This window comes from Centruroides vittatus, unplaced genomic scaffold, assembly GCF_030686945.1.
Source record: "Centruroides vittatus isolate TY-2023 unplaced genomic scaffold, ASM3068694v2 contig_955, whole genome shotgun sequence".
Taxonomy (NCBI): Eukaryota; Metazoa; Arthropoda; class Arachnida; order Scorpiones; family Buthidae; genus Centruroides; species Centruroides vittatus.
This window is the reverse complement of record NW_027122634.1, coordinates 2,151,199-2,208,305: the sequence shown is the minus strand read 5'-3', so window position 1 is coordinate 2,208,305 and position 57,107 is coordinate 2,151,199. Positions and strand designations below refer to the sequence as shown.

Genomic DNA, 57,107 nt, shown 5'->3' with positions numbered 1-57,107 from the left:
CATAATTGTAAAAAGCATCAAACAGTGGCTTCTGAACAAGCTTATAGAGTGAACATGGCCACCTGAAACCAAGCATAAAGATTTCTAATTTCAGAATAAGTCTATGGTGATCGTAAATTGGACAATGATAGATCATATGGTTGACAGTGTCTAGGTTTTCTGTAGAGCAAAAGCAAGTGGCATTTTCTGCCTGGTTAAACATTGCCAGGTAGCTTCTAAAATTATCATGCTCAGTAAGTAGTGGAACAGTAACAAACTTTAAATCTGTGATGATGAGAACCTGCATTCAACACTAGGAAAATAAAGTCTTGTTATTCTACCAGTTTTACTGCTCAACCATTGTTGATTCCACTTTTGCATAGCGTTGTCATGAATATTATTTTTAAGGCTGCTATGTGAGAGAGGGATGTGAGTGCAGTTCAAGTCAATGTCCTTTGCAGCTGACAGCCTCATAGTCGACTTTTTCATTTCCAAGTATGTCAGTATGGCCAGGAACAAATATAAAAATTATCTTATTTACAAGATTTTTAATATGGTGCTGGATATATGTGATTTTATTGCTATTTCAATTGGGATTTAATAGAGCTTTTGGGACAGACTGAGAATTACTGTAAATATTGATAGACAAGGTTTTGTTTGGTAGTGAAGTGACCCACTGAACAGCTTGGTAGTCAGCATCTTCTTCAGGTTGATAGACAGAGGTATGTGGGAAGTATCTATACCTTCTAACATATTTTGCTCAAAATATGTCAGTTTGGAGGAAGATAGATACTTGAGCCAACATGAAGGGGGCTTTTAGACCATCTGTGTAGATATTAATGTCTGCATGGTTATCCATGAGGAAGCAGAAGACACCAAATGTACCCTGGGGATAACCTTGTTTACAGAGATAGTAGGGTAATGTGGTAGCATATGAACAGCTGTAGATAGGAGTAGAGACTATTGTTGAGTCTTGATGTCTGTAGTTCTGATGTAGTAGTTTAGAACCTTTTCTACAATACATAGTGGCAAAGGAAGGAGCTCTGCTAGTATCAGAAAGGCATTAGTAGTTCCTCAGCACTTTGAAATTCTGATGGCAAACTGTCTTTGAAGAGAGCATAATTTACTTTACTGAATTTTTACTAGTTACATGACCCCAGCTAGAGGTTGCGTAAAGTAGCATTGGTTGTATTGCCCAATTATGTAGTTTTACAAGCTTTATAATTTAGTCCCCAGGTGCACCTAGCACATTTTAGCAGCAAGTAGTTTTTCTTGGCCTTAGCCAAGATGTAAATAAAGCAATGGAATATGGTTTCTCTCTATTCTTGCTTGTTTTATTTTGTATGATGTTTCTGTTTACACATGCACTAGCTAGTCAATCTGTCAAAGTTTTTTGCATCCTTTTGTGAAAATTAAAATTAATAAAAAAATGAATATTATGACATTGATTAATGATGATAATAATAATAAGAAGAAAAATATTGTTAATAATTAAAAAATAAAGTTCTTAAAATTCTGTAAAATGCCTAAATATTACATAAGATAGGGAAGGGGTGATCAAAGAAAATATTACGGTTTCTTACATGGGTGAGTGGGGATCTAGAATGGCCAAAATTGCTCTTATGTAATTTATGGACTACCCCTTTCCTGTTTGTGCTTGAAACAGCTATATGTACTGTACTTTAAATATATTGAAATCTTAATCACATTTGAAGTGCAGGCTTTTTTAAGTTAAAATTTGTTACAGTGAATCTCATTATGAGAAACTTCATAATAACAAACTTAATTTTTCCTGACCCAACCTTCATAAGAACCCACCATAAAATTTTTGTCATATGAACATATTGTGTACTTTTAACAATTCTTTTGTCAATTCTGATATAACAGAATTCTGGCAATTTTCATTTCACTATAATATTTTTGCTTCAATTTCTCTCTCCAGTATTTGGCATGTTGCCTAGTAAGATGGTTTTAATACAGCTGGATAATTAAGTCAATAAAATAGCCCAATTTGAAATTTTTAAAATCCATAAAAGTAAATTTTATCATTTCAAACAGTTTCATTTTAAAACATCTCTATTAGTCTGATTAGTCAGATTATGGATAAAAGTTAACTACCAGTATACAAAATATACAGTACAGGTATACCTCATCTTACGTCTGTAATTGGTTCCAGGGAGGCGATGTAAGTCGACTTTACTTGTGTAGTTACGACGTAAGTCGTAGTTTCGACTTACGTCGTAACTAAACGCCAATAATGAGCACTCAAAGACCGCTAAATAAGATGACGACACAGGAACACAGATGTTTTCATGTTTCGTTCTCTAGGATTTATGATGATTATATTAACATTTACTGTAAATATACATATTTTAATATGATTTTATGTGCTTTTAATGCTTTTCTAGTGATATTACGACTTCAATGTTTGTGGCGGACGGATTTAAAGTCGAATAAACTGATTTAAACTTGATTTTTATTTTTCCATATACTTTTTTGACAAACGACGTATAATCGGGAACAACGTAACTCTAGGTATACCTGTAATACCTCGACATACGCAAACCTAGAGTTATGCAATTTTAAAATCTCGTTGATTCGTCTTTTGTTTGAGCACCACGCAACTCTTAATTACTCACTCCCCCACACTATTGTTCAGCTTACATGTTCAGACATGTCGCGCGGAATCGACGCATAGCTACAATTTATTTTTTGTTATTTATTTCTGTGTTTGTTATATCTACTGAGACTTGAGAGACTACTATTTCATTCAAACGAAGTATAACTGATTCTTCTGCATCAAACAAGAAAAGAAAAACTTTATTTTTGGAATGTAAACTTAACATTATTAAAGACTCCGATACAAAAATGAAAATTTGTGAATTGATAAAGAAGTTTGATATACCGGAATTGACGGTCATAACAATTATAAAAGGTAAAGAAAAAATTCTTGAAGCTGTGAAAACTTGACAGAAGGCTTCAGTTCAATTGAAAAGGGGTTACAAATTTAGAAAATATAGATTCCAATGAAGAGCACATTTTTTCTACAAAAAGAGAAATAAAAAAAATTATTAGCATGCTAAAAGGAAATTTTGCGGGAGAAAAAAAAAGCTTTGAGCCGTCAGACGAATTTGTTAGATTTTAGGAAGCCTTCTATATCAAAATAACTTTGGTTTACGATTTTAATAATATAATTTGTTATACATATGTAGGCCTATTATCTAAGATTTTATGAAACCTTTTTTTATAAATTATTGTTTTCTTTAGTCTCCGGTGCCAATTAAAAATAATTTGTCTTTATATGCGAAATTATACCTCGACTTACGCGGTTATTGCTCACTCCACCTATCGCGTAAGTTCAGGGTATTGCTGTATATCAGATTTAAGCTAATAAGTATAATTAATAAAGTCTGAAAATGGAAAATACAAACTTGTTTTGCTGTAATAAAATCAGTGTTGTTGAAATTTGAAGAATATTGAAAAACATCGACAATGAAATGTATAAATTAGAAACATTTTTCATAAACATACTAATATTAATTTTTAAATTAGCATGATAAAACAAATGACTTAGCTAATTAAATTTGTAAGAATACATAAATTTTGCTTTGTATATAGAAAATTTGTTTTAAGAAATTAATTGCACACACTAGAGCCTGTATTCTGTAAAAGGAGTATTGGTGTAGAATTTGTGCAATATTAATGAGAGGATTTCGCTAACACCATTTGAGCTTTTAACTCTATAAATGGGGTTTGATAGTAGACCTCTCAACAAAATTTAAACAGACTAAAATATAGGTTTGTTTTTCAATGTGTAGTACAAAATCATTTTTATCTTTTATTATTTTTGGAATTTAATATGGCCTTGGGTTTTATTTAAAAAATTATTTTGCTCTTAAATACTGCATCTCAAAGTTAAATGTTTTTAGAAAATTAGTTGTCATAATAATCAAAGACTGCTAAATGGCAAACTTGGTATTTTTGAAAGTTTTATCAATTTAGAAATGTTATGCTTCATTTTAAATTATTTCGGTTTACATTCTTTGCAGTATTTTTACAAAACTAGATATCTATTTCTTATCTTTCTGTAATATTTTTATTATCATTTCTGTAATTTAAACAGATTGGATCAAATTTTCAAGTATATATAGTGTACAAATAAATACATAAAGGACAAATACTGTATGTGGGAAGCAGAAGGTGTACTGTACATAATTTCATTTGGTATGCATCATACCAAATGAAATTATTTATTCATACATTTAATTGATTATTTACATATTTTAATGTTTCAGAGCACTTTCCTTATTTATTAGAGTGTTTCTTTTATATAATAAATTATTAGTGCTTATTGGAGTAAGAAATTGGTGTTAACTGTTAAAGGTTCTTTTGAACGAGGAAATTTTTTATAATTTGAAAATTAACTGTAACAACATTAAGCAATTGACAAATTATAATAATTTTATCGTATTCCTTTTATATTTTCATATACAGGTATCCCTCATACAACACGGTTTACAAATTGGGGATATCCCCGTACAATGCTGTTTCCGATTTCACTCTAACACAGTTTGAGAATTTGGAAAAATCCTCTACAAAATTTTACAACTTTTAAGTGCAAACTCCTTTATTCTATATTTTTTTTTTATTCAAGTAAGCATGTGTGTTATCTCAAATTTGTCCATTGTTTTTAGAATATAATTTTCAATTTTTCTGTTTTTTCATCAGATTTAATGAAAACTGATAGTGCAATTATTTCTTCCTTGTTCTAGCTTTATTATCAACCATGTGTTGTCGTTGCTTTCAGTCTTTAGCCTTTAAGACTCACTGTGTTTTGTTTTTATAGCTTAATTTTTGTATTTAGTTTATTTATTTAAACAGTTTTTAGGTAACTGTTGTGAACCTTTTTTTAACCATAAGAAAGTAATCATTCGTAAAAATGACTAACAAAATACAGTGGTATCTTTTGTACTGGAACTGTCCCCAACTCAAACGATTCTGTATTCAGACAAATTCTGGAAAAAAATTTGCTCGGTCCTCAATTGAACAAACTTGACCTGCTATAATAAATTTTCAATTAATAAAATAGTTTTATTTTGTCGTAAACATAAAATAAATATTGCTGATATTTCTGATAAAGATCAGCAAAAAAGCTCAAATTATGATACTTTGTAAAAAAGAAAATGCCCTGGTTTAACTAAAATTAATATTAATTTGTAATACAGTACTTTTAATTGTGATTATTAGTTAATTATTGGTTGGAAATAAATTATTGATTGCTTTAATAAACTTATTTCTCTTAGTAACAAAAAAGAATAGTATACTTTTTCTAACTTTTAGAACAACCCCATGTTTAGTATTAGTCTTAAGTTTTGTATAGCATAATTTCCATAACCCATCTGTTTTGAAATGTAACAACTATGTTATACAAATGATGCATAATGAAGGCAGTTTTTTTTTACCTCTGATCGTCCATAAAACAAAGAAAAGTGTAACAAAATGAATTTATTATCTAAAGTTAGGTACAAACATGGTTACTTTTTAACATAATCTGGGAATGGATTGATTTGCTTTTTGTTATTTCTAGAGAAGAATTGATTCAGAGTTTGAACGACCATCTGGAATGAATTAAATTCAAAGTATGAGCCACCACTCTATTTGTTTTATCATTGTGTTGACCTTTTGGTCATCATTCTGTACACAATCTTATCTTCACTGACCTAGCACTTTATAAAGAACATTTTTAAAAGAAATGCAAGCATAAACATAGGGTTTAAATCACAAATAGATTTATGAGCTAATGAACTTTAGATGTTGTCATTAGTCCTTGAAATGGTGTAAAATCAGAGGTTCTTTTTAACCTAAGTGAATTATTATTGTTTAAAAATTATGTAAAATGAAGATGTATTATATCAATACTATTCATATAGATGAATTTTATTCTAGAATTAATCATATGTAATGCTCTTTTATTTAATGTTATATGTTTGAAAGTGAGATTAATTTTTGTCGCATTGTGAGAGCATTTTTGACTAAATCATGATAAATGATAGAATACTGAGGTGTGTATAGTACTAGAATGTTAAATTTTTGATTCAGTAGGAATTGAGAAAAAGTTAGTGATTACCTTTAACATTGTCTATGGAGAATTTTTAATAATTTAAAGCAGCACTGTAGTTGTACCAGGGCAGTATCTTGGTACTTTTTAAAGCAGGATTTTAGACTAAGTACAAGGGTGCTTGTAGCCCTTGTACTTAGTCTAAAATCCAATTGAGATGTTTACAATGTGCTTTGGCCAAAAAACTGAGAAAATTACTTCTTACACAGTTTTTTGTACTGATTATGAATGTGTAGGTCATTTTTGATGCACTTAAGCCATTTTGCAGATATTGCCCATACAAAACTGCATACTGTGGTGATTTAAACTTGGGGCACAAGTTAGGGCCCCAAGTTGGCAGTTTTTAATTTAACCCTTGATTTAAAGTACAGTAGAGAGTCATTTATCTGAACATCGGTTATCCGAACACTTTCCAAGTCGAACTGTGTTGTGCTGAATCGAACTTTTTTGATACTAGATTTACTTCTAAAGTATAATTTTTATGTTTTTATATTTTTCAATATATTTACTTTGTTTGTACAAAATAAAGAAATAATTTTTAACGATACAATAGTTTCGATTATTATTATAAAAATTTTAAAATCGACGAAAATTCAACATGAAGCGACATGCAACGGAAAAAATTTCAACATCGAACAGGTTAATATATTTTTTCATACATAATCGGTTATCCAAAAATCAGTTATCCAAACAACCCCAGTCCCCAATTGATTCGGATAAATGACTGTCTACTGTACATTAACATTCACTGTTTTGAAATTTAAGCATAGTCAGAACAGAGTGCATTGCTTTTGTGGAAGTCTTCACTTGTTTAGTAGAACTTGCTGTGTTACTAAAGAAGTGATTTCTATATTATTTATGATAGCTTATTAGACCAGCACTGTCACAACTCCTTGCTCCTTATGACATTGATTTTACTCTAATAACTGATTATATAGATTCAATATAATGTCAAGGAATAATGATTGTGATGCATAAAAGAAAGTTATCAATGAAAGTGACTATAAAATAGAGATTAAACATTATGATTAAACACTTAAATAAATTATATTAAATATTTTTACAATAATAAGTTATTTGTTCAGACATTTAATAAGCCCAACATGACCTTCCAAAGGCATAATTGAGTATTCACACAATCCAAAGAATGATTGTCACATAAAAAGACATTACTTAACTAACGAAATGTTAGACTTTCATTAAATGTAATTTTTTCATTTTCTGTTTAATAAATGCCATAAAAAACATTAAAAAGTGACTTCAAAAATAGTGTTTTTTAAGGTCATTAAACTTGTTTATCTAGTAAAAAGCAGATTTTTTAATCAAATGTATTTAAAGCAATAAAAAAAAATTCAGGGTGATTATTTTTATATATATATAATGTAGGATAATTTAAGTATTGTGTTGAAGATAAAATAAAGATTCATAATATAACTTTTTAATGAATTTATTTATTTAAGATTAGTGTATGAAAGATAGGTGATTGCTCAATAATTTTGCACACCATCACATGCAGTATTGATAAGGTTTCTAAAAATGGCTAGAGTTATCATGGGTCAGGTTCATAGTAGGAAATGTTTTTTCCATAGTTGCCTATTGGCTGATTAATTGGTTCATGTGATTATTTATCAGGGATTATAAGTAGTGTTTTGTTTAGAAATGATCATACCACTTTCAGTACAAGGAAGATAACTTAAAGCATATTATACCTGTGATATTTTAAAAGTTTATATAGATTCAAAGTTATAAGTTAAATTTTTATAGAAAGTTCATTTTTTATTTTTTTATTTATTTTCTTCTGTTACATGTAAGTTTTAAAATCTTTATGTAGATATAAATTTTAATTGATCTATTTTTAATTTGCTAATCTTTTTAAAAGTTTTTACGAATTACAAAGTTATTAGAATAAGTTGTAAAATTGTTTTACTGTTATGTATTGTTAGCATTTTACTTCCGGAAAGATGTATTATTCAGTTGTAAATGACTGAAAATGCATTTTTAAGTTTCTGCTTATAATGTAAAGTATATTAATTTTATAAATTTTTATATAAACACAATATTGAAATTACTTCAATTTTATTTCAGAACTCCCTTATAGAGAATGATACTTGCTAGAGTCAACAAATATCCATTAAGATTGTCACAGGTAAATTAATTGTAGCTATTAATGTTAATACTAATTTAAAATACAAGCTTGAATATTTTATTAAGTAATTTTTTGAAAATCACATGAAAAACTGTGCTATATTCAACAGCATTTCATATGTTACTTGTTCATTTTATAAAATATACTAATGATTTCTATGAAAAATAATTTACAGTGAACTTTTTCTAGTACTATATAGAATAGTTGATTTTATCAGTCAGCATTTTAGTTAGGTGTTGCTGATAATTTGTGTAATGATTATCATAAACTATATGATTTTTATGAAAATCTAGAATCAAGAAATTACATTATAATAGTGATCAAGGAGTTTTTTGTTAGTAATTATCATTAGAACATTCTTACACAAATTGTAAATTGTTGTGTATAATTTTCATTAACATTTTATGGACTGGCAGTTAATCTTAATAGAATAACCATTAAAAAAGAAAAAACTTTTAAGAAATTATAATAAAATGTCCTTTTTAACTTTAAAAAGTTTGATGTGATCAATCACATCAATTAAGATTTTTAAAAAATGCTTCAAACATTTTATTTAGCACTTAATTTAGTTATTACATGCATATTTTTGATGCAGGATTATCATTTACAAAATATAATACAGTAGAGCATCGATTATCTCTGAACACTGATCAACAAAAACATGGATTAACTGAAAGCGTTCCAGTCGGGATGTGTGTTGTGCTAAATCGAACATTTTTGATACTAGATTAACTTCTAAAGTATAAATTTTTTGTTTTTATATTTCTCAATATATTTATTTTGTTTGTACAAAATAAAGAAATAATTTTTAATGATACAATATCCACAATTATTATTATTATAAAAAATTTTTGCTCGGCTTAACATCAATGGAAATTCAATGCAAAGCGACGCGCAATGGAAAAAAGTTTCAACATGGGATATTAATATACTAATTACATGGGATATACTAATATACTAGATTAATAATGTATTTTTTTGTACATAATCGGTTATCCAAAAGATCAATTTCCCAAACAACCCTCAGTCCCCAATTGATTTGGATAATTGATGCTCTACTGTATATACAAATATTAGATTTTGTAATCTACTTAATAGTGGAAGTAATAATTCTTTTCATTAAATGACTATAGACATGTCTAAGCCATCCAGCTCATAGAATTACAGATAAAACTGAATGAGTGAAATGCATTCAACTTTTATAGGAAAATGATTTTGAGCAAGGTGACTATAAACCAGAAAGTATTGATGTTTTTCTATAACTATATTTTTGTTAAATAAACTATTTTTTTCAAAAAACTTACTGAACATCAATGCTTTCAGAACAATATAAAATCTTTGTATCACAAATTAGTATGATTATATTAAAATTTAAGTTGCATATTTTATCAACTTTTTTAGATGACTGTATTCAAAAATAAATATAATTCTCTCTCAAATAAGTAAATGAATTTGTAAAATTTTTAATGAAAATAATAGTTTGCAAGCAGATTCAAGATATTCTTAATATGGTGTTTAGAGGAATTTATTTATTTTTTAATAGTATTTGAAATTTAAAAACCAAATACATTAGAATAGTATAAAATTCTTTCACTGAAAATAAAGTGAAGTTACAGTGATTTAGAAATGAGATCTGATATCATTGTGACTGCCATCTTCTCTGATATTATTATTATAATGATTATTTCAAAATGCAGCCAGTTATAAAAGAATTAATGTATTATAGAAAGTTCATATATTTGTTAAGATTTTTGATTATATTTAGTTAGTAAACATTCTGAAAACTGTTGTTAAACTATAATTTTTTTTTTCGTATATTTCAGAATATGCACCTATTTGGATCGGCCATCAATAAATCTGATAAAATGTTTCCAATGGCAATGTTATTGGCTTCCACAGGATTGTTGCTCTCCATGTTCAGCGTACACCAGATGGATTGTTCTATTCAACCTAAGAAAAGATGGTTCGACAAATACAGACCAACTTAATGTGTAAATATTTTTACAAGCAACATCATTTATTTAGACTAGTGCATAAAGACTTTGAACTAGGATTGACATGTTGGGTTTGACATGTTGAAACCTTTCATTGTCTCTCTCAATTCATCATCCTGCTTAAACCAAGCTGCTCAATGGTGTATTGTTGGATTTAGCAATCTCTTCTGCAATTTTTGTGTTTTTGTTAGTTTTTTTATTTAGTTATTTAATTATTATGTATTTTGTTCTTTAAAAGTTGCATGTACAGTTTAAAAGTTTTGAACCAAAATTTTCTTGTTGTACAGATATAAAAATAAATAGTTGTTCAATGATCATGATTTTACAAAGATTTTTTTAATACTATTATTATTAAGCATAGTTGTATCTGAAGTTGTAACTTTTTGTGAAAGCTACTACTATCGCCATTTAACAGTATTGGATGTGTGCCAAACCTTGACATTTTCAAGGCAAATTGTTGGAGTGTTTTTGAAGGTTGATAATACTATAAATAAAATATAAAAGAAATTTGATACTTGTAAAATATTGGTAATATATTAATATATTAACCATCCCTTTAAAAAAACAGCTATTTAACATTAACAATTTTTAGTTTATAAAATTTGGTCAAGGTAATATTAAGTTAATTAAATTAGCTAATATATTGAAATATTGGCTAATTTGTCGACAGTCAATTTTTGTCCAAGACCTATATTTTTGACATGATAGTGTATACCACATTCACCATATAAGAGATGTTCATGAATAGATGGAAGTTTGGCACAATGTATAGGTGCCAAACTTTCTATTCTGCCAAAGTCTATTCTAGCATTTGAATTCTGACAAAATAAATTTAAATTATATGTACTGTTTCTGTTTGAAAAGTGTGTGTAAAAAGATAATTGTTTAAAAATTACCTAATTAGTGCACAATTTATGTACATCGAATGATATTTCTAAATGATAAACTTATTTCCTGGAAAAAATTGCATACTATAAATATTGTGAAATTACATTTTTTTATCAGGAGTTTTAAAGTATCACATCATTGCTTTGTAGATACACTATATAACATTTCACTTTGATCGCTTTACTTATGAGGGCAATTTATTGTCATTTATTTAAAATAATAATCAAATTATTTTAAGAAATTTACCAGTTAATTTGAGACCAACCTTAAAGTGAAGGAAGTTTTTCAACAGCAGACTTTGATAAATTTCTTTTGAATAAAATAGTGATAACATGTGAGTTTACTATTAAATACTCCCATTTAGATAAAGAACTCTTGCATAACATGGATTTAGATATATGTAAGACTTGTGATGATAAATTTTGACCTTACAATTAGGTTGAAGGTTGAATTTTATACCTAATTAAATTAGGTCAAACAAACCAGTTTCTGGTCTCTGTAGATTTAGACATCATCTTATATACTAAAAAAGAAATTTGAGGAAATGTATATGATTCTTGAAGCATTAATATAATCTATTAATGGGACTTACACTGATTTAATGTGTGTGAATTTGAAGAGACTGAATTAGTCAATCTCCATCCATAAGTTAAATCAATACCAGGTCCTATTAATAGATTGTAGTCATGATAGTAAAACAATAACAATATTTAAAGGAATATTAATTAGAAGCATTAATTAACTTAAAGCACTACAATTGAATTTTAATCTGGATTGTATCATTTGCTGAGTAAGCTGTTATTTGCATTGAGTGGATCAATCAGATTTTCATTTTGTTCTGAAATTCACTAATAATTTGCTACTTCCTGTTAAATTTAGTATATGTAAAATATAACTTTGTGCTTTGCAACTAAGCATGTAAAAGTTTTATTAATCAAAAGGATAAACATTTAAAATATCATTTCAGCATAATTTTCATATACCTATTACCGGGATTGTAGTGGAGGGTATATGTTATCAATCACATACTTTTTTTTTCTTTCGTGAAAATATGCAATATATTTTTCGTATAACCAGGAGGTATACGATAATGAATTTACTTAAACTAAACCAACACTCATTTTTTACAATTATTCGTTTTCTTTTAATACCGACTTAAAATGTTGAAGTAAAATTGTAAAAAACAGTATACTGTTTAGGCCTACAGCAATTATATAAAAAGTACAGTACATGTACTGTACAGTATTTAGAATTCATGCTCTGTATATTAGGCAAATTGAATATTTTATAGAATGGAAGAGATTTATAATATATGTAAAGTCTATTATTTATTTATTAGAAAAAAAAAACATTAAAGGAGCGTTGTGCGAGTGTGAAAAAATTAGGTTTTAGTTATGTTTGAAAGAAATAGTGGAAGAAAATTATATGTTACTGACGATAAAATTAACTTACGTACGAGGAATGAAATTCGATTAAATTTTAAACGCGAATAAGATAACAAGATAAAATAATCATTCCCAAAAATGCACACGAACTTTTTTATGAGATTTACATATGTCGTGTAATGCATTTAATGAGGGTAGATGTATGAAATTCAAAATTTTTTACAACTTGTTACATTAGAAAAAAAAATGTTTTTGCGAAAAGCTAAATTATAAATACCGTACATATTTAATATATTATAAAACAGCATTGAATGTTTTCAGCTTTTTAAAATAATAATGTTTTGTGAAAACGGAATTTTATAATTAAGCAAAGAATAATAAAAAGGCTGTTGTATAGATTACTCCCGGTGGAATTTCGGGACTTTGAGTATATATCTGAATTGAGGGGACCGATACGAGTTCAACGGTATCTTACTTTTGGACTGAAAACGAAAAATAAAGTTATCATATTTGCGATTTCTTGCCTTTCACAATGCATTCTACGCCATTTTAGAGTTTTACATGGTAATGTATTTAATCCAACAGCGCGTGGAGTTGCAGCCTTGAATATCAATAGAGCTGAAATAAAAGGTTTTCTATTAGCCTAACTAGTGGGCCGGATGGCCGAGCGGTAAAGGTGGCAGCCTACCGCTCTGGGGGACCCGGGATCGAATCCAAACGGGTCGAATAATCCCCAGGAATTTTTCGGGGGTGGTCCGTTCGGATATGTCGGGCCCCGTCCCTCACCACCCGGTCGCCCCATTGTGGGCCTGGCCGAACCCATAATGGGCCTACTAAAAGAGGCCCTCTTAGTGCCTACAGGGCGGAAAGAGTTAAAAAAAAAAAAAAAAGCCTAACTAGTGACAAGGGTAGGTTAAGTTAGGTTTTTTGGTCAAGCCGCGAAAGCGCGCCGACCGCGAGCAATAGCGAGCGTGTCGGCGACTGAGGGGCCGTAGGCCCGAGGTTGAGGAGCGCGGGGTCGTGTGAAAAGGACTTACTCCAAATGCAGACGATCAGCGTGCCCGTGGATCAACATCTGCCTCTGTTGAAGGTGAGTGTACAATCTGTTTTCTTGGCCTTTTACGTGGGCAGTTTTCTATCTTATTTAGAAATGTGTCTTTTATATTACGATTTTTTGATAGCGACAACATAAATTTGGATAAATTTTAAAAGTATTAATTTTTAAAAATTATGTCATTGCTATCGATTATATTTTATGACTTCTCCTGGAGCGTAAAATAAATGAATAAATTGAGACCAAGTGAAATACAAAGCGATCAAATATTAGGAAGACAGTTACCTAGCTTCTAGTTAGGTAACTGTCTTCCTTTTTTTTTTTTTTTTTTTTTTTTTTTAACTCTTTCCACCCTGTGGGCACTAAGAGGGCCTCTTTTAGTAGGCCCATTATGGGTTCGGCCAGGCCCACAATGGGGCGACCGGGTGGTGAGGGACGGGGCCCGACATATCCGAACGGACCACCCCCCGAAAAATTCCTGGGGATTATTCGACCCGTTCGGATTCGATCCCGGGTCCCCCAGAGCGGTAGGCTGCCACCTTTACCGCTCGGCCATCCGGCCGTCGAAACTGTCTTCCTAATATTTGATCGCTAAATAAGAGTAGAGAGATTATTGTCCCTAAGAGCAAATAGCTGACTTGATCCAAAAAGATTTTCCTCCTGTAAAAATCCTTGAAATGTCTTGCTTCAGGACATTCATTGTATACAGGAACTTTTGAGTCCAATATTTTATTTGCCTAAAAATAATCATTTTTTCCAGTGCCGTAATTCGCCATTCCTGTGCCCCGTGCAAGAATTAGCATTTAGGCCCCTTAATTAATAAGGTTTGGTAAAATAATAAAACAAATACATGCATTTTGGGCCCCCCCCCCTTTCAAGTGGGCCCTGTGCGAGTGCACCTGTTGCACCTTTCTATTACGGCACTGATTTTTTCTAATCGAGTAAAAACTGAATGGCAAATATATTGTGAAATGTCCGTTTTGTGGGATTACATTACATCAATTTACTCGCTGTTTATTTTATTTTTTTTTCGAAATGAGGTTGCATATTAATTTCGTTAACTTTAGTTCATGAACGTAAAAGTTTATATGTGTTAAAACCGATAGGGTTTTATTTTTCAACGATCTCTGTTGAAATTTTTGCTAATTTTTACGTATTTATTTTAGCATGCAAAACAATTTTCTACTTTCCTGGCTGTTATATATAAGAGGGAAAGTATGGTGATCGGTTAGAAAATGACCCTCAGATTTTTACATTTTTAGACGCGGGACCTTGAAACGTCGAGAAATGCCGAAAAATCGGGAGTAATTTCTGCATGTATGGATGTTAGTGCGTGGGTGCACGATTTTGTTCACCCTGTTTGTAGCTTAACTCCTGTACTTTTGTCGAAAATTTCTGAAATTCTGCAGGGAGATTTGTTTATTAGGGGAATTGGTGCTATTAAATTTTGGTGATTAAAAGTTGAAGGGCTGGGGAGATAAAGGTGGTCGTGTGTATTTCCAGTAGGGTCCGACTTAATGACGATTTTACTCGTTATTAATATTTACAATTTTTTATAAAACCATCCCTATCCTCAAAATTAAGGTTTTTGGCACTTTATAATAATTAAAAACATAAAAAGATTTTTACTAAAGTATGATAACAGATGGCGCCACCAAATGTCGTCGGAGAAAACTAAGTAACTTGCTGCTGGATCTTTTATCTCATGAGTTAGATCAGTTTCGATTTAGTCTTTCATTTCTCATTTCGAAAATAATTTTAATTCGTTACACTCAATGTACAGTCAGCCATAAAATAAAATTAATCTTTTCTACTTTTTATGCTTTGATTTTGTTTCCAATGAATTTCATTCAATTGTAGTTATCCAAACGTCTCAATATGCTTCTTTAAACTAAATAATGTGTTGAAATTTATATTAAATTTCGGCTTCAGATAGTTAATTAATCTCCAGTTCAATTGTCATGATATGAAATTAACACTCACAATAAAATCGATGCTAGATATTTTTAATATTAAAATATTATATTAAATTATATTATTATATAATATTATATTAAATTGTAAATTTGAGATGGTAATTTTACATCGCATTAAATTTCTGGAATTTATAAAAAAAATAAAACAATTTTTACAATTAAATGCAAGATTAAATCGTGATTTATTATAAATTCGCAAAACAGTGGCAGACCACATGAAAATTCTGCACTTGGGTAACCATGAATTTTATAGGAATAATAGTTCTGAATTCAACTATTACAAATTAATAACTCATTTATTTTATAAATAGTTATTTAAAAAATAAATAAAAATAGTAATAATTCTACTAGAACGCTGTTTCGTGAAATTATTTTTTCTTCCTAATTAAAGAACAATCTGTGCTATTTTCGATTACGGTACTCAAGATTTTTGTTCGTCTCTTAAACGGAGTCTGAAAGTGAAATATATAAACTATCGCAAAATGGATATACGAAGAGTCCTCACTTAACGTCGTCGATAAGTTCTTGGAAATTACGGTCGTTAATCGAAACGATGTACAGTATAATGAGACCAATTTTACCCTAATCTAAATCAGTGGTTTCCAAAGTGGACACTATCACCCCTGGGGACGAAAAGAAGCAAGGAGCACTAGAGTCAGGGTCCTGATCGATCAGTGATCATAGAGGAGGATTGGAGTCGCTGACCTTTCCTTCTCCTCCATTAAACGGGTAGAAAAAACATTGCGTTTAATGGTCCCCAGATATGGAAAACAATGTACCGTAAGGACACAAAGTGTGAGGTTCATAGAAAAGATTTTCTAAGAATATTTTCAAGCCTTTCTCATATAAAGAAAAACGGGTTAGGGGACGCGGCGGGTACGATTTGAGGGCGTTGGGTATAAGTTTATAGGCAAATCAAATGGGCAGTGGCTCAAAAAAGTTTGGGAATCACTAGTCAAAACGGAAACTTAACTGTTGTTTATATACAAGAGTTAAGTTTCCTAATGGATTGTGTTTCAAACCACCAGCATTTAATTCCCATCTCACAGAATCATTTTTACTGTTTATTGACCGTATTCATCACGACAGGTGGTAGCACCAGCACCAAAACATCCTGGACCCTCGGTACTTCCGGTTCTTTTTTTTTCCTTGCTTGCCCAAATAAACAACATCTGTTCCAAACCTTTTTAACACATTCTGAAAATATTTCAGTTACTATGTAATTGAAATAAAATGACGAGAGTTTTTGCACTGCATGTTGCCAGAAAACCAAGTTAAAATTAATTTTTTGTACATGTACATCATTACCACTATAACATACAAAAAAAAAAAAAAAAAAAAAACACTCCTTGACTTTTGCAATCCCAATCTGTCCTTGTATTTGTGCGTAATATTTTGTTCTTCGCGGAGCTGCAAATTTTTGCAAAATTTTACATCTAAGAATGCGACCAAACAGAGATGCAGTTAACCTTCCTTTTCGATACTTCCACCACAAATCCTCATTTGCTTGATTTCTAGTTTGAGATTCCACTAACTGAATTTCCTGTTTTGTTAACTTGATTTCGTTGATGAGTTTGTTTTCAAGTTCAGTACGTGATAATGAAACATCCTTGAAACGTAGAACTTTATGAATAATTGATGGTTCGGGTGACTGTTCATTTGGTGCCAAGTCAAATTCTGATTCGCTAGCTATTTCTGTTTCATCACTTTCAGACAGAGTGACTTTTATGATTGATGTATTTTTACTAGTGGCCTGATTCATGAACGACAATATAAATCTATCTTTAGTAACAATCATAACTGATAAAGTTATAAAGACATTAGTTATATTTTGTAAATATGTAATTACCTTTTCAGAGATTCCAGAAAAAATTTCCGATCCAACAGTGTTGGAGTTGGAGGATGTGATAACATGTCTGTTTTTTGTTTTTGGTTTGGTGGGAATGGATTATTCTGCTTTGATTTTGAAAAACAAATATTTGTAATTTGGCTTGGTTCAATCTACATTATGTAAATGAATAATTTTAATAAAAATTACACAATAAAAACAGTTTATATAATGATTCTTAATAATGGTGCCATTATACAACATTATCATCTCTCTGTTAAATTTCTTCCATGAACGTGGAAGAGAAGTGCATGGAGTTTCTTCATTAGCTTTCACTGTTGCTTCTATTGTTAAAAGTAATGCACTTTCACCAAGATTAAAATTATATATGGGTCAGTAAATACACAGAAATGAAACTTTAAAATAAAATTCTAATATTAATATAAAATTTGCATACCCAGCCATACATGTGCAATGACCGCTTACAATAACTCCATTGATCTGCATTTATTGCATCCAATTTTGCATGTATTTTTCTTTTTACCATGCTTTTTGTTAAATAGGCCTGGCTTAATTTAGACCTAGAAGTGACCGCCACTTTAAGTGGAAAGATCTTTACAACAATTGTTCCACCAAATTTCTCCAGAATTTCTTTAGCTATGAAAAATTATCTTTTGTTTATGTATATTTAAATTTAATAAACATTATAAATAAAAATTTCACACTCCAACTTGTTTCGCAACGGGCGCTGAAGTAGCAAATTTTTAATTCTTACCTTCAAATCCGTCAACGGGTAAACAGTGATTTCTTTCACCTTTCCACTCACTAGATAATTATAACTCTCAAGTGAAGTATAATTTTTCAGTTGTTGTTTTGTGTAAAAGCAGAGCTGGCCTACAAAGTAAGCATAGAGATTCACTAACGTGATCTTGAGGCATGCTTTCACGTTATCGTGAAATAACACTTTTGCTAAATCATCGTTCATTGGATCAGGCAGGTCTTGCTTGTTGAACATTAATTTTTGCTTATACCTATGCCTGCTTAATAATATTCGCTAGACATTTTTCGGAACAGAAATGATTGTGACTGATACACACGTTTTTCTCATCGACTATTAACCAACACTGGCGACACGACTTCGACGTTATCTCCATATAAACTGGAACAAAGAAGAAGAAGAAGACTTCGACGTTCTACCGGAAGTTGAAGAAGGTCCATTCACGTGACTTGCCTCAGGCTTTGTTTACTTTTAGACATGGTCAATACAGAAAATTCAACAGCGACAATTGTTAATGATTACAAATATTCTTGTATCTTTCCTCAACAACGTTATAACGAAACAACATTAAGTGATGACTTGCTGCAATCTACGAAGTTTTTAATCTAAAACTTCAGAACGAAATCTCAATGTTACATATTCGGGAGGTTCGTGATTGCATTGAACTAGTTTGAGTTAAACGAATTAGAATCTTTAAAAAGGGGTCGCACGTATGGCATTACTAAATGTATCACATTTGCATCAGTAAAACTCAACAAGAAATGCATTTTGCTTCTACCCAATGTAAGCCTTCCATCTTTGTTCCATGCAGATAGGAGACTCCCTAAATTTGACAAAAAAATTTTAATTCTCACTCATAAATTGAAGCTTATTCTTCCCGTATTTACTCAACATGCTGTTTAAATTTTGGGTTATATATTAAAACAGACCAAAGATTAGGTGACACCGTTTTGATATTGGTAAGACTAAAAAAGTCAAATTTTAAAAATTTTTACTCCTGAAATGGAAAATTTCTGGAAACAATTCTTCGGGAGTTGACAAGTTTACTTCTATACAGATCTTTTCTCTGCCATTTTATCAACTGACAACTAAGTGAGATTCTTCTTGTGAATAGAAAGAATTTCTCACTTAAAGTAGAGCTGCACATTCGGTAAAGCATCTTCATATCACTGTGCGGGATCTGAGTTAGAACTTAGTTGGAGTGTCATAAATAGTTTGTGTTACCGATTCATAATTAATTTTTAATTGGACTATTATTTTTTATTCTTCACTCGTGCTGGCCAACTTTATGAAGATGATGCTTTGGCCTAATGAATAAAAATTGACTATACATTTTACTGTATGTTATTGTCTCGCATCAAAAACTCATTATATTTTCATAATGAAAAAATGTGAACAATATTATTATGAAATGCGGAAACTGATAGTGATGGACTGATGGTGATCAGATGACCAAGGCGGTTAAGACGTCAGCCTACTGCTCTAGGGATCGAATTTGGACAAGAACCCCGAGAAATTTCCATTAGCGATCTGTCTCAGATATGTCGGGTCCCAGCTCTCATCACTGGGTGCACCATTGTAGGTTCGACCAGAACCACAATGGGTCTGAAAAAATGCCTTTTCAGCGCCCATAGAGCGGAAAGAGTAAAATGAACTTTCAACAAGATCGTTATTTGACATTAATTTAAAGCACATAAACTTGAATCATAGTGTAAATACACTATAATTCAAATTTATGTTCTAAATTCTAGATGTTATAAATTCAAGCCAGTATTTTAGTACTTAAATGCTTATTTATATGTATGTTTGAAAATCCAAATGGGGACTGGCTCCAATTATTCCGGATTTTTTGGCGCTTCACTGTAAATGTGGATAGTGGATAGCAGAGAGATACTTATGCAGCGCAAGATTCAATAGGTGCGACGCCCGATTGCATTTTTTTTTTTTTTTTTTTTTTTTGCGGAGCCCCTCAAACTTTAAATAACAAAATTAATTAACAGTTAATTTACATATTGAAATATGTTGTTATATTTTTAATAGTAATATACCTAGATATTTATTTTTGTAACGTACTATTTTTAAATATATAAATTTTGATGTACTGCGGGGCCCCTTCAAAGGCTGGGCCGATTGGCGCATATCGCTCCAATTGCCTCAAATCCGGCTCTGTACTTAAGGGCGGTGTTTCTCAATCGAGGAACATTTTAGGAAGCCATAACAAACTCTAGGTGACCACAGCCAGAAAAAAATATTAAAATTATATGAAAATGATTAAACTTCACTAGATAAATTATTAGATAAATGTGTATAAATTATTAAAATACAATAGTAAGTTTCATGAGGAAATTTTGAACCTAAAACGTTTTATTTCTTATTAGACAATATATTCCTACGTACATTTGTTTCTTGTGAAAGACATATCGAAATCTCGCTTCCATTACTCTCCACTTGGGTGACATTTAATACCTCGATACAACGCAATGACAGTAAATAATCGCGAGCGAAAATCTCCGAAACGGTAGCATTGCTAGCGGGATATTCAGAAGGCAAGCGTGTGTCACGGACACATCTGAACATCGATGTTTGGCTGGGTATATTCGGCGCTTTCTCCTGAGGTGACTGCGCTAAACACCAAACATCCGACGGCCGGATGGCCGAGCGGTAAAGGTGGCAGCCTGCCGCTCTGGGGGACCCGGGATCGAATCCGAACGGGTCGAATAATCCCCAGGAATTTTTCGGGGGGTGGTCCGTTCGGATATGTCGGGCCCCGTCCCTCACCACCCGGTCGCCCCATTGTGGGCCTGGCCGAACCCATAATGGGCCTACTAAAAGAGGCCCTCTTAGTGCCCACAGGGCGGAAAGAGTTAAAAAAAAAAAAAAAAAAAAAAAAAAAAAAAAAAAAAAAAAAAAAAAAAAAAAAAGCTAAACACCAAACATCCCGCTAGCAAACACACGGAAATCTCACCTCAATTAGCTTTCGACTTCTGAATCGTTTGACTTCAACAATGGAGTTCAAACAATAAAATTCAACAATACTATTTATTGTTGGGTGGTATTAAAATTTGAAAAATTTCTAAAACTTTTCGTAATTTTTTTTCAAATCAAAATATTTGTTGATTAATTACACTAAATTGTGTTTAAGAAACAAAAAAATATTCATATTTTATTTTTATACTATAATATGAAATTAAATTATTTAAAGATAATAGAAACCAAATGAAAATAGTATCTTATTCATAGTGGTAAATTGTTATTAATATGAACCGCAAATTAAGATAAGATTTATGACACTGGTATTAATGTCGTAAAACATATATTTATAGTTTAAACATAAAGCTACACTCGCTAAATTAAAGATCCTCCACTCGAAAGATCGCTCAAGGGTTGTGTTGCTTTTTTTTATTTTTCAAATCTAAGTCAGTTTCATATCTGATCTTTCATTCAATAGATTTCCATTTATTGAATATTTTAAGTACTAAATAAGATCCACAATGGGGTGGCTGAATTAGTGAAGAACCGGCAGAATATATCCGGGTTAGACTATATATGAAAAATTTTAACGATGCAGTTTCTACATATCAGTCGTCTCTTTCACTTACTAGCATGTTTTCTTTGTCTATTTTTGATGGGCAAATGCAACATTTTTTCCATATCCCACAATTATTAGCACATTATTACCTCTTAGAAGATTTTAACTTCAACAATGTGGTTCATAACATGACAAAGGTCAAAATGTAGTTTTTCATTGTAAATATTTTCATAAATTGAAACCATAATTTTCACAAACTATAACTATAATAAAAACATAAGAATATCACTTATATTCTGCAAAAAAAAAAAAATGCCGAAAAAATCAACAATGCACTGAGTATGGTACGGATCTTTTTTTTTTAACTCTTTCCACCTTGTGGGCACTAAGAGGGCCTTTTTTTAGCAAGCCCATTATGGTTTGGTCAGGCCCATAATTGGGCAGCTGGTTGGTGAGGGATGGGGCCCGACATATCCGGAAGGACCATCCCAAAAAATTCCTGGGAATTTTTCGACCCGTTTGAATCCTATCCCGGGTCCTCCAGAGCTGTAGGCTGCCACCTTGACCGCTCGGCCGTCCGGTTGAGCGGTCAAGGTGGCAGCCTACAGCTCGGCCTACCTAAGTGTAGTACAGGTCAGACTAACCTGAGTACACTATAAATAAACAATCATATGGATGAGAGTAAAGCCCTTCAATCATATGGCTCATACTTAGATTATAAAACTATTTTTGTATTAAGGGTTAAGTATTATACTTACCACTTTAAACTCTGATCTCACCTTCTTTATAATAATTAAATAGAATCTAGAAAATAGCTAAATTCGAGATGAAACAATCTGGATTTATATCACTTCTCAAACCTAAGAGCAAACAAAACAATCTAAATTTAGACAAGAAAAATAGATTTTAAAGTGACAATCCTGCCCAACACGTGGTATAGACTTCAATATTTTGACTTAAAGTAAAATGGCAATCGATAGTTCTCGTTGTTGCCACCAAGAGCGCTGTATCTAAGGTCACAGTCACTCTATGTATATAGCAGGGGTGGGCAAGCAAGAGTTTAATGGGAGCGAAAATGTAGGTTTTGCAAAATGCATGGGAGCCGCAGTTCTGTACTGTTTTGGCGGATAGTATGGTAAGGCGCGCGATTTTATTATATAATATAAATATAATATAAAATAAATATTGAATTTTTTTAATAAACATATTTTCACAAAATTATAAAATATAATAATAAAAAACAGAAATTAACACTTTCAGCAAGAGCCGCATGCACCTCAAAAAGAGCCGCATTTGCCCATGTCTGGTATATAGTATGTAGGCCGGATGGCCGAGCGGTCAAGGCGGCAGCCTACTGCTCTGGGGGACCCGGGTTCGCTTCCCGACGGGTCGAAAAATCCCCAGGAATTTTTCCGGGGGTGGTCCGTCCGAATATGTCGGGCCCCGTCCCTCACCACCCGGTCGCTCCATTGTGGGCCTGGCCGAACCCATAATGGGCTTGCAAAAAGAGGCCCTCTTAGTGCCCACAGGGCGGAAAGAGTTTTTAAAAGAAGATGATAAAAAAAAAGTTATATAGTATGTTCTAGCTCAGGGGTGGCCAACATACGGCCCGCGTAATGGGTTTATGCGACCCGCGATTAATTTTTCAATATTAGGTACTTAACTTCCAATAATTGGTCGAATGGATTTGCGATACTTCTTCATTTTTAAAAAAAATTCCATTGTAGAGATTTACAACTTTTGTATTTGTCTGTTATAAATTTACACTATTTGAAGAACGAAAGACCCCACACTCACTGAAACTCATCTACTTTTGCTTTTCTTTTGCTTTTGCCTGATAGAGGAGTTTATTGCTATTTGCTTATACTCAGGAAGAACAGGATGATGATCAGCGACCGAAGAGTCGGCCTTATAGAAGACGGCCAGTCCGAGGAAGACAGGAGAGAGGTCACGAAGCGACCAAAGCCGGCCTTATAGTAGACGGCCAACGCGAAAAGTGAATAGAATGCCTTCCGGGAGAAACTCATCTGCCATTCCGCCACGTCACTCTGTTTATGCTGACATGTGACGCACAGCGCCGCCTGCCGGTCGGCGTTTTTTTTTTGCCTGTACGTTTCTTCACACTGTAAAATGACATTGCGCATGCGTCAGGAACTTATGTTATTTAGCATCATTTAATTTTAATATTTCGTTCGGCCCGTGATAAAATTTTTCTTTCCAATCCGTCCCGGGGCAAAAACTGTTGGCCACCCCTGTTCTAGCTCGTTGATTCAGTGTATATTCAATGAATATTCTGAGATTTTAGAATAACAAATCTATATATATAAAAATGAATGTATGTCAGCCTGCCTGTCTGTTTGTCCTTCATGCATTACTACACCATTTATCCGATTGCCATGAAACTTTGGGAAGTTGTTTAATACATTCCCGCGAAGGTTTCTGGCATATGTGAAGACCACCATTTCCCCCCTTTCAAAAATATATTTATATATGGATTAAGGCTTTTATGTCTAACAGATGGCGCTAACTTCCGACGATCTAAGTTTGCTTTTCTGTGAGGCATTATGTTTTTCTGTGAGAATGGACTAAAGCAGATCATTTTCTATCTATCTATATAAATAAAATATAACGTTCGTTTGTTCCTACCGATTCTTTTGAAATTTTGACACCACGTTGCATTCAAATACGCACGTGTTTTTATATAATATACATGTCGAAATTCCCCCACTGGGGGAAATGGACAGGATTAAGGCTTACCATGAAGAACTCGGCTTCTATTATACTATTTTAGATGCGGTTTTTTGCATTTTAATAGGTTACGTCAACAGAATATACACTAAAAAGGGATTTTTCGATATTCCCCAGCGGGGAAAGGGACAGGATTAAGGCTTACTGTGAAGAACTCTGCTTCAATTTATACTATTTTGCATGCGGTTTTGATTGCGTTTTAATAGGTACGTCAAGTAACTTACACTAAGAAGGGATTTTTTGAAATTTTCCCCCACGGGGGAAGTGTTATAGATTTATAATAGATACATTTTGAGCCACAACAACGTGTGGCCGGGTCAGCTAGTACTTTATAAAACAAATTATACGATAATTTTCAATCAGTTCAATTAGCTTTTTCGTTGCTTATATGCAATCTGTTTTGTAATGTGTAATAGTAATTGTAAAGTTTGTACACCGTTTATTGCAACTATTATAATACCATTCTACATAAAGTTTGCCATTAAATTAATAACTATTAAATTTTATATTATATACCTCATATTGTATTTAAAAATTATCCGAGTGCACTAAAAACATATTACGTAGTTGTTATGTAGTGATTTAATGTATAATGTATTATTTTCAAATATATAAATTCAGCGGCCGGATGGCCGAGCGGTCAAGGTTAGCAACCTACCGCCCTGGGAGACCCGGGATCGAATCCGGATGGGTCGAAAAATCCCCAGGAATTTTTCGGGGGGTGGTCCGTCAGGATATGTCTGTCCCCGTCCCTCACCATCCGGCCGCCTCATTGTGGGCCTGGCCGAACCTATAATGGGCTTGCTATAAGAGGCCCTCTTAGTGCCCACTGGGCGGAAAGAGTTACAAAAAAAAAAAAAAAAAAAAAAAAAAAAAAATTCATCGTAAAAAATTGCAATAAGCTACAAGCAAAAAATAATGAATAATGAAAACATCCCTGTAAAAATAACTCAAAAATAACGCAAAACATCACAACTAGTAGAAGTGATAAATCACGAGAAAAGTGGAAGGTTATTTAAAGTATCCTTGAACATAAGTTCAAGGATATTTTAACTTAATATTTTCATGATTATTTATAATAATAATTTTTTTCGTACAGAATTTATTGAATTAAATGCAATATATTTTGTTATACATTGAAAAAATTTAGCATTTAAAAAAGTGTTTTGAAAAAGTTGGTATATAAATATTACATATTTATTATTATTCAAACGTAAAGGAAATTAATTCATATTTTTAATTTAAAATTATAATTTTAAAATTATTTATTTATTTTTCAAAAGTATGAAAAATGCGTAGAAATAATATTTTTATTTTAAAAAAGTAATGTTACTAATGTAAAAATTACAAAAACTGAAAGCATATTATTAATATTGCATATTAATAATATAATAAAATACATAATTAAAACAAAAATAAAATTTTTATAAATTAATACGATTTTATTCATTATTTATTTATTTTTAAAATATGAAATGTTATTTCTTACACTAGATGGCGTTAAACATTTTCTTTTCCCGGTTTTAAAATGAGAATTGGAGATGGTTTATGTCGGTATGGATTTTTGCAAAAATTACATCATTTAAGGAGAAATTTTTTATCTATTTTGAATTATAGATTATCGTCCAATTTATATATGGTTAAAGTAAGTATTATATTTATTAAATGTATTCATGAACTTTAAAAGTCTTGTACAGTGTTAGGCCTAATTTGAGCATAAGTGTCGTCTGCTTCACTTTAAAATTGTGATCTGATTAAATAATCGGGAAGTATTTACTTTAATAGGTTATTGATAACGTTAAAATACAATATATAAATATAGAGTATGTTTAATATATAGATATAGAGTATGTATGTTCTTCATTTTTATAAAATAAAAATGTACAATTTTTACCATTTTATTTTTTTCAATTATAGAAATATAGTTTTCAACAGATTTGTGCCTTTAAGTCAACATGTGGGAGAAGTGCTTCTTTTTGTTTGACAAATGCAAGAAATTTATACTGTTTTCAAAAATATTGTCAGACATTTGCTGCACATATTCCTGGCCATGTTCCTAGCACCTCAGCTACTGATCTGTTCAAGTTTGTCCAATTGGATATTTTAAAGATTTATGAAGATATTAGAAAAGTATGTTACAGCATGATTTTTGTGCAGGGTAATCTTTTTAAAAATTTTAAATGTATTTTTTTAAACAAAGTCCGTTTTAGCTTGATTGCATTAAAAATTAATATTGATGCATATTTCTGTTGTTTAAAAAAAAAAAAAAAATGCCACTTATTATTATAAATTGCTTTTTATTACATTATTTTTAATACAAATAATTCAAGATAAATACTATTATTAATGTAAAATTTTCAAATGTTTAAATTATGTTCCCCCTTGTAACTGGATCATTCCATATTACGAAAATAAATATTATTATTATTATTATTATTATTATTTTTATTTTTAATACAAATATAAAAATTTATGTTACCAAATAAAGAAATCAATATTAATTTTCAGAAATCAATGAATTAGTTCCTCTGTATACAGTAGAAGTTTTGTTTAAAATGATATATTATCTTGTTATAATGTTAATAAATCAACTAACATTTTTATTTTATCAATGTAATTAATTTTCTGTTTTATTTAGAAATATAATAATTTTAAATATTTAGAATTTGTGAGTTAAGTGAGAAGTAAACTAAAAGAAATGCTGTTCTAATATGAACTATTATTTTGTATTTAGTTTACTTAATTATGAAACTATAACAATAACAAATGAATATATCTTAATGATAAATTTATTCATTTATTTTTATCAGTTATTCTATAAATAACTTTTTAATAAAATATTATGCAGTAAGGTTTATACTGATAAAAATTGTATATTATGAAATAATTCTGTGAAAAAATTAATCATAATTTCTAATTTTTAAATTAATTTAAAAAAATTTTTAAGATGAATAAAATTACAAGTTTAGCATAAATATTCAATTCATTACGGTAAACTAGTTTACTTAAAAATAAATTTGTTTATAAGTAATATATTGTATTTTAAGATAAACAATATAAATATGGTGTCTCATCTGAAATAAAAATAATAATTAAAAATATTTCCTAGAAATCCATATTTTATTGATATTTGCCTCCTAAGTTTATCATCTGTCTAATTTAATCTTTTAAAATTTTTTAAATTAGAACTATGTTAATAACAATTAAAAGTTTTTTTAATTAATAAATAGTTTTTAATAATCTCAAGTCTCAATTACAGTTTGTTTCAACCCTTTGATGGGCACACCCGCAGCAAATTGCCGCAAAATAGAGATAAAGTTCTTTGTTTGACATTGTACTTAACTACTGCAGAAGTATGCTTTAGTATTCATTATTCAAACCAGATGTTACAGTGTACATGTGAAATCGGGTCAGTTTTACTAACTGTTTAGTTGTTACTAAGCTTTGAATCAAGTGGTAGCATATTTGCATTGTAACTGCTGCTATTTGCCTTGCCATGTAAGTAAAATGTCTGTATACTTTTATATTTATTTATTTTTTAATTTATTTAATAAAGTAGGTCAATTTTTGCAAGTTTATTGAATAAATATATCAAATGAACAATGTTGTAGTTTTCTATAAATTGTTAAACTTGCATTAGTCTATAAGTGTTCCAGTTAGCTTTCACAAAATCTGTATTTTCTTGATGTCTTTAGGTCTCGTAAACCTTTGAACTAGGAAGAGTTGGAAGGAGCTTTGGAACAAGTATTAAGAGAATTGATTGGAGAAAGTGAAGAGCCAGAAGAAATTGATTATTGCACTGAAAGTGAGTCAGAAGAGGAGGAAATTATAGAAGTAAATTTTCATGATAGTGACTCTGAACAATTGGCAGATGAAATAGATAACTTTGTTGTAGAAGAAAGTAGTGAACAGAGGCAGAAAGAAAAAGACGATTATCATTTCTACATAGGAAAAGACATTTTGTGGATAAGTAAACCTCTTTATTTGGGAAAGACAAAAGCAAAAAACATTCTGAAAAAATTACTAGGATCAAAAGGTACTGCCAGAAATACAAATAAGTAAATAGACACATTTCAATTGTTTATTACTGATCAAATGATTGAAGGAATCATAACAAATACCAACAGATATATTCAGAAAGAAAAGGCTGAAGTCAAGTATGCAGAAGATAGAGACTGCAGATATACCACCAAAACAGAAATAAAAGCCTTTTTTGGAGCATTGTATTTGATTGATATTAAAAACAAGGGAGTCACACTAATTGCTGTGAGCTCCGGTCTTCTGATGGTACAGGAATGATCCTTTTATGAGGCCTTTTCAGTTATAAATATTTTCAGTTTTTGCTTCGTGCCCTTAGATTTGACAATATAGAAACCAGGGATGAACAAAAAAACAACTGAAAAGCTTGCACCAATTTGAGAATTTCATCAAGAGTTGTACAACAATTGACAAGATGCTTCATCCTTTTAGAGGATGCTGTGGATTTGTACTATACATTCCTAATAAGCCTGTGAAATATGGTATATAAATATATGCTCTGTGAGATGCTAAAACCTTTTTATACTCTTAATTTTGAGATTTATTGTGAAAAGCAGCTGCAAGGGACCCTATGAGAGATCAAACAAGGCCAATGAAATAGTGAAGACTATTTGTGCCAATAGAAAAAAGAAATGTTACTACAGACAATTACTACAGTAGCAATCCTTTGGCCATAGATTTATTGAATAAAGGGCTTACCTTTTCAGGAACAATGAAGAAAAACAAACAAGAAATACCTCCAGAACTTCTTCTAAACAAAACCAGACAAATAAATTCATGTCTATTTGGTTTTTGGTATGATTATTGTATTGCTTCAATAGTTCCAAACAAAAAGTTGTAATCTTTCTTTAAGCCAAGCATGACACTCCCAAGTTTATCAGGAAGTTAACAAGTCTGTGATAAATTTGGACTACAATGCTACTAAAGGTGGTGTAGACAGTAGATATATTTGTTACTTATACAACATAGTAATATAGTTATTAGATGTGCCATGTGTGAAGGTGAAGATAAGAGAAAGGTGGAGTGACTTTTTTTTATCATGATATTTTATAACCAGTTTGTTCAATAAAATGTAAAATTAAGTTCCTGGTATATCTGATTCACATTTTCAAAACAATAATTAATTATTGATTAAAATCAAGTAATATTACATATGCAGTGTAATTGCTGTGATGTGCTCTCCTATGAGCTTCTGAGAAACGCATCCACTGAAGGATTAAAATATATATAAAATTATTAAATAAAATAGAGATTAATTGTATCTAAAGTTTTAGTTTAAATATGTAAACATTAATTTTATTGAGGTGGAGCATTAGTGAAGTCTCTTCTATGTGGCTTACAAAATTTTGTTTATTTGCAGAGTTTGATTGCTCAATTTTGATTAAACTTTGCCATTTTCCATTAATTGTGATGAGAAATCCAAAAATGTAGTAAAAGTGAGGTTTTATGATTATTATGAGTAAGCATAAAATTGCTTGAGAGAGTGAATTGTACAGAAAAACACAACTATATTGTCTTTATTGATTCTGGAGGGTATGCATTTCGGACAGCATGTCTGAATAAATCCTGGAATCAATAAAGCCTGTATGTTCATCTTGTGCCTGTGTGATTTATTCTCTCAAGCTTACTCTTAACAATTAAAATGAGAACAAAAAGCAATCAAGTACAAATTAGGTTTTGTGACTTGGTTTTCAAGATATAGTAGGGTCAAAATGACAATGTTTGTGGTCCCTGACACAGTTGAGTGTACCTAACAGAATTTAGGCACAGATCCATTCATAAGCAAATAAGGAAAATTGCCTTCAGACATAATAGAACATAGTTTTTGTCATGTTCTGTATTATTTCCAGAGTAAATTTGAACTTTTTCAGAGAAACAAATATCATGTGAATCAAGACATATGCATACAAGGTCTTTGTTGGAATTAACCAAGGGTAGAATCTAATACTTTTAAGAATTGAGATCTTTCAAGATTCAAAAAGAGTTCTGAGAAAATAGTTTATAAGAATAAGCTATGATTGTAATTCATTTTTAAAACAATGAGAGTAAAATAACAGTGCTGCCAGTTTTCCTTGTACAGACTATGAAGTAATTATTAACTAACTAGCATCAAGTATTCAAAAATTAGTTGATTAACATTGTTAGTAATTACAGAGATTGAAGTTAATTAGAATATTAAAATTTCTTGAGAAGTCAGATCACAGACTACTTAGTCATTATATTACTGTAATGCAATCAGAATTTCTGATGATAGAGTAAAACACTATTTCTTGATTCCTGAATTGGCTTGTTTGCTATTGTGTAAACTCATTAGGATCACATCTTACAAGGAACTCTTATAGCCAAATGCAGAGATGAAGTTTACGTTAAACAACATTTAACAGCCGAATGACGTCTAGATGTTGGCTGGCTGAACCACAGTTTAAAAGGCATTGCAAAGATGACGATAGTCTATTTCTGGATACTTCTAAACAAACCTTGACAAAATGTCGGCTATTACTTTCTTCGTCATTACTCCCCTCTTTTAGAAGTCATTCAGTCAATTGGGTTATTTGTTTGTGTAACATCAGAAAAACTTTAATAATATTGCCAACTATCTTCTGAAAGCTTCAGGCAGCATAAAATCTTATGGTTGTCAACAACCATTGTTTGGCAATTAATGACAATCTCTTTCCATTTCAATGTTTAATTTCATAGCCAATGCAATTTAAAACATGAACAAATCCAGATTTAGAATTTTATGTTGAATTTGGAATTCGTTTTTGGAATAGATTTTTAAAGAATTATTTAGACGTCGTATTATTTTCTCCCTTTGTAATTGTCAACATGAATAATTTTAAATATTTTATTTTTTATTTCTTGTAGAAAGTTTTTTTGTAATTACTAAGATTTCTGTTTGTGTAACAGAATCTTCTGACCAGAGGATTATAACAACAATGACCCCAAAATGCATTAATGTTTTATAACCAACATGATACTTGAATTATAAATAAAAGCATCTGGTTTAATTGTAGTCTTAAGTCTTCATCTGTTGGAATATCAGAATTGGAACATTTAAAACAAATTTGAAGTATTTAATTATGTTATTTCCAATCCAGGCAATTAATTAATGAATAATTTTGTCAATTCTTCCCATTTACAACATTTATCAAAGGAACAATATCAATTTTTATCTAAACTTTGCTGTGAACAAAACAATGCAACAACTTCCACTCAACTTAAAATGTTGTCTAAACCTGCTGTTGAGTGAGTCTAGAAAGTAGGTCAAATTACCAGTTTCTAAATGCTGTCTAAACTGGTAAGTGAGAAATGTAGTCTCTGCAATGAAATCTTTCTGAACTGTGGTCTAGATGATGTCTAAATCATAATTATTATTGCCTTACTGTCCTTATTTAGTTTCTTATTATATATTTTGTCAACATGGACATTAATTATAATTAACACCAGTATAATTGCCCTATTAATAATTAATGTCCACGTTGACAAAATATATAATATGTCTAAATCATCATTGGCATTTAAATATTGTCTCTGCAATCGGCCCTTAGTATTCGAATATCTAGCCCACAAGTTTTCAGAAACAATGAGAACTTTTTAGAATTGTACGGTTCTCAGTTTTTCTATTTGAATACTTCCATATTCAGTTTAAATCACTTTATATTTATTTAGATTAAACCTAGTAATAAAATGTTTCTTTTGTAGGTAATAAAAGTGATTTTACTATAAAACTGCACATAACTATATAAAAATGACATTTATCACATATAGTTTTAAGATTAAGAAAAAAAGGAAAAAACTAAAACCTGTCAAAATATTTGAATAGAAAAATAAAATTCAGTACCATGCAATTTTAATTTAATATACTGATGATACAAATTATATTATAATTATATTTGAAAGCTATTTTTTTTTTTTTTTTAAATTTACACAAAGAGTTATGATTTATATTTTATCTTTCAAATCATGATTGGTATTTTCATCAATATTTTATTTGGCTGCAATTTTGAAAAAAATATTGTAACCTGTAAATTCCCACTTGTCCGTCTTTTCATCTGTCTGTCTTTCCTTAATCTCAAGTATGGAAAGCTTATGGGCAGGAGGCCCGATTGACTATATATGAAGTTCCATTGCAAACCAGAAGTCATGTTATTTCAATTCAAAAGTTTTTCCCTGAAAGTAGTTAATAGATGATTGGCACAACTCGATTGTTAAAGGAAAAGTATAATGTGCAGGGGCAAGATATTACTAATTTCAGATGAAGACAATATATTTTAAATGAAATAAATAAAAGATATGATTGTCACAATGCCAGGCTGCAATTTTTAATCTCACAATAAATAATCACTCATATGTAATAGTTATAAATTTTATTTCTGCTTTTAAAAATTGCTGCATTATTAATGTTGTGAAATTATTTAAATATTAGAATTTATGAATAAAATGTTATTTTTAATGATACTTTCATAGAACATGTAATTATTTTATCTTGTTTTTAGGAACTACAAAATTCAACTAAAGAACTTAAAGAAATAACAACATATTACTTTGATGGAAGTGGAAAAGCATTTCGTCCTTTAATTGCAGTTATAATGGCAAAAGCATTAAATTATCATGTATTAAAATTCAAACAGGTAATTTCAATTTTAAAAAATGTTTATTTATTGAAATACAAAAATGTTGTTTAAGAAAATTTTATATATTCTTAAACAACATTTGAAATAGATTTTGATATATAAGATATTTAAGAAAAAAGAAAAAAGTTTTAATATTACTATATTCTTTTTATCATTTAAAAAAAAATGCAACACACACACACACACACACATATATATATATATATGTGTGTGTGTGTGTGTGTGTGTTGTTGGGATTGTCAAGGAAAAGGATTGTCAAAGGAAAAAAATTATATATATATATATATATAATTTTTTTCCTTTGACAAATCCTTTGAACCCTTTTAATGAGATTTTGCTTTCATTAAATAAAATGTTTAAAGTTGCTAAACAATTTTTAAAAATTTTTTAATAATTTTATTTTTATTTTAAAAAATCCATAATAGACATATATTTCACATCAACATTAATCCAGTTAACATTAATTTTCATATTTTTATATATTTTCATCATAACCACTGCATATTTGAATTAAAATTTCAGATAAGCAGCAATATTTTGAAATTTCTTTATTCTATGTTTATTTGAATGTAATTCTATTTGAACTCAGCTGAAATTAGAATAGTTTTTCTAAACCATTCTAATTTCAAAGATTTATCTATGCCTGAAGACAACTGAACTATTTCCTGTGGAAAATATTTGCACCTTTGTGTGATATTGTTAAAAATTTATTTAAAATATATTAGTTTAACATCAGAAGACAGTAATTCTTTCAATTAAGAAAGAATTACTGTCTTTTCAATACTTGATGATATGTACAAATATGATTTATTTAAAAAATCATAAATTTTGACTCACCCACCTTTGCACCTTTTTCATTCCAAAAGTACTGAAGATATATTAATTTTGTTAATTAATGTAGTTAAATATGAAGTCACATATAGGGAATTAGATGGGATCTTTTTTTAATCATTTTTAAGGTCAGTCCAATTACATTAACAAAACTAATATATCTTCAGTATATTTTTGGAATGAAAAGGAAAAGACTTTGACTCATCCTGTATAGTTGAATCTCTCTAAATTGACATTCAATAATCCAACATTCTCTTTATTCTGATATAACTTTTTGGAACACTTTTAACAGCCATAGACTTAGTGTATTTGTTTAACTTGATAATTGAACACACACTACTCCAAATTCCAACACGATTTTATAAAAAAGTAATCTAATACATGTAATAATATCTCCTTTCTAATCCAACAATTTCCTAGGGAATGCAGAAAACATTCCCTAGGAAGTTGTTGTCCCATTTATACTGTAAATGGGTGCACAGAAAGGTGAACCCATTTACAGTATAAATATATTATACTAATGAACTTGTTTACTCTTATCAAAAGCCTCAGGATTATTCCCATCATTCATTAAGTTTATTGATTTGTTTATTGTTGGGCTGGCTGGCTATGAAAGGGAAATAAAAAACAGAGACAATGCTCTGATCATCATTTTTTCTTTTTATGTAATCGTCACGTTCACTATCACACAGTTTTGTAAAATTGGCAACAAAATGAAAATGAAATAAGTTAACATTTGAAGAAAAGTTGAAATTAATCAAAGAAGAGAAGAAAATCCTTCAAAAGTCAAAGATAAACTGGTAAAACAGTTCAACATATTGATAGGTAACTTAACCATCTCAGATATTTTAAAACAAAGCAGTGAAGTTCAAATAATAGTGAAGATTTTTGCAATAAACAAAAACTAAAGTGTAGTTTTTCTGTAATCAATGAATTGATTTGTGTGGGTTCAAAAAGCAGTCAATAAACATTTACCTGTAAGCATTCTAATTTTGTAAGAAAAAGACCAACACTTTTCACAACAGTTAAATCTTGTAGTAAGTATATTGATTTTTTTACTTCTTTTGGAATCTCTACTATATTAAATAAATACATAATATGTTATATGTACATAATAATTATAAATTAAAATTTTCTGTAGATATAAAAAGATAAAACAGATGCCTGCAGTACTTTAAGCAGACATAATATTAAAAATTTTACAATTTGTGAAGAGACAAAAAGACATGATTGATAACATCATCAACTACAAGCACAATCTAACAATTATCATTAAAAATTATGAAAGCAATATATACAATGCAGACAAAACTATAGTTTTCTACACTTGCCAAATAAAACACTAGCAACATCATCAAGAAATGAAAATAGAATATCACTATTAAAAACCAAATAACTGTTCTTGTAACAGTAAATGCTGCTGGAGGAGAACTCATGCCAATGTACACACATCATTGAAGCCGCAACATTTATTTAAAAGTATTGACACAAAAACAACTAAAAGTTACATGGCATGCAAATTGAAAATCATGGATGACATCAAATATCCCTAAAAGTTTGAACAACAAAAAGAAAACTGAAAAATCATCTGTGGATAATTGTGCATAGATTGCTCTGAAAGTTTTGTCCTGCACATCTTTTATTCAGTCATAGCAAAATGAGTCTTTCACCATTCAAAAGAGCATGAAAAATAAGGTGGATAAGGTCCAAATCAAGTTTCTGCTTCCAGTACTTTCCAAGCAAGTAGTGATGAAATATTAGAAAATTGTGATATGGATGAAAACCAAATATCACACAATCATCCATTACAATTTTCTGTGCAACTTCAGTAAAGGCTTTGAAGAAATGTTTCATTTTGGGGAACGTTGTCTTTCCTTGAAGACTATTACACAATGGTATAAAAGTGTTTAAAAGTTATTTTAGTGTGGATGACAACCCATGCTCAGGTTGGCCAGCAGAAACAATGACATCAGAAAACTACTGCTATAGAGAAACTTCTCAGCAAAGACAGGCAGATCATCTATTAGCAGATTCAGAAACTGTTGCATGTTAGTACATCATACATTCATGACATTCTGTGTAAGCATCTAGGATTAATGAAGGTTTGTTCACTTTGGATACCCCCACTCACTGATGGAGGAGCAGAGGCACAACAGAGTACAATGGTGCCAAAAAATGCTTAAACACTTTGAGTCCAGGACATCCAAGGATGTTAGCAGCATTATAACAGTGATGAGATTTGATTATATTATTACAATATGCTCACAAAATCTCTGAGCAAAGTTTGGTTCTTTGAAGATAAAGCAACTTCAATAGAAGTCTGAAAATCACATTTGACAAAAAAAATGAGTGTTTTTTTTCGAAGACATGGTATTGTGGAGAGAGTTGTACTAGAAAAACCATGTAATTACTAGTTCCTGGTACACCTAAACATATCTGTCAAAAATCATTCAATAATTCCAGGACATTGACTAAGATCTCATCTTGACATGTGGCTCCTTTACCACAATAACATTCCAGCACATAAGTCAAAGGACATGGCCCCTTTTTGTTAAAGGCAGGACTAACTGTTTTGGATCACCCTCTGTACAGTCCAGATCTTGTTTCCTGTGACTTTGACTTATTTCTAGAAATCAAAAAACACATCAAAGGCATTTTTCCAGTGATGGTGAGCTTCTGGCAGTATAAGATCAAGAATGCTGATCTCCCTGAAGAAAAGTGGGAAGCCTAGTTTGATGGCTTGTTTCAGTGTAGAGTTGGATGCATTGAACATGGTGGAGAATATTTTGAAAAACTAAAAAGTAAGCCTAAAGGACAAAACTTTTCTAGTAACCTATGTATGGTCCAGGAATGTTATTGAATTATCATGTAAGGCTTGGAATTTTTACCTGCAAAAACTTTAAAACTTCAACCATTAAATTGTCAAACCAAATTCAATAAATCATCATAAGCTTTTTAAGTGGCTGTTAAGTAAGTACTTTTATAAAATACAGTTTGAGATTTATTATCTTCTAAAAAAAGGCCTGTCATAAAATTGGGACTCCATTATGGTTTGAAAGTTACTAAAGCCTAAATGCTGATTGGCAGTTACTCACCAATTGACTATCATCAACCATTTTATAATGAATCTGTATTAAATGGGATATCTGTATTGTAATCATTATAAATATACAATTTAAATAAAATTATAAGTTTCAATATAGTTTTTACATATCGTTGGTGCACAAGAATAGTGACACAACTCAAAAAAATAGAACTTCCAGAACAGCCACTTAAAAGTTTCTTGTTTCTTTGTTAAGGCTTTGTTATGATCTTGGATTTTGAAAATTTTCAAATCTATTTTGGAAGTAAATATTAGTGTTTGTTCTTCCACATAAAAATATGGGGAGTTTGCTATACATTTCTACAATAAACTCGAAATTGGAAATTTTTGAGTTGTATCACTATTCTTGTGCACCAACAATATGTGCTGTGTTTGGATCACATTATAAGCAAGTAGTTATAATAAAGATAAAGTGACACTATATTAAAATTGATTTCAGTTTTTGGAATTTGTGCAGTGGATAGGGACATCACTTGATGTTGTTTCTCTAGAAACAATTATCAACTGTTTTTATAAAGCAGAAATGTTATTTGAAAAACAGTTGCAACAGAAAATTGTTCATCAGATTGAAGTGATAATTTATTACAACAATATTGTCTTGAAGTAATGAATGAAGACAATTTGTCAGAAATGGAAGAGGAAAAGAAACAATTACTCATTGTGAAGTATTAAAATTAATAAATTAAGTTAGTGGTTTTTTCTTAACAATTCTTTTGGTCTCATGAGTATCAGATTAGAAAGGATCAACTACCATATTTACTCGCATATAAGACAAGGTTATTTATTTTTCATTGCTTCAAAAACTTAGGTGTATGCATGAGCGAAGAATTCTTTGTGTTTTTGCAATAATTTTTCTGAACCATATGTTTGCATTTTTTTACTGGATGCTCACCTTCTGCTGTTTAAAAACAAAAGTATTTTATCTGGGTCATTTCAATTGTTCTTGTGTATTGTCAGGAGTAAAGATGAATAACAATAAGAAAAGCAAAGCTTTCGAATTGAATTCCAATTTGAAATTCCAAAATCACATGGGAGCCCGATATAAGTTTAATCCATTCCTACGTGAAAACAAATTATTATTAGGAAATCAGAATTTGGAGGAACTCATAAGTGTAATCGACGGAGAGTGGATTTGACTATTAAGAATTGGCTAAAAAAGGTTCCCAATTGTCCAGCTTTATGTGAACAAATTATATCGATTTTACAAGATTTTCCTTAAAGTTTAAAATGCCAGTAATTTTTGCATGACAATGTGTGCATTTACATGCATTTGACATTTTATTTGTGATTAAATGAAATAAAATTAAATTGTATTAATAAATCTAATTTTCTTTATTTTGATCTTTAAAGTCACATCGTGTCCTATATGCGAGATCATCTTATAAGCAAATAAATACATTATATTAAATTGGTTATTGTTATTTTTCAAATTATGATTTGTTTTTTTTTTTGGTTGAACATTTAATTAAATTTTCAAAATTACTTTTAGTTTATTGGACTCTCAAATGAAAGTAGCAATGACTTCAGAAATGATTCATATTGCAAGTCTCTTACATGATGATGTAATTGATGTTTCTGGAATACGAAGAGGTAAACCTAGTGCAAATACAGTTTGGGGACAAAGAAAAGTATGTTTATTATATTTATATAAAATTTTAACCATTATTTTTATAAAATTAATTCTAATTAAATTATTAATAATTGATTGTTTAATTAATATGTGTGTTTTTTCTAGGCAATTTTTGCAGCGGATTTTATATTATCTCAAGCAGCCAAAATACTTGCAAAAATAGGAAACACAGATGTCATAATTCTTTTATCACAAGTTAGTAGAATTTAAAAATTACATTTGTATGAACACGTTATATATATGTATATGCATACATACATTACATACATAAATACATATATATATATGTTAGGCTCAAAGATCAAAATCACTCATTGAGCAAGAAAAATGACCACAACGCTTTGTGGTCATTTCAAAATGGCTATGAAGAGAAATTTTTGTCATGGCATTTGTAAAAACAGCTACAATACGTTGTGGTGTTTAAGAAAATCCATAACGCATTCTGAACATTAGCTGATGCAACCACTATATGAAGGATAGGTTGTAACTTGTCAACAGGTGCATTGCAAACACTTGTGGAGTTTGTATTGTGTTCATTCTTGACAAGTACTGCCATTTCTAGGGTAATTACCCTTTTCTAGAGTAATTTCAACCTCTCAGAGTAATGTTTTGGGTAGTCTTATATTTATGGTAAATCTTGGGTAAAACTACCCTGTGTTCTGATGTTATTACTCATTGTGCCACAAGTTTCACTGGAAAAAGTTTTAGCCTAAAACCATTCTGTTTTTCCCTATAGCTAGTTTTTAATTAATTAATGAAATTTTAGCAATACAATAATTAATGAATAGCAACTTTGTATTTATTTCTGAAGTTGATTTAGAGTTTATTTATAAAGTATGATTATTGACAACAGTAATTCAGTTCTTTTGAATTCTAGTTACATTATTGTTCTGCATTTTGAAAGAATAATTTTGTTGATAATGATGTTTGTAATTATTCATTAATATTATTCACTTAAAAACTTCTTTATTCTTGGCTTTTAATTTATGAATTAATTAGATGTATTTCTTGAACTGTTTGTCTCTGTCTGTGTCACTGTTTATCTGTGTGAGCAATTTGTAGACATATTTGTGTTTAAATTTATGGTCTCATTGAATTTTCTTCTTTTATCTCAACTGTTATTTGGAAAATTTTCTTTTTCTTTTTTATATACTTTCTCAAAAACCTGTTCCATCATGTTTTATAGAAAAATTTATAGAAGTTTACATATTCCTTTCAAATGACCATAAAAGTTTAACAAAACAAATTGTGGTGCCACTGCATACAGATCATTCCACCACTGAAAACACAACACATTTAGTTTCATATTCAGTTATTTTTATTTTAGAAATAGTAAATTAATAAAACAACTTAAATTTATATGAATTAATAATTAAGAATATTTGATCCAAATAACAATGTGCAATTAACACAGTGTCTTCCAAAGCTTTAAAAGATTCTTACCTCTTGCATTGCAAACAAAATATACAATCATATTGATGAACACAGCATTCTTACAGAATAACAAAAAGGCTGCCATAGAAATCACAAAGGTTGCAAAAAACAACTACTCGTTGACTCTGTTATTCTATGGCAAGCTTATAAGCAACACAGAACATAGCATACAATGATTACAGAAAAGCATTCAGCAGTATCACACACACTTTGCATCTAAAAAATTCATCTCCGACTAATTAGTTTCCTTGGTTTTACCATGCTTCACTGGAGAACAATATTACATCTTAACCTCTGTAACACTCACATAAAAACAAATCAAATATACATTAAGCAAGGACTTTTTCAAGGAGATTCCTTGAGTCTTCTTTGGTTCTGCCTTGCACTTAACCCCTTATTGAACAAAACACAAAATGGTTACAATATCAAACACAACAAAACAATAATGTTCACATTATCACATCTCATACATGGATGATATCAAACTTTATGCATCCACACAAAATCAGCTTCATCATCTCTTACAAACTATACACACATACTCAAATGATATACAAATGGAATTTGGTCTAGACAAATGCAAACCACTTCTCATTGAAGAATGAGTTCTGAAGAAAGGAGACTGTACTCAGAAGTGGAGATATTATTGAATGTATGGAAGAGGGTGAGTTTTACAAATGTTTTGGATTCCAACAGGCCAAACTTACAGACCATGCACAGATGAAATAAAGATTAACACTCAAATACCAGAATAGATTACATACAGTACTAAGAACACACCTAAATGTAAAACATATTAAAGCTATTAATACATATGTTGTCCCTGTACTCACTTATTCATTTAGAGTTATACACTGGATATGCACAGATCTGGAGCAACTCCAAAGAAAAACAAGAACAACACTTACTAAGCATAAACAATATGATCTGAAATCATTAATAGAAAGACTAACTTTTCCCCATAAAGAAGGTGGCCCTGGCCTGACTAATATAGTTAATCTGCAATACAAACAAATTTTGAATTTCTGGTCACTGCAGGAGTTTTTCCACGAAAACAAGCAACATCAAGATTACATAAAGTAATAACTCTGGCAGACAGTAACCACACACCTTTAAACTTACACTCTGAGCATCTGGACATAGCTCAACATATAAATAACATAGACACCTCTAAGCAGTCATGGACTCAAAAGGCACTTCATGGCAGGCATGCATATGACCTAGCTCATGACTATGTTGACAAAACTGCATCAAACTATTGGCTGACTAGGGGCTGTCTGTTTGGAAGGACAGGCTTTTATGTTTGCTATTCAAGACTAGGTCATAAACATAAAAAATTACAGAAAACACATCCTAAAGGATACATCACTCACAAATTACTCTTGCAGAAAATACCACATTCTGCCAGAAACAATACAACTTATAACCTCTGGCTGCAAGCTCTTAACACAAACAGACTATTTACATAGTCATAATCAAGTAGCAAATATAATACATCAAGAGCTTGCACACAAACACAGATTATTAAACACCCAGGTACTATACTACAAATATGCTATGACAGAACCATAATCACAGATAAAACAATTCATCATAATAGACCTGACATCACTCTCATTGACAAATGCAGTAAGATCACTTATATAATAGACATCTTTGTTCCAAACACTCATAACATAAAAAATGCCCACACTGAAAAAAATCAACAAGTACACTACTTGTTCAAGAAATAAGACAGATGTCGAGGATGGATAAGGTATTTATTGTATCTGTTGTCCTCTCTTCTGCTGGTGTTATACCACATACATTACACAAGTCTAAAAACATTAAACCTTAATAAAAACAAATACCATATATGGCACTACAAAAAGCTGTAATATTGAATACATGCAGTGGTGATATTCAGCGTGTTCGCACAGGTTTGGCCGAACTCATTGGTAAAATTTTCAGTTTCCTAAACCTTGTTAAACACACGTAACATTTTTCAGTAGTTTTGTTTCTTTTAAAAAATATATTAAAATATATGTATTATACTCTGTAACACTACTAAACTAGAGCCTTATACCCCATTTGCACCAAGCATTTCAATCTAGATTGTGAGCAAGGTTGGGGACTATGCCTTGATGCAATCCCTCTTGACCGTTTCAATGTCAATTGAAACGAGGTTTAATCGCGATAGATTCAAGAGAGTTCTTGAAACTAGATCCAGTCATAAGAGAGACCTCACAATCCGTGAGATAATACAAGATGGCTGTGGAACATGTGTCGGGCTATGGACAGCGAAATAGAAAGGATATTGTATTTCAAGAGATGATGACATCTGTCTATTCGAGGTGAAAAATTTCTCTGCCTAAAAAAAGGGGGGGGGGTTGATATCATTAACATACTATTGTTACCTGGTCTTCGCCCAGGGCCCCCCCTTACGTTCGAAATACGCCACTGATTATTAGATATATTGAAAAAAAAGGTATTGTATTTATTTCTAGCCAAAACTTCCATTTTGTTTCTTGGTGATTGTTAGGGAAAAATTTTCTGCTAGCGAACCCTTTGTTAAATATTTCGAATATCACCACTGAATACATGTCACATTGTTAGGAAGTTTCTAGATGTTGATACACATACTAACAACACAGAAGCTTGATGTAACACTTGGGTAGCTATTGCCTTGACTTTAGTCCAGCTTAGTACTTGGAACCAGTATCAGCTAAGCATGATATTTGCAAAACAAATAATAATAATAATAATGTTAATTTTGTAACTTTATTATACTGTATCTTCAATACTCTCAAAATCTACTATAATTTCATATGGATTATGTGATGGAGTAGGTTATATGCTAATTTTTAAATTCCAGTCAGGAGTTATGATAAAAGAACATTAACAGTTCAAACAAATATTGAAATAATTGATGATATGTTACTAAATTAAAATAAAACAAGCAAAACATGTGAAAAAATCCTGTTTAGAAGGTTACAGCAGTTTGAACAAAATTAAATAGGAAATAATTTTAAAATTGATGATAAAATTATTTTCTGTTTAATTTTTTTTAAGTTTATTTTATTTTATTGTTGTTTTTGGGCTGCAATTTGAAAAAATATAGACCTATAAATTCCCACTGTTGTCAGTCTGTCTGTCTTTTCTTAATCTCAAGAATGGAGTTAGATAGATGAAAGACAAGACCAGATATAGAAACCTTAGAGGCAGGAAGCCCCAATTAACTATATAAGAACTTCTGATGCAAACCAGAAGACACGTTATTTCAATTCAAAACTTTCCCTGAAAGCAGTTAATAGATGACCAGCATGACTATTGTTAAAGGAAAAGTGTGATGTACAGGGACAAGATACTACTAATTTGAGGTAGAGAGCATATATTTTAAAATTAAATAAATCAAAAATATGATTACAAATTGCAGTCTGACATTGTGAAGATGTCACAATAAATAATTGTTTGTTGTTATTATTATTGGATAAAGGAAATTAGTCATAAAATAAAAATGATAAATTGTATGTTTTTATTTTTACACTTTATGAACTGCCTCAATTATGTAAATCAACACCTGTAATTGAATTATGGGGGTGGCCAGTGAATACAGTTTGCTAATGCATGCTTGGATTGAAAGTTATTTAATATTTTAAATTTTATACATGTTAATGAATGTAAAACAGATTTCTACATTACACAGTTTAAAAAATAAAGTGAAATGAAATTGAAATTAAAGATGACATTATTATTTTGGATTAAATATAATAATTATTAGTTAATGTATGTATAAGACAGATTGTTTACTTTCAGGAAAATTATTTTATATTAATTACTAATAGGTAGCCAAACTAACTAAATAATCTGGAAATTAATTTGGTTTTATAGAATATTTGGGCTTGATTGTTTATGTGTATCTACAATGATTTATTAACAGAAATGAAAGAGAAATTTTAATATTAGATATAATATTAGAATTTAATAATAGAAAGCAATATTTTAATACTGGAGATAGCAATTTCTAAACTGCATATCAGTAATTACCTTGCTTTTATTGGTGCTTACTGTAGAGTTTATAATAAGCAGGTTGTACAAAGGTTTTATTTTCATTCTTGCAATTTTCATTGGGATAAATGTTGTCATAGGTTATCCACGTGAAATTATGGTACTTTTTTTTATAAAAGGTAAAATTGCTAGAGTAACAGTTTAAAACACTTCATTTTTTCTTGTTTATTTCATTATTGAACAAATATATGTAGATTAAATGATATAAATATAAATTTTGCATTACCAGATTCTTTAATCGATGTTCAAATTTCTTTCTACTAATTTAATATATAATAGACACAGAAATTTTATATATAAATTTTAAATTCATACATTACAGTATAATAATTTTGTTTTCAAATTGAGTTAGTTATATAGATAATTTGAATTTTCCATTATCATCAGATACTATAATGTTATATTTTAATATTCAGTACATATAATAAACTTATTTACTATTTATAAATTGAAAAATATTTTAATTATACTTAATAAAAATTAAAAAGTTAAAATTAGCATTTTTCTTTTGTTAACTGAATCCAAATAATTCTTTTCTTTTTTTTTAAACTTCAGTCTAAAATTATCTTAATTTTGTACTCCAATTATAACTTTTTAAAATTGTGACTGTTACATCAGCAATGCCCAAGTCAGGACTGACACCATCTGTGACTTTTGGCACACAGGAACCTTCTGAATAATTATCATACAAGCAGTCACATATGAGAAAACGAATGGGTTTAGGATGGAGGATAGAGTCAAGAGACACCATGCTGGAAAAACACATTCCACTACATATTTAACCATTAAACAACAAATATTTATTTTTCCCAATTTATAAAAATTTAAAAAGGGAATGAAATTAGTGGGAGAATCTGATCCTAAAAGCACACTGAAATGAAAGATAGAGCATTTACAAATTCGTACGTGAGTTGGTAAATACCTGGATGGTTAATGTTGATGATCATTGACTTCTGAAGGAGGGAAGGCTTGGTCCAGGTGAAGTTCAGGTATTTGTTTGTCAAGAGGAGCAGTATAAGTCCAGTGGAAAAATTTGAAGAGAGTTTGGGAAGAGTGGTGGTCGAGGACAGTGGGGAGGTTAACACACAAAAAAATAGGCTGGCGAACTTTGTCTTATCATCTGTCCTCTTGCTTTTTACTTAAGGTCTTCTCCTACCATTAATGCCCATGTTTGCTAAACTTGGTGGTTGCTCCAATCTGCAATTTTTTTTCTTTCATTTTCTTGATGAGTCATTTTCTATCAGAAGCTGTGTCACCCAAGGATGAAGTGTTATTGATGGGAAAATCTTACTAAGTTTCTTTACTACGTTTGTGAAATGAAATAATTTGAACAAAAATATATAAGAATAAAATTGTTGAACTTACACTAGCCTGGGTTTTCACAAAATATTTAATAAATGTGACAAAAATATTTAATTGCTTATTTTTTTAAATGATTCTAGACATATTATTTTTATTAAACTAATAACAGTCAGTTATGCTATATACAAAAAATCAAAACTGTTAGTTAACTTATACATTAATAATCCATGAATTAAAGTTTTTGCAAAAAAGTAAAAAGTTTATAGAAAGAATTGATTATTAATTTTTACTTAATTTTTTAAATGTAAATTATGTTTGAACCTTATTAATTAAATGTGAACTATGTATTTAAATTAAACATTGTGTTTTTATTAAAATTAAAGTTTTTATAAATCAGAGTAAAATATGTTTTAAAATTATTTATAATATAAATGTTAGAAAAATTTTTAAGTGATAAATTTAAAATATACATTTTTCTCCCATCAGGTTTTAGTAGATTTAGTTCAAGGTGAATTGATGCAATTAGGATCAAGAGAGAAAGATGATCAGCGATTTTCTCACTATCTTCTGAAAACATTTAACAAGACTGCAAGTTTAATTTCCTTTACTTGTCAATCTGTATGTCATCTTATTAAAATCATTACTTTTAATAATTTTAGAATTTTTCAAAAGTTATTTGTAGTTTTGTTATGCTAAACTTAATCTTTGCATGTATTCTTTAGAAAATTATTTATTTAAAACAAAAATACTTAACTTTAAAATTAGAATTATCTAAAATATTCAAACTAATGTATTTGACATAATTGAAATATGTTTTACTAAAAGTTGTTAGATTATTAATTCAATATGAAAAATTTTAACAATTTAAATCATAAAATTTTATAAAATACTATCACATTAACAATTTCTTAAACTGTCGTGGTTTTAATTCTCAATTATCTAGAATAAATACATTACATACTGCTGTAGAGATTTCTTTCATTGTTCTTGCTCATAGTTATGACGTTGGCATCATCATCATAGCCAACATTTTTAATTATTTACATAAATGTGAGTTACATAATTACATAAAGTAATATTTCAACAAAAACTAGAATTGAAAATATCAAACTAATTTAAGGAATCTACTTTAATGATTAGTTGTAGAAATTTAAAAAATAGCAGGCAGCATCAGCAGCAACGGCTTTTCTCAAAATAGAAATTAATGCATGTAACATATTGGGGATACCTAATTTAATAGTAATAGTTGCTATCTTATTCTTTTCTGGGGCTTTCTTCAATCTTAAATTATATCATGGTATGGATTTATGGTGACTACATAAATTAACATTCCACAAGATCTCAGGCAGGGACAGTTAATCTTTCTCTGACTAATCAGTATTTCATTATATATTAAATAAATCTTGTTCTTCAACAGTATACTATTTTATTTCTAGGAATTAAAACGAGTATTTCTTTTTGTGATTTGTACCATATGTTCTTTATTGCATAGATGTTTAAGCCAAAAATCATCAATTATGCACTGTTTTAATATTCAAAAGATAAGATAATATATGTAACCAATTTTGTATTGTTACTGTATGCTCCTATCTAAGATATTAGTTTTTTACAATTTTTATAGCTATTACATAATTATTCATTATTGCAGGGAAAATCATCAAAATTACTAGAATTTTTATTCAGAAATGAAGTGTTGGCATGTGAACTTATTTGTGTTTATGCTTTTCAATAAAATAATGTGTCATGAATATTGAATTTCATTTAATGATAGTTAATTTATAATAATGGCTAGATGGCTCAGGCATCTAAAGTATATTCTGACAGTTTTGAAGTACCTAGTTCTGAATTCTCAGTTTTATTGAGTTGATATGGCCTATCTCTCACTAATTGGCCTGTTACAGGCCTGGTGAATCTATAATTGGAATGAATAATGAGAAAAAAGTTAATATATAATATACAATAATAATTAATGATGATCTGTTTGTGATTATTCCTATTTTTATTTATAATTCAAAATTGCAATTTTCGAATTATTTTATTTTTTTAAATATATTTACAGAATATTCAGAGAAATGTATTTTTTCACTTCAATTTTCTCTGGTTTCAGATAAATCAGAAGTTTCAGCTCTAAAATGTTTTAAGGGATAAAATTATTTCATATTAAAAATATAAATAAATTCATACATATTTTTAAATATGAAAAATGCATTCAAATTCAATACTGATGTTTACAGTAATAACATTGATAAATGAAATAGTAAGCTTAGGATAAAGATGACAAGACAACATATTTAGTAGAAGTGATAATAGTATTCATTCAAGAATTTGTTAGTCACCAGAATAATTTTCAACAGAACTTTGCTCCTTTCCTATATGGTAAAGAAATAAACATTTTTTTACAGTACAGGAAGGGAGCAAAGTTTATTATTATTCTTTTTGATAGTAATTTTTCTGTTTGGATTATCAGCATAAACTCAATTTTAATTGCTTTACTTTCTTTTTTCAATAGATCAAATTTTTACTCCAAATTTTGCTTATAATTGCATTGATTAAGAAATGAATCATTCATATAGACTTTTTCTTAAATGGCAGCCAACTCTTTAGATTTGGTTCTACATTATCAGGAAATCAATCAAAAACAGGTACATGATGTTTAAATAATCTTATCAACTCTGTAATTTAAACTATCAAAATTACAAAAGCAGTAACATTTTAAGAAAATCATTTTTAATAATTTAACAAAAAATTTTGGAATACACTTATTTCATCTGCAGAATCTCATTCTCAAAAAAAAAAAAAAAAAGTTTAGTAAGAATTTTGAAGAATTGCATTCATTTGTTTACATATGATGATTACAATAATAATAATTATTAAAAATTGGTCTTTAAACTTAAGAATTTTCACAAATAACAAATACAAAATTATGATATTCTCCAATAAATTTATTAAATAGGTTTTGTTTTACTTTGTGTAATTGCATTTATAATATGTTATAATTTCAAAGGAAATGTAAAGCATATAGTAAATATTTTATCCTTTTATTATTCTGTCAACAGCAGTTTTGATATTTTAAATTATTGTTTATTATTATTGAGTTTTTAGTTTTATGTATTTAAGATTTAAATTCATATTAATTTTTAGATGGCTGTGTTAAATGAAGCAAATTCAGAATTACAAAATATTGCATACCAGTATGGCAAAAATTTGGGTATTGCTTTCCAGGTAAATATTCATAATGAAAAAGAGATGAATAAATAAGAAATGAATAAGAAAACTGTTTATACATAATTTTTTTAATAAAATTTCATTGTGTTTGCAAATTCTAAAACTTAAATATTCTATTCTGTTACATTTAGCTTATAATGAATAATAATCCATATTATTAAATTTTAATTTTTTAAAATTCATTTAATGTAGAAGTTTAATTTAAATTATATTCAAATTAGTAAACTCTTTCAAATTATGTAATTATGTTAAAGTTTTTTCTTATAATTTTATTCTCTTAAACAGAGAATATTTTTTAGTTCTCTCTTATTTTATATAATAATAATAATTATTTTTAATATTTTTAGCTTATCGATGACTTATTAGATTTTGCATCCAGTCAAGTGCAAATGGGTAAGCCTACAACAATCGATTTACAGTTAGGATTAGCAACTGCTCCAGTTCTGTTTGCTTGTGAAAAAGTAAGATTTCATGAACTTAATTTTTTTAAATGTTTATTGCTAATTGTTGTTGTAAAACAGCATATCATAATGGTTTATTAAATATTTTGAATTTGTAGTCAGTAGAAAAGAACAAAATTAATGTACAAAAGAACTAATAATTATAAAAACAAAATCCAAAAGCATTGCACTATTTTAAAATTTCTAAAAGTAACATTTTTCTTAAAAAATATTGCTAAAGTAGGATCACTTGAAATCAACAGTGCCAATGTTTATTGTTCGTTACTTCATTGTTTAAAAGCTCATAAATATTTAAAGTTCTATAAATAATATACAAAGATGTCTTTTTTGGGGCATCTCTATACAAAAATGAACACAAATTCACTATGCTCGTATGTATCTTTTGCCAGATTCATTCTGCAAATAAAACAAGTTGGCTCTTTTAAAAATTTAACCACCAGAGGAGCCAACTTGTGTTATTTGCCTATTTTTTAAAGGATGAGAAGTAGGTCTAAAAATAAAGGTTGACACTACTGATTTCAAGTGATTGTATTATAATAATTTAAATTTATAATAATATGTATATTAAATTTTTTAAAATGTTAACAATATATTAGTTTTGTATTACATATCTTATGAGCTATATTAGCTATTTGAAAATGCAGAGGTCTGTATTGTTTATTTCCATCTCTTCTCAAAGAACTCTATTCTGTTTTGTTATTAGGACTCAATACCAATATTTATTTTCAATGGTATTATTATAAATTAAGAATAGACAACTTTTGAGCAGTTAAAATTTTATATTGATATGAATATTTTTGGCCATATTGAATGACTACCTTCATGTTCCAAAGATTGAACTAAGATGAAATACAAATCTAGAGTACATGTAAACACAAGTGCATGTAAATATATAAAATATATTTATGTACTCTAGATTTGTATTTCATATTAGTTTAATTTTCGTTTTCAGCCATATAAATGATTCCATTCATTCAATTGAATATAAAGTTTTAACTGTTCAAAGGTTACCTCTTTGTAATTTATTTTGTGAATCAGTTGTTTCATAACATCATAATTCATTTATGGTAATACTCTCCTCATTCTAATAATTAACATATATTATTGGTTTTTTGACAATAAATCTTACAAAAAGATAAGCTATTTTTAAAATTAAATAATTCAGTTAAAAGTTAAAAATCATTCTTCATTCAAATCCATTTAGGCTGTAGATTAGTGGTCCACAACCTTTTCTGACACACATGACATACCACAAGTAAAAATATAAAAATTACAAAGTACTGGTTTACCATTTTTAATTGTAATTATAAACTAATTTCAAACATTTTTATATTATTAATTTTTTTTCTTAACAAATTAGAAATTATCTTGGACAAAGTATCACATAGTGTTAGCATGAAAAGCACATGATTGGGATCTCAACTCTGTGATCTGTATAGGTGATAGAGACATCAACTTGTTGCTTAACAAAACTAAGATGGTGACTGACATGTGACTCACCAAATTTACATGTGCACAGATGTATGAAAAGTGACTGCAAAGATGTGAAAATTTGTGACAGAACAGCTTTAAACATCAGTGGCAATAAACAAATAATAAGCAAATCATTGTCCTTTTTGAATCAATGTGTATTTCTCATATTCATGTGCTTTTTTCTCCTCTTGGAGACAGGAGATATCATGTCTAGATGTTTGATCTGATGAATATTACCTAAGTTAATCAATTACTAGTTTAAGTGTTGTTTTTTCATCTTGTTATTAGCTACCAATTCCATATTTAAAAAACTAAAAGAGAAAAATTGTTAGCAAAAGAAATTGGGCAAAAACTAACTTATTAATACTTAAGTAACATAATTCATTTTATTACATTTACATAGGTATAATAAAACCTATGAAAGTCAGAATTGTATGGGAGTCTATAAATTTTCTGGCTTAAGTGGATTTCTGTCTTATTTGCTTGGGAATAATTCCATACTTTTGACAACACAAGGACCAATAGTTGAACTTGTCTATACAACTGTTCACTAGACTGCACAAGAAACAATTTGAAAGTTTTCTATCTCTAGATTTCTAGCATTTTGTTTGCCATTTTCATGCAAAATGGCAAACAGAATGCTAGTACTCATGAAATAAACATATTTTTCTCTAATGCCAATAGACATTGACTTTTCTTTTATTATTAGTATTTGTCTTGTGGCTCAGAAAAGTATTTCATTGATTTCAATGAGCCTTCATATGGTTATTCTGGGACACTAAAAATTTCCTGTAAAACTATAGGTTGCATTTTTTATTCAAGAAAATTGCTATTTTGGGTTTTAATTTAAAATTCAATTTTGGACATAGGAAATTACTTGTTTTTTCAATATCTACCAATCGTCATGGATGTACAATCAGTTCTAAAAGAGCTAAGCCTTGAATGACAATAACTAGGTGAAATAAAAAATTATGAGAAAATTGAATAAGGGAATACTTAGCCTAGTCTTTAAGTTAAATCTAAAAATATTATTTTTATTTAGAAATTAAAGTGTTCAAGAATCATAATATTTACTTTAGTGAATGATGATCAAACAGTACAGAATATTTTATTCTAATGGTTGGTTATTACAAATGAACAATTTCAATCACTTATTGATAGTATGCCAATAAGAATAAAATTTTTAAAGACTAACTTTAGAGCAAATTTTTGTACATTTTTTCCTTTTGAATTTTGTATATTGGTTGGTTAATTATTGCAATCTTTTTTGCAAATAGACCAAAAATTTTCATTTTGAAACAAATCTGGTGAGTTTCATGGTCATGGTCAATCCAACAGCTTTATTTTTTAGATGTAAACCATTCTTTGGCTTGTTTGCTAGTATGAACTCCATCCTGCTGAAAGATCACATCATCAGATTTTTCATTGTTAGGATGAGAAATTATTTTAAAATATCACTATTTTCCATGTCCATATAGTCAAGTGAACGACACATCGTAACTTCAGTGGGGAATTTAATGACTCTTAAACAACCTGGATTGTTTATGATGAGTAATAGTTGCAGAGCACTGATCTCTACAGCATAAATGGATTTAAATGAAGAATGATTTTTAATCTTTACCTGAATTTTTTAATTTTGAAAATACTCCTATTTTTTGTATATTATTGATTAACAATCTGCATTGTTTCATATTTCAAGGGGGATAGTATATATTACCACCTATGGAATTTCAGGACTTTTGAGTATATATCTGAACCAAGAGGACCGAGACAAGTTCAACGATACCCTACTTTTGGACCAGACGAAAAATAAGAAAGTTATCATACTTTTTTAATGCTTTCATGCAAACGGCACCGTAGTTGCTAGTGCTGCCATCTCGCAGTAAAGTCTGCAAACAAATTTAAAAAAAGCACTCTGAAAGGCAACAAATTGCATGAACAGTCAAATGCCACTTCCTTTTGTTCAAGAATTACTGTGAATCAATAACTAGTGATGTTAAACAATTGGCGGCCTGCCGGCGGCTCCCCTTCTGGGGGGAGTTCGTTGGGAGCACAAACAGTTGAACGCCAGTTCCTTTTTTTTCCTTTTGTTCAAGCATCGTGACTCCTGATTGCGATAGTGCTCGTAGTACTAGCTCGCAATACTAGCCTACTGCAAGCGATAGCGAGACTGAGGGGCTGTAGCCCCGAGATGGACAAGCACGAGGGTGTGCGAAAAGGACTTAACTCGAACTGCATACGATCAGTGTGCTCGTGGATCAACATTTGCCTCTGTTGAAGGTATATATGGCCAACTTGCCGGACTGCCTGTTAAAGATGCGATAGCCTTAGCGGAGAGAGCGACGCAACTCCCAATCATCGCGCGATCGCCAAAAAAAGTATGATAACTTTCTTATTTTTTGCCTCCGGCCCAAAAGTAGGGTACCGTTGAACTCGTCTCGGTCCCCCGAGTTCAAATATATACTCAAAGTCCCGAAATTCCATAGGTGGTAATCTATAGTACACCCATTTCAAGCACCAAACTTTTCCTCCATAATTTAAATAAACACAAAACATATTTTTGTCACTAAAAATGTCTTTTTGCCATTGTTTGGATGTAAAGAACACACATTTTTTGGTCCAGATTAATCATTTTTCTTTTTAACTTTTGTCACTAGGTTTCTTTTCTGGTTCAGCTTCTTTATAACCTATCTCCTTCAAATAATTGTAAACCATTGTTTTTGAGACTGGGATTTCAATTCTTGTGACATCTGTTGCAAGCTTATATGTCTGCTTTGTTTATAATATTTCTAATTGCTAATTTTTGTCATATTTGAAGAAAATTTTTGATGATCAGAGTGTTTTTCAGCATTAAACTTCCAGTTTCATTAAATTTTTGAATTATTTTTTTGCACTTTAGTGAGGAAAGTGCATTTGCAGTCTATTTTCTTCATGTAAATCAATAATTTTGGCTCTGATCCAGACTTAATTGTTGTTTCTTGCCCACAATGTTTACCATGCTTTTGTGACAGTGTTGTATAAATTACAATCCAGCAATTAACTGTGATGTAATTTACTGCAATTATATAAATTGTAAGCATTATTATTTATAATTTGAAATAAATTAATAAATATTACCCAATCATTCTAAACATTTTGAACATCATTCACTCAAGTAAAGAATTATTACTCTTAACACTATTTTCATCTAAAAATATAGCTAATGTTTTTTCAAATTTTTATCTTGTTACTGTCATTCAAGTTTGGCATTTTGTGATAAAGTTAGTTGTTAGTTCAAAAAGTTTAGAATAATTTAACTGTATATATTAAAAACTGAGGATATTTCTAGTTTCAGTTGAAATCAAAAAAATTGTCAAATGTGATAGGCACTCTACCTTCTGCCAATTGTGTTCTCTCGCAGGAGGTTATTTTTCACTATATTCGGCTGAAAATTATCATAGTTTATGTACTTACAAATGAGAAATATAATTTTGTATAAGCTTTGCCATGAACTGTAATTTTGTGGATGCAAATCATAGGCCTGTGTGCCACTGTGTCAACCAAGTAACATTCACTCTTATAGGAAGGCAAAAAATGTTATAGCAAAATTCCAGAACAATCTAATGTTTTTAAAGAAAATTGAGAGCTCCACAACTGGATGCATATAATTAATATTCATACAATCATTCAGTTATTGGTACTTATACCATGTATATGATAGCATATCATTAAAAATATCTCTCACTTATAAACAGAAAAACGTTCTATTCTAAATGTTAATGACACAAAAACAAACAGTAGCACAATGTAGAAAGAATATGCTTTTCAGATAACTTCCTCCCATCAGTATATACAAAATTTTGCCAGAGGAGCATTGTAAACAAATAAGTAAGTAATGAAATGCTAAACATTAATCTTATAAAACTTGAAATATGTTTTAAGGAGCCAGTGAGACTTTTTTAAATATTGGAGATTGGATTTATATGAATTCAAAGACTGAATTCTTTAGTTAGTTTGTTTAGTGATCTGATTAGTCTCAAAAATTAATGTTTAACATTTTATACAATACCATTATTTAACAATAATTATGTTGTTAAATAATGGAATTTTATGTAACAGGAGTCGCTTATCTCTTAAGTACATCAAATGTTAAAATTTCTCTTCAGCATGATTTTAAATCACAAGTTTTTTCCACATAACAAAACAGAGCACAATTGTTTCTGCAGGTAGAACTTTTGAATAAAAAGTCTTTGAAATCAAATTGATCTATTGACTAGAAATCTCACTCTCCTGACCTAAACCAGTCCCTTTACATAACCCCTTTGGACTTTTTCTTGTGCAGTTATGAAACAACTGTTAGATATCTTTTAATCGGAACTGTCACTCAAGACATAACACCTTGATATTGTGAATAATGCATAGTATACATAAAAATACTTCTTATCTTTAAGAAATCTCAATTTTTGTATTAGTAATTAGGATAAAAATCTTGTTATTTTAGGAAAATAGATTGAAATTTACAGAGAATTGATTCTTGAACTTTTTAGTTTAAGAATCATTTTTTTTTTTTTTTTTAAATATAGAATTTCTACAAATTACAATATTTAATTTCAGTATCCTGAAATGAACAATTTAATTATGAGAAGATTTTCCAAGCCTGGTGATGTAGAGAAGGCATACAAAATGGTTATAAATGTGAGTATTATATTTAGAATTAAAAAATTAAACATGTATTTCATGATAAATTCATTAAACAGAGTGATGGCATTGAAAACACAAGATTACTAGCCAGAAAACACTGTGATGAGGCAGTAAAGAGTATATCTTCTCTAGACGATACACCTGAAAAGAAGGCACTTATAGCTCTCACACAATTTGTTTTAACAAGGACTCATTAGATTATAATGTATAGAATTTTAATGTTAATTATTTTGATGATGAAATGAAATTAGGTAAATATTAAATTGGAAGTTTTCTAGTTAATTTAAATAAAATTGTTAATTGTTGAATTTTGATAAATATATGATCATGTTTGATCAATAATATCATTGTTGTTAAATAAGAGGTTAATTAATATATGTCCAAATGACCTTTTTTTTTTTTTTTACTAATATTTAAACATTTTGATGTTTATATTTAGAATAATCATAAAACAAACCAAGGTTTTTTTTTAACACGAATAAATTTATAAATGAATTTTCTTTTCTATAACATTCACATCTAGTTGCTGATATTCTTCAGCATGCATAAAATTTGGTCACATGCCTCCCATACAAAGTTATGTAGTGGATAAGCAATTCATAAGTTGTGGTTGTCGGGCAAAATTTGCTATAATTCTCATTTAATTTATTGTTATTGTGCAAATAATTTTACCCGGAATGTGGTGCAACTAGTATTAACAAATTTTGAGTAGTTTTTGATGGCATTTTGCAGGAACAGAATATCATTGAGCACATTTGTTTGCTACACATCTGGAGAGGTTTTTTATTGTAGAATTTGGTTTTATAAATGATGTAAGGTATGGACAACAGTTGAAAATATATTGGAATTGCAGGCTCTCTGCCTATTCCTATGTCATTTCCAATTTTGTTTAGTAGGTAAATAAAAGTTTGTTTTGATTTACCATTGTATGCTCTGAGAGAGTTTTGAAAATCCCTCACATAATGACATCCATTGCCATTTCATAGCAATGAGCTTATCGTGATACTGTGTTATTACTTAAACACAAAAAGTAGGATAATTTCTTATAAGAAAAGCAGACTTATTCATCCTGTTTTTTAATATCCTGAGCAAGTTAACAAATGAGCAATTTGACACAGTTGATAAAGACCAATGTAGCCCAGAGTGATTACTGGCAACAAAATTTGGTCTTTCTTGTACAACCCATGTTTCATTGACACAGAAATTGGCCTTTTAATCAGTGCATAGAAACTCTGATCTGTAGAGATAGAAGTAGGGAAGAATCTTGTACTGTACCTATGAACACGAAAATTTTAACGACTGTAAAATATGGAAATACTTCTTTAACCTCGATTGCAAAGCTATATCATAACCAATTTGTGTGTCTTTCATATAGTAAAAATGATTTATGCAATACCTTTTGCCCATTTAATAAAATAATAAAATTATCACTTGTCCGTAGGTACAGAAGTTGCCTGTACCTAGGGACATGTAGGGCTGTCCCTAAGGACATAGAGAACAGAGACACACAGAAATGAAACAAAGCAAATATTAATAAAAATGTTTATTAATAAACTTTTAGGGTCACATTTTGAGCAACAGTCTTCATATGCAGTGCAATTTTCATGACACTACATAGATTTTGATATTTGTTTATGTCTTGCGGCTTTTCTTATAGATAATTTTCCACTCAAAACCAGATTTGCTGCAGCCATGACCAATTCTTCTTCAGGATTGGGTCTTTTTATATTTGTTTTACTTTGTGGCATCTGAAAACAATATTTATGCATGATGACCAAAGTAAATGTGAAAGACATGTACAGGACAGTCCGTAGGTACAAATTCTG

At 29.7% G+C, this 57,107-nt stretch overlaps 2 protein-coding genes and 1 long non-coding RNA gene across 3 annotated transcripts in view; all 3 read left to right on the top strand.

The window, feature by feature from the left end:
* LOC136985221 (uncharacterized) overlaps positions 1-10,557 on the top strand; it is a 15,225-nt gene extending 4,668 nt beyond the window's left edge. Inside the window, exons 2-3 of the long non-coding RNA XR_010882311.1 lie at positions 8,183-8,243; positions 10,067-10,557. This is a non-coding gene — a long non-coding RNA (uncharacterized lncRNA). The remainder of the gene's footprint in view (positions 1-8,182; positions 8,244-10,066) is intronic.
* Positions 10,558-25,936: 15,379 nt separating this feature from the next.
* LOC136985164 (uncharacterized) lies at positions 25,937-38,248 on the top strand. Its single transcript, XM_067282373.1, has 5 exons — positions 25,937-26,068; positions 26,341-26,553; positions 32,958-33,092; positions 37,469-37,632; positions 38,113-38,248. Exons 1-5 carry the CDS (start codon positions 25,952-25,954, stop codon positions 38,246-38,248), a joined length of 765 nt encoding a protein of 254 aa, XP_067138474.1. The 5' UTR covers positions 25,937-25,951.
* A 245-nt stretch (positions 38,249-38,493) lies between these two features.
* On the top strand, positions 38,494-55,589 carry LOC136985150 (all trans-polyprenyl-diphosphate synthase PDSS1-like). Its single transcript, XM_067282357.1, has 7 exons — positions 38,494-38,657; positions 38,765-38,854; positions 45,929-46,060; positions 48,584-48,664; positions 49,015-49,128; positions 55,195-55,275; positions 55,338-55,589. The coding sequence occupies exons 1-7, from the start codon at positions 38,535-38,537 to the stop codon at positions 55,476-55,478; spliced, it is 762 nt and encodes a 253-aa protein (XP_067138458.1). The 5' UTR covers positions 38,494-38,534; the 3' UTR covers positions 55,479-55,589.
* The last annotated feature ends 1,518 nt before the right edge of the window (positions 55,590-57,107 follow it).

Coding starts and splice junctions, on each gene's coding strand:
- LOC136985164 (XM_067282373.1), top strand. CDS start 25,952: ATGAGAATTGGAGATGGTTTATGTCGGTATGGATTTTTGCAAAAATTA. Junction 33,093..37,468: donor ATGTATTAAAATTCAAACAG/GTAATTTCAATT, acceptor AATTGATTTCAG/TTTTTGGAATTTGTGCAGTG. Junction 37,633..38,112: donor TACAACAATATTGTCTTGAA/GTAATGAATGAA, acceptor AATTATTATTAG/GAAATCAGAATTTGGAGGAA.
- LOC136985150 (XM_067282357.1), top strand. CDS start 38,535: ATGAAAGTAGCAATGACTTCAGAAATGATTCATATTGCAAGTCTCTTA. Junction 49,129..55,194: donor TTCTGTTTGCTTGTGAAAAA/GTAAGATTTCAT, acceptor ATTTAATTTCAG/TATCCTGAAATGAACAATTT. Junction 55,276..55,337: donor CATACAAAATGGTTATAAAT/GTGAGTATTATA, acceptor TTCATTAAACAG/AGTGATGGCATTGAAAACAC.